This window comes from Manihot esculenta, chromosome 16 (genome assembly GCF_001659605.2).
Source record: "Manihot esculenta cultivar AM560-2 chromosome 16, M.esculenta_v8, whole genome shotgun sequence".
NCBI lineage: Eukaryota > Viridiplantae > Streptophyta > Magnoliopsida > Malpighiales > Euphorbiaceae > Manihot > Manihot esculenta.
Window position 1 is genome coordinate 20,940,904 of NC_035176.2, and position 72,089 is coordinate 21,012,992.

A 72,089-nucleotide genomic window follows, 5' to 3' on the forward strand; every position below is an offset into this window, starting at 1 on the left:
CTACGCCCTGGCAAATGGTAAGTACAGGTGTTATATACACGTATACATATACAGTACAAGAAGACCAGGACCCCAGTCTACGGCCTGGCACGGAACAGTTACTGGGACTATGTGGTGACAGGTTTACCCTTGATGTGGCTTGTCTGTGATGTGATGCATTCCATAAGAGCATGTGTGAATGACTTGTTTTACTGTTCTACTCACTAGGCTATAAAGCTCATCCCACTCCCTTAACCCCAGTCTTGCAGGTTCAGTGTACAGTGTACAGGGGAAGTCCAGCAGAGTACAGGAAGACAGAAGAGTTTTGTAATAGAATATTGTGGACATGTAACATTAAAGAGATGTAACAGTTGAAAAGCCACTAAGTTTCTCCGACTATTGGGGTGCAACTGGACAACCGAAAGCTTGTGGAACCAAAGAATGTCAACAAAGAATAGGTCTATGGGGAACTAAAGACTTGCCTTCAGCTGCTCCTCAAAGACCATGATAGTATCCTTCTCAAGAATCAGGTCGTTCACACGAACGCATGGAGGAGCAAAGATACGAAAGGATTCTCGAGGAATTCAATATATATATATATATAATAAAAATGCTCTACATCTCACTTCGATAGGACAAACAAAATGTCACTAATAGAGCTACCCTCGCTTTTTGGGCCTCTCTCAATGGAATAATAGGAGCCAGGGTGCGAATGGGTCATCAGAGAAGGAGCTTGAAACATAACTCCCACTAGAGGTAAGAGAGGAGAAAGTATTCCTGTTCATTCTAAAGAAGAAGAAGAAAACAGAAATTACCGTAGGAAGTATAAAGGAAAAAGAAGAGGCGGCCGAGTTTTTTCTAAAAGCAAAAGATTGCAGTTGAAAGTAAGAAGTGTTATTTGGGGAAGGAGATGGGCTCTTATAAAAACGATTCTGGCAGCAAGCCTTAAATGTAGCACAATAAGTAGAGCAGTCATCATAGTGGGGCTAGATAGGTGAAACGGTATGAGCAACGAAAGACCAATTTTAGTGGGCCACATACCCCAGATCTTGGGAACATATATCTCTTTCGAATTTGAAGAATCAAAAACCAACGGGGGACCTTTGATGCTACATAACAAGCACAAAAAATAATCCATGAGTTGTCACCACGAGACAGAGGTCACATGGTAAGGATCTGATAAGTAAGTAATGTGGTCCTGCCCGAGAAATGGAAGACTCGAGCATCTTAACACCTGAATCTTCACCCAGACTCGCCCTCCCCAGGATGAGGCGAGCCTCGATACAAAGTTACTGTTAAATAGGGACAGTTCTGCATATTCTCATCATGCCTGTGTGATCACGGGATCACTAACCTATTAGTTGGCGATATTACCGATCAAGCAACCAGTCACATCATCGCCGATTCATGTATATCTTCAAAATAGAAAATTAAGCTCCCATTCGAACTCCTATTAATTGTAAACTTAGATGATGTTTTCAAGCTTTACTTAGAGTAAATTTGAGAATCTAAGGACTATATTCTCTACAACCTACAATCTTTGCTACTAGCTAGTTTGCTATTAAAAGTGGGTAAGAGGAAGTAGAAGCTCTTCACAACTAAGAGATTCAATCATATTAATAAGTTCATTTAAGTCGTTTGGACATTTGGGCTCAACATGATAATGAGAAATACAAATAAGAAAGGTGAAAATGTAAAAAAGGAGGTGATAAAGAAGGTTGATAAATAGAAGCCAAAAAGATCTAATAAAGGGGAAAGACATTAAGGCTCTATTTGACAACAGTATTTAGTGGTAATTTTTAGTATTTATATTGAGTAAAAAAAATAATTTTTATTATTTATTATTTGATAACTACTATTTTATAGTAATATTTATTGGTTAAACTAGTGAATATTGAAGCTATTCTCCAAAATGTTTAGTGATGGACAACCACTAATTTTATCTTTTTAACAATTATATATATTCTTTTATTTTTTTTATAAATTTATAAATTTATTTATATTTTTTATTATCATTTTATATTTAACAGTTAATTCAATATTTATTTTGTACCGAACAGAATACCATATAAACAAACAATTAACCACTAATAACTAGTGAAATAATTAACAGCTAATTAAATCGGTAATATGTCGAATATAGCCCAAGTAGAAGACATGCAATCTCGCAATCATAACAGAAGATATATGAAGTCCACCATTAGGAGAGAAACTGCATAATTTTTTTTTAAACATTTATTCCCATTACCCGCTAGACTTGTACATTCATTTAATTATAAAATAAGTAGAAAAGTAATTGTCTTATATACTTTTACAGTATCTTCACATAATCAATAAGCATAGACTTGATAGAACTTTTCATCAATTCTCCCACATGAGTATACTCATCTCCATCTGTATAAAAGTAATCAATAACACGTGCCAAATTAATCACACGTATAAATAAAGGCATTAGTACATTAGATGGTCTAAGGCACTCCTCATTTATGTCCTTTCAGGCATCAACTATTTGTTTATTAAACTCAACTCGCGCTTCTTGTTGTGAAATGACATTTTGCTTCATATAGCACTCAATAGCTGATACTAACTTGTCATCTTTTTTGCTCAAACTATAAAAATTCATATTTTTTTTAAAGAAAATAAAATAAAATAAAATAAAAATTTATAACTGCAATAATCCATAATTTAATTATTGTTTAACCCATAAATTAATTTAGCTTATTTTTAATATTGATTTTAAAATTGTAAATCTGATGGTGTTAAATTGAAAAAGTAACTCAAATCATTTGAGTTCAGTCTTGACTTGTTTGGTATCTCCACTTCTACCGTACAGTAGTATACGTATCATCAAACTAATAATTAGACCACCTTTATTTTTTTAAAAAAAAATTAATTAAAATATTTTATATTTATAAAATTTTAAACCTTTTAATTATTAAATATTAGTAAAAAAATTTTAACTTTTGTTAAGGGAACTAAATAATATAAATAATTAAATTTATGATTATTAAATAATATGAATAATTAAAATTACAGATTAAATTTTAAAATTTAATGTTTTATTTAGTAGAAAAACTAAATATTTAATTATGTATAATATAAAGATCTTCTAATGATTGAGAAATAGAAATTAAATAATTAATTTTGGTAAGTACGAAAACGGATAGAATTCTTCTATAATAGTGTTGGGTGAATTTATAAAAATAAAAAATTAAAAAGATAAATTATTATTTAAATTTTATAATAAAAAAATTTATTATTTGATTATCGATTTTAAAAAATTTATTAAAATAAGTCTGAACTTTTAAAAAATTTACCGGCTAATCTTTAGCCTTAGATTTTTATAATTAATATTGTGATTTCTTATGCTAAAAGACAGAGAGAATTTTCCTTTTAAAATTAATATTTTTTTATTAAAAATAATTAAGGATATTTTAAATTTTGGTTATTAATTAAAAATATTTTAGATTTCTTTTTAATTTTTACTAGATAAAATTAATGAATGAATCAATTAGTAAACTTTTTTAAAAAATTTTAAAAATATTTTAATATAATTTTTAAAATTAAAAATCCAATTAATGATTTTTTTTATAATAAAAACATTAAATAATAATTTAAAAAAAAAGATTAGTTAGTGAATTGAGAATATCAATTGTGACATACCTCATGCGAAACAATGTCATCCATGAGTCTACAAATCATCGATGCAGCTCGAAGAATCTTAGGATCTTTAGAAGCCCAATCAAAGGCCTCCGTTGTCGCAATGTCTCCCACTCCAACAAATGCTGTGATTGTAAGCAAAGGATAACCACAAGATAATAGAGCAATGCTCATGTACTCATCTACTGTTGGTGTGTAATTTTTGTTGAACCATTTAGCTTCCACTAAATAGGCTTGGACTAGCCTTTTCATCTGAAAAATAAATTATTAAATAATGAGCACATCTTTTTTTTTTTTTATAATTCGTTCAAATTTTAAATTTATGAATAAAAATTTTTAAAAATTAGGCTCTGTTTGTTTTAAAAAATCTATTTTTCAAGAAAATATTTTCTATAAATTTTTGGCATTTAGAACATTTAGAAAATTTAATCAACAAAAATTTTCTAATCAAAGAAAAAAAAAGTTATTTTAAGAAAAATATTTTTTTTAAAAAAAAGTCATTTTCATACATTAAAAATTTTATTAAGATCTTTATATATAAATTTATTAATCAATTTTATTTTTTAAATTAAAATTAAATAATAAAAAATAAGTTATATTATTAAAAAATATATTTCATGAAAAATATTTTTTAAATATAAATTATTTTTCAAAAACAAACTGAGCCTTAATATAAAAATATTTATCTCTCAAATTATCAAAAAATAACTTAATTACTACTAAAACGGTACTCCCTCCCTTATATTTATATTTAAAAAAATTAGTATTAAATTAAAATTTATATTTACATATAAAAAAATTTAAAAATTTGATTTTGAAAAAAATTTAAAACAAATATAATAATTAATATAAATGACTAAATGATTTACCCTCTATTTAAAAAGAGATTTTTAAGGTAATAGAAAGTTTTTCAAAATTTAAAAACTTTAAACTTATGTTTGAAAGCGAGCGAAAGCTTTTAAAATAAAGTTTTTGGAGGTTTTTAAAAACTTTCAAACAACCTCTAATTTTAATAAACCTTTAATTTCAATCCTTTTTCCAAAATCTTCTTTCCAAACATTTAATGATTATTGAGGTTAAAAACATTCAAATACTTTTAAAAATCTTCTTTCCAAACAATAAAAGAGTATTGAGGTTAAAAAACTATGAAAAAACTTACTATATAAAACTTTACTCTATTTCCATCCAAATAGAGTGTTAATATTTTTGAATTATATTTTTAATAGATAAATAATGCTGTAACGATCCGAAATCGGACCGCTGCCGGCGCTAAGATCCAGATCGACTTAAGGTCGCCGGGACCCGTAGCAAGCCTAGCATACAACCTGACATACTTGATAAATCCCATACATGATCATACAATTACATAAAAATTTTAAACTTTCCATCCACCAAGCTCGACCTGTGCATGCACTAACACTGGATACATAAAAATCCCACACTAGAGCCCTCATCAAATGCTCTAGCTGGGTCAACATTACATACATCAAGCTTGGTTTACAACAAATACATTAAAACATTACATAAAGATCATGTATCAAAAGGGATTAACCATAAACTCTAGGGTCAAGCACAATACTAATCCTCAATACAAATTTAAACAATATCTTACAATACATTACATTATTCTTCATGTCCACAACTAACTATTACATACACTATGCCTTTACTCTTGTTGACCTCCTCGTCTATCCCGAACCTGCAAACCTGGGGGTTAAGGGAAAGGGGTGAGCTACTAGAGCCCAGTGAGCAGAATAGTGAAATAATATATCAAAACATATGCTTTCACGGAATGCATCACATCACAAACAATTCACATCAAGGATGGACTTGTCACCAATGACCCTCTACCATATCCAATATGCCAAGGGCGAAGACTGGGCCTCGACCTGGACTTTCTCTTAACATAGCATCACATAACATAACATTCTAATAGTGCCAGGGGCGTAGAATGGGCCTCGACCTGGTCTTTCTCTTACTCTGTGCCAGGGGCGTAGAATGGGCCTCGTCCTGGACTTCCATACCATATCATATCATGTCATATCATATCAAGGGCCAATGGATCTTCCAACATCCATCCACATCTACATCATATTATGCAATGCGTCATATTCGTGAATTCTAATGCAAAACAACCTAATACATATCATGGCAATCGTGATGCATAAACATGCTCAAAATTTATTTACTTTGAAACATAAAGATCCATTCTACTCACCTCAAGCTGACTCTGAACAGACTCTGAAGCAGCTACCTCACTACTGGGGTCTTCGGTTCCTCGGGTCCGAATCTACACAGGTGGACTCAAATAAGGGACCAAACACACACTAACATGACTCTAAACATCTCCCCAAAAACTCCCTAAAACACCTTAAAACAATCATAGAAACAATGCAAAGAAAGGCTGAACAAGGCACTTTCGGCGGCCGAAAGTGGTTCCAGAGCCGAAACTCAGTCACTTTCGGCGGCAGGTTCGGCGGCCGAAAGTGGTTCCAGAGCCGAAACTCGCCAACCTTCGGGGGCTGGTTCGGCGGCCGAAACCCCCTTCTAGAGCCGAAAGTCCAAACTTTCAGGGGCAGGGTTCGGCAGCCAGAACTGCCTCCCCAGGCAGGTTCGGCGGCCGAACATGGCTTCGGCAGCCGAACCTGAGTTCTTCCAGAATGGGAAAACTCAAGCCTCTCATGCACATTTTGCCTCCCAAACTTCCCAAACTCATGCACAACACTCCTAAACATGCATAAACATGTACACAAGCATATAGGGGTCTCAAACTATCCTATACCCCAACAAACAACAACATATAGCATACAATAAACATACATTTCATCATTTGACTCACATAAACCCTAACATTTACCACTACTCTAATCATGCATAAAACCCCCTTAAAACCTCTCAAAACTTATTCAAAACATAAAAGAAAGGTAGGATACCCACTTACCTCTTGAAAATCGAGAGGAGAGGCGATCCAAACTCGGAGATGGGAGAAATCGAGCTCCGGGGTCTCCAAGCTTCAAAACTTCATTCTTTGCTCAAAATCTTCAAAACCAAGTTAAAACTCATAAAAAACATGAATGATTGGAAGGAAATCACCAAAACTAACCATGGAAGTGTAATACCCGGCTGGATTCTGGCATCGGAATCCCTACCTTCCAGCGGAATCTCCGTTGGAATCTGGAATTCTGAAGATGCCAGAGTCTTCTAAAGGGGTCAAGTGTGTTTTCTAAAATGTTTTCACTTGATTTTATGGTTTTAAATGGAAAAGAAATAAGTTTTGAAAAGAATTAGGCCAAGGAGGAAGGACCCAGGTTCGGCCGCCGAACCTTAAGTTCGGTCGCCGAACATGGGGCTGCTTCGGGAGTGCTTTAGGCCTCCGAAGGCTTTGAGGGAAGAAACCATGTTCGGCCGAACATGGGATAGTTTAGGGGGCACGTTAGGCTGCCGAAGGTGGCGAAGTTGTGAAAGCAGCTTAGGCCGCCGAAGGTGGTTGACCGGCCACCTATAAAAGGCCCTCAAACCGAAAATGGGCGAGTTTTCTCCCTATTCTCGAGCTCAGGTGTGTTCATGTCCTCCTTTGGCTGATTTCATGTTCTTTCTTCAAATCCTTCACTTTTTTATCAGTTTCCTTTTGGGTTTTGAAGTTTTTAAGCTTTGATCAAGGTTTTAAGAGTTTGGAGACCCAAGGAGTTTGTTTTCTCCCATCTCTGAGTTAGGGATCGCACCAACCCTCGATCTTCAAGAGGTAAGTGTAGATCCTTGCTCTCCTTTATGTTTAATAAAGTTTTAAGTACGTTTAAGGATGTTTTAATGCTTGAGTATGGGTAGATATGCATGTTAGGGTTTATGTGAGTTTTGTGCCCAATGTATGTTATGTGATGTTTGTGTTGGGGTTTAAGTTAGTTTATGCCCTATATACTTGTGGGAGTGTGTATGCATGTTTGGGAGAGAGCATGTAAGGTTTTGGGTTGGTTTGGGTGTTTGGAAGTTTTGGAAGGCTTGTATGCATATGAGGCTGAGTTCTGGATGAACTCAGGTTCGGCCGCCGAACCTACCTGTGGATGCATGGTTTGGCCACCTACCCTTGCCCCCAAAAGTTGAGTTTTGAATCTGGAGCAGACTTTCAGCCGCCGAAGGTGTCACCGAAAGTGCCTGACTTTCAGATCTGGAGAGGGACTTCGGCCGCCGAAAGTGCCCCCAAACCTGTATGGCTTTCGGCTCTGGAAAGGACCTTCGGCCGCCGAAAGTGCTGCCAAAAGTTCCCTGTCCAGCCCTTTCTTGGGTGTTTTCTATGTATGTTTTGAGGATGTTTTAGGGGGTTTTTGGGGAATTGTTTATGAGTTGTTTAGAATGTGTTTGGCACCTCATTTGAGTCCACCTGTGTAGGTTCGGACCCGAGGGACTGAGGAGGCCAGCAGAGTTAGTTGTTATAGAGTCAGTCCAGCGTCTGCCAGAGGTGAGTAGAACAGAACGATGCTTTTAAATTAATGAAACTTTTAGCATGATCATGCATCACGAATGCCATGTTATTATAGGTTGTTTGCATTAGAATTCACGAATATGTTGCATTGCATAATATGATGATGATGTGGATGGATATTGGATGATCCTTAGCCCTCAATATGAGATGAGATGACATGATATGATATGATACGGTACGGAAGTCCAGAAAGACCCATTCTACGTCCCTGGCACTATGTAAGAGAAAAGTCCAGGAAGACCCATTCTACGTCCCTGGCACTATGTAAGAGAAAAGTCCAGGAAGACCCATTCTACGTCCCTGGCACCTTGGAATGTTGTGTTTAAGTGAAAGACCAAGACCCATTCTACGTTCTGGCACGATTAGATTTGTAGAGGGCTATAGGTGACAAGTCCATCCTTGACGTAATTTTCTGTGATGTGATGCATTTCATGATGGCATGTTTTACTTAATAGTTTATAGTTCTGCTCACTGGGCTTTTTAGCTCACCCCTTTTTCCCTAACCTCCAGGTTTGCAGGTCAGAGGTAGTCCAGGAAGACGTCAAGGGTAAATGTCATGCTTATGTAATAGATTAGTGTTTTAGTGTGGACATGTAATGTAAATTGATATAATGTATTACAAGATAATGTAATGTAATGTAACGTAAAGTAGAGTCATGTTTATGGATTAATGTTGTGCTTGGCCCTAAGGCTTGGTTAATCCCTTTTTAGTACCTGATGTATGAAATGTTTTGAATGTTGAGTTGTGTATGAATCAAACTTGTGGCATGCGATGTTTACCACGCTAGAGTAATTGAGGAGGACTCTAGTGGAGGTCTTATGCTTATGGTCTTGAGGCATGCACAGGTTAGGTTTTGGTTCATCGGATGTGATTCAAGCTTGAGGTATGTAATGTTGACCCAATTGGAGCATTTGATGAGGGCTCCAGTAAAAGGGGGTTTTTATGTTATGGTTATAGTACATGTACAGGTCAAGTTGGGAAAAATGTAAAGTTTGAAAAAATTTTATGAAATGTTTGATCAGGTATGGGACTTTACCAGGTAACAGGATGTATGTTAGGCTTTCTACAGGTCTCGGCGGCCTTATGCCGATCTGGATCCTAGCGCCGGTAACGGTCTGGTTTCTGAGTCGTTATAGATTGGTATCAGAGCCCTAGGTTCATATGGTCGAACGTAGAGAGTGTCGGGCTCATAGATGTTCTAGGAGGGCAAGCACAATAGGAAAATCATGTCCACTAGGATAGGATGTAGAGTCTTGTCTTCTATGAATGATGATGTGAAATGCCATGATTTTATGCATGTGCATTGATGATATGCTATGTATGTGATGTATGTGATGCAGGTTCATGTGTTTCCACATGAACCGTATGATACTAATGATTGTTGGTATGCTTGCGTGTTGTTCTTCAGAGGAGTCAGGATGTGAGGCACTCGTCGATCTGTGGAATCGACTGGAGTTCCGTTGGAGAGGGAAGGTATGGACACCTTTCCCTCTGCTCTGCTAAGAGCGCATTCGTGTAGAGTCGGCAGATGGGGAACATCAAGGGACCCTGGAAGGTCTTTTGATGTAAGCAGAGAAGGAATGGATCTAAGGAGAATGTCAGCTGATGCAAGAGAAGTAGAGATGAATGTTCAGAGAAGAGACGTCAGCCTGGAGGTTAACCTCTTTGAGGAAGGCATGGGAGAGTCTCAAGAAGATGCTCAGACCCAGGATTCCAGAATCTCGGGTTCAGGAGGGATTGATCCCTCCATTTTGAGTACAGCCGCCTCAAGAGGAGTAAAGTGGTGGAAAACCCCTAAGAAGGGGGACAGAGGCCTCAGAAGGTCGAAGAAGAGTAAGTTCTGGAAGAGGTTGAAGGCTAGTCTGGGTTTTGGTGGTGGCTCGTCTGGGTTTTGGTGGTGGCTCAAGCTCTGGCTCAGGCAATTCAAGATGCTTGAGGTGCGGAAGACCGCACAAGGGAGTCTGTCTGATTGGGACTAATCTATGTTTTAGATGCGGTCAGGCAGGGCACATGGTACGTGAGTGTCCCACTGCACCCTGGTTGGCTCAATTCCAGCGGGCAACTTCAGGTAGAGCAGCTCAGCCAGTAGCACCAGCCATGTTACAGGTTAGAGGTGGAGGGAGAGGGTCAGCCCCTTATTCCTCAGGTTCCCGTGGAGAAGGTCCATCAGCTCCAGCTCGGATCTTCACCCAAGCTTAGCAGGAGGCAAACATATCGAACACAGTGGTGCCAGGTACGCTCACTTTTGTTTGTTCTGATGTGTATGCTTTTGTGAACCCTGGTGGTCCTCTTTCTTTTGTTACTCCATGAGCCGTAGAGGGGTTGGGTTGGGTTGATAACTTCTAGGCTAGAGTGTCCTCTCGAGGTCAGTGGACCCGAGTGTGATCCATCTGTGGCAGAGTTAGTCTGCCGGTTCAGTTCAGTATCAGTTGACGGTAGATACCTTCCACCCGACTTTGAGGTCCTAGACTTGACTGTCTGGACGTCATTCTAGGGATGGATTGGTTTTTCTACTCGTGGTGCTACCTTGGGCTGTAGAGACAAGGTAGTCAGGTTCAGAGGACAGGATGGGTCAGAGGTAGTCTGCGGAGGGGACAGGGTAAGGATGCCTAGAGGTTTGATGTCAGCTTGTCAGGCTCATAGGGTGCGTAGGAGGGGTGTCAGAGGGTTCGAGCTCTTGTTGAGAGTTTAGCAGTCAGGTTGGGGAACTAGCCTCAATGTCAGTTGTTAGAGAGAGTTGAACTTGAGGCAGAGAAGATGGGTAGAACTGCTTAGTGACTATGATTGCAAGATTCAGTACCATCCGGGTAAGGCAAATGTTGTGGCAGATGCCCTAAGCTGGAAATCACTTGGCAGTTTGTCCCATATCACAGCAGAGAGGAGATCGGTGGTGAGGGAGTTTCATAAGTTCATTAACGAAGGTTTGCAGTTGGAGTTGTCTGGTACAGGTGCTTTGATAGCCCAGATGAGAGTGACACTTGTGTTTCTGGAGCAGGTGGCTCAAAAACAGCATGAGGACCCAGAGTTAGTGAAAAATTGCCTGGCTCAGTCAGGCAAGAATGATGAGTTTAGATTTGACAGCAAGGGGATCCTCCGCTATGGAAATAGATTATGTGTACCAGATGACGTGGGTCTGAAGGGAGACATTATGAGGGAAGCTCATAATGCCAGATACAGTGTTCACCCTGGAGCCACCAAGATGTATCAGGATCTGAAGAGAGTTTATTGGTGGCCAGCTATGAAGAAAGAAGTGGCACAGTTCGTGTCAGCCTGCGAAGTATGTCAGAGGGTGAAGCTGGAACATCAGAAGTCGGCTGGAATGCTTAACCCACTGCCGATCCCAGAGTGGAAATGGGAGAATATAGCTATGGACTTCGTGGTGGGGTTACCGGCGACATCCAACAGATTGGACTCCATATGGGTGATTGTGGACAGACTGACTAAATCTGCTCACTTCATCCCAGTCAGGAGTGGCTATTCTGTGGATAAGTTGGCGCAAGTGTATGTTGATGAGGTTGTCAGGTTGCATGGGGTTCCTGTTTCAATAGTGTCTGATAGAGGACCCCAGTTCACCTCCAGGTTTTGGCGAAGTCTGCAGAACGCTATGGGTACCAGGTTGGATTTTAGCACTGCTTTCCATCCTCAGACGGACGGCCAATCAGAGAAGACCATCCAGACCATAGAAGATATGCTTAGAATGTGTGTGCTAGATTTTGGCGGTTCTTGGAGGCAGCATCTATCCTTGGTGGAGTTTGCCTACAATAACAGCTATCATGCTAGCATAGGGATGGCTCCATATGAAGCTTTGTATGGAAGGAAGTGCAGGTCACCTGTCTGCTGGGAGGAAGTTGGAGAAAGGGCCTTGGCAGGGCCTGAGCAGGGCCTGAGCTAGTAGAGATCACCAGCAGAGTAGTACCAATTATCAGAGAAAGGATCAAGACTGCTATGAGCAGGCAAAAGAGTTATGCAGATATCCGCAGAAGGCAAGTAGAGTTTTAGGAGGGGGATTTGGTATTGCTCAAAGTGTCTCCGATGAAAGGGGTGATTCGGTTCGGGAAGAAAGGTAAGCTAGCTCCACGGTACATCGGACCCTTTGAAATCTTGCAAAAGATTGGGAATGTATCGTACAAGTTGGACTTACCTGCTTCAATAGAGACAATCCATCCGATTTTCTATGTTTCCATGTTACGAAAGTTCGTGTCGGATCAGGGCAAGGTTCTTAGTGAGCCTGATGTGGAGATCCTTGGAGATCTCACCTATGTTGAGCAGCCGGTGCAGATCCTAGACACCCAGATCAGAAAGCTAAGGAACAAGGAAATCCTGATGGTGAAAGTCCTTTGGAATCACCACAACATCGAAGAGTGTGCCTAGGAGATCCGGGAGTTTATACTCCAGCGGTACCTGAGTCTCTTTTAGGAGAGAAGTTTTTAGGTTTTGCTTGCTTGTTTGCTTGCTTGTTTATGTATGCCTGATGCTATGATTTGTGAATGCCTGTTTGTTTGAACATTCGAGGATGAATGTTCTTAAAGGGGGGAAGAATGTAATACCCGACTAGATTCCGGCATCGGAATCCCTACCTTCCGGCGGAATCTCTATTGGAATCTGAAATTCTGAAGATGCCAGAGTCTTCTAGAGGGGTAAAGTGTGTTTTCTAAAATGTTTTCACTTGATTTTATGGTTTTAAATGGAAAAGAAATGAGTTTTGAAAAGAATTAGGCCAAAGAGGAAGGACCCAGGTTCGGCCGCCGAACATGGGGCTGCTTCGGGAGTGCTTTAGGCCTCCGAAGGCTTTGAGGGAAGAAACCAGGTTCAGCCGCCGAACCTCAAGTTCGGCCGCCGAACATGGGATAGTTTAGGGTGCACGTTATGCTGCCGAAGGTGGCGAAGTTGTGGAAGCAGCTTAGGCCGCCGAAGGTGGTTGACCGGCCACTTATAAAAGGCCCTCAAACCGAAAATGGGCGAGTTTTCTCCCCATTCTCGAGCTCAGGTGTGTTCATGTCCTCCTTTGGCTGATTTCATGTTCTTTCTTCAAATCCTTCACGTTTTTATGAGTTTCCTTTTGGATTTTGAAGTTTTTAAGCTTTGATGAAGGTTTTGAGAGTTTGGAGACCTAAGGAGTTTGTTTTCTCCCATCTTCGAGTTAGGGATCGCACCAACCCTCGATCTTCAAAAGGTAAGTGTAGGTCCTTGCTCTCCTTTATGTTTAATAAAGTTTTAAGTAAGTTTAAGGAAGTTTTAATGCTTGAGTATGGGTAGATATGCATGTTAGGGTTTATGTGAGTTTTGTGCCCAATGTATGTTATGTGATGTTTGTGTTGGGGTTTAAGTTAGTTTATGCCCTATATACTTGTGGGAGTGTGTATGCATGTTTGGGAGAGAGCATATAAGGTTTTGGGTTGGTTTGGGTGTTTGGAAGGTTCGGAAGGCTTGTATGCATATGAGGCTGAGTTCTGGATGAACTCAGGTTCGGCCGCCGAAGGTAGTTTCGGCCGCCGAACCTGCCTATGGATGCATGGTTTGGCCGCCTAACCTTGCCCCCGAAAGTTGAGTTTTAGATCTGGAGCAGACTTTCGGCCGCCGAAGGTGCCGCCGAAAGTGCCTGACTTTCGGATATGGAGAGGGACTTCGGCCGCCGAAAATGCCCCCGAACCTGTATGGCTTTCGGCTCTGGAAGGGACCTTCGGCCGCCGAAAGTGCCCTATCCAGCCCTTTCTTGGGTGTTTTCTATGTATGTTTTGAGGATGTTTTAGGGAGTTTTTGGGGAATTATTTATGAGTTGTTTAGAGTGTGTTTGGCACCTCATTTGAGTCCACCTGTATAGGTTCAGACCCGAGGGACCGAGGAGGTCAGCAGAGTTAGTTGTTGCAGAGTCAGTCCAGCGTCTGCTAGAGGTGAGTAGAACAGAACGATGCTTTTAAATTAATGAAACTTTTAGCATGATCATGCATCACGAATGCCATGTTATTATAGGTTGTTTGCATTAGAATTCACGAATATGATGCATTGCATAATATGATGATGATGTGGATGGATATTGGATGATCCTTAGTCCTCAATATGAGATGAGATGACATGATATGATATGATACGGTACGGAAGTCCAGGAAGACCCATTCTACGTCCCTGGCACTATGTAAGAGAAAAGTCCAGAAAGACCCATTCTACGTCCCTAGCACCTTGGAATGTTGTGTTTAAGTGAAAGACTAGGACCCATTCTACGTTCTGGCACGATTAGATTTGTAGAGGGCTATAGGTGACAAGTCCATCCTTGATGTGATTTGCTGTGATGTGATGCATTTCATGATGGCATGTTTTACTTAATAGTTTTTAGTTCTGCTCACTGGGCTTTTTAGCTCACCCTTTTTCCCCTAACCCTCAGGTTTGCAGGTCAGAGGTAGTCCAGGAAGACGTCAAGGGTAAATGTCATGCTTATGTAATAGATTAGTGTTTTAGTGTGGACATGTAATGTAAATTGATATAATGTATTACAAGATAATGTAATGTAATGTAACGTAAAGTAGAGTCATGTTTATGGATTAGTGTTGTGCTTGGCCCTAAGGCTTGGTTAATCCCTTTTTAGTACCTGATGTATGAAATATTTTGAATGTTGAGTTGTGTATGAATCAAACTTGTGGCATGCGATGTTTACCACGCTAGAGTAATTGAGGAGGACTCTAGTGGAGGTCTTATGCTTATGGTCTTGAGGCATGCATAGGTTAGGTTTTGGTTCATCGGATGTAATCCAAGCTTGAGGTATGTAATGTTGACCCAATTGGAGCATTTGATGAGGGCTCCAGTAAAAGAAGGTTTTTATGTTATGGTTATAGTACATGTACAGGTCAAGTTGGGAAAAATGTAAAGTTTGAAAAATTTTTATGAAATGTTTGATCAGGTATGGGACTTTACCAAGTAACAGGATGTATGTTAGGCTTGCTACGGGTCCCGGCGGCCTTATGTCGATCTGGATCCTAGCGCCGGTAACGGTCCGGTTTCCGGGTTGTTACAGGAAGGGCATGGACTCACCTTTGCCCAAAAATGGGGAAGAAAACTCGTCCATTTTCGGACATGGGGCCTTTTATAGGTGGCTGGCTAGACCACCTTCGGGGGCCAAAGGTGCTCCCTAAAGTCACCAACGTTTGGCGGCCGAACATGGGGTTCGGCGGCCGAACATGAATTTCCTTCCAAGGCACTTTTCTTTCAAAAACTCAATTTCTTTCTTACTTAAAACCTTAAAACACATGAAAACATTTTAGAAAAATACATTTTACCCTTCTAGAGGTTTCCGACATTCGAGATTCCACCGGAAAATAGAAATTCCGATGCTGGGGTCTAGCCGGGTATTACATTCTCCCCCCCTTAAGAACATTCATCCCCGAATGTTCGCCAAACAAGCATAACACACAAAACCACATAAATACTAACCTTAAAAGAGATGAGGGTATTGCTGGAGCATAGACTCCCGTGTCTCCCAGGTACATTCTTCTACATTATGGTGATTCCAAAGGACTTTCACCATCGAGATTTCCTCGTTCCTCAACTTTCTGATTTGCGTGTCAAGGATCCGCACTGGCTGCTCAACATAGGTGAGATCTCCTAAGATCTTCACATCAGGCTCACTAAGAACCTTGTCCGGATCTGACACGAACTTCCGTAACATAGAAACATGGAAAACCAGATGGATTCTTTCCATTGATGCAGGTAAGTCTAACTTGTACAATATATTCCCAATCTTTTGCAAGATTTCAAAGGGTCCGATGTACCGTGGAACTAGCTTACCTTTCTTCCCAAAACGAATCACCCCTTTCATAGGAGACACCTTGAGCAACACCAAATCTCCCTCCTAAAACTCTACCTGCTTCCTGCGGACATCTGCATAACTCTTTTGCCTGCTCACCGCAGTTCTAATTCTCTCTCTGATGATGGGTACTAACATGTTGGTGATCTCTACTAGCTCAGGCCCTGCTAAGGCCCTTTCTCCAACTTCCTCCCAGCAGACAGGTGACCTGCACTTCCTTCCATACAAAGCTTCATATGGAGCCATCCCGATGCTAGCATGATAGCTGTTATTATAGGCAAACTCCACCAAGGGTAGATGTTGCCTCCAAGAACTGCCAAAATCTAGCACACACATTCTGAGCATATCTTCAATTGTCTGGATGGTCCTCTCTGACTGTTCGTCCGTCTGTGGATGGAAAGCAGTGCTAAAATCCAGCCTGGTACCCATAGCATTCTGCAGACTCCGCCAAAACCTGGAGATAAACTGGGGTCCTCTATCTGACACTATTGAAATAGGAGCCCCATGCAGCCTGACCACCTCATCAACAAACACCTGCGCCAATTTGTCTACAGAATAGCTACTTCTGACAGGGATGAAGTGAGCAGATTTGGTCAGTCTATCCACAATCACCCATATGGAGTCTAATCTGTTGGACGCTGCCGGTAACCCCACCACAAAATCCATAGCTATATTCTCCCATTTCCACTCTGGAATCGATAGTGGGTTAAGCATTCTAGCCGGCTTCTGATGTTCCAGCTTCACCCTCTGACATACCTCGCAGGCGAACACGAACTGTGCCACTTCTCTTTTCATAGCTGGCCAATGATACATTTTGGTGGCTCCAGGATGAACACTACAGCTGGCATTATGAGCTTCCCTCATAATGTCACCCTTCAGACTCACGTCATCTGGCACACATAACCTGCTCCCGTAGTGGAGGATCCCCTTACTGTCAAATCTGAACTCTTCATTCTTACCTGACTGAACAGTCCTGACAATTTTCACTAACTCTGGGTCCTCATGCTGTTTCTGAGCTACCTGCTCCAGAAACACGGGTGTCATTCTCATCTGGGCTATCAAAGCACCTGTACCAGACAACTCCAACTGCAGCCCTTCATCAAAGAGCTTATTGAACTCCCTCACCACCGGTCTCCTCTCTGCTGTAATATGGGATAGACTGCCAAGTGACTTCCGGCTTAGGGCATCTGTCACAACATTTGCCTTACCCGGATGGTACTGAATTTTGCAATCATAATCACTAAGCAGTTCTACCCATCTTCTCTGCCTCAGGTTTAACTCCCTCTGACTCAAGATGTACTGCAAGTGTAACGACCCGAAAATCGAACCGCTACCGGCGCTAGGATCCGGGTCGACTTAAGGCCGCCGGGACCCGTAGCAAGCCTAACATGCATCCTGTGAACCTGCTTAATCCCATACATGATCAACAACATACATAAAAATTAAAACTTTTCTTTCCATGTACATCAACCAAACTCAACCTGTGCATATACATATACTTAACATAATCATAACATTGATCCCTCAGTGGGATCTCATCAGTGCCCCCAATGGGTGACACAACATATGTTGAATTGGTTTACATAAACATCATAAAATAACCAAGATCATGTATTAAAAGGGATTACAACATCTATGGTCAAGCACACCTCTAATCATCCATAAACATCATTACATAACTATACTGTACTTAAGACATTACATTACAATTCGATCATGTCCATTGCTAGCTATTACATAAACATGACTTCTTTACTCTATCCGGACTCCCGCACTATACCGTACTTGCAAGCCTGGGGGTAAAGGGAGAGGGGTGAGCTAAAAGCCCAATGAGTAGGACTATAAAACATATTAACACTATGCTCCAATGAAATGCATCATAATACAGACAATTCACATAAGGGTTGGGTGAACTTGTCACCAATTAGTCCAAGTTAACTCTGTGCCAGGCCGTAGCATGGGGTCCTGGTCTTCCTGTCATACATACATTACTTACCATTATCCCAGGGCCTTCTCTGGGCTCCTGGTCTTCGAGTCCCATAACCGTGCCAGGCCGTAGAATGGGGTCCTGGTCTTTCCTTACTCTGTGCCAGGCCGTAGAATGGGGTCCTAGTCTTCCTGTCTTGGACTAATTGGGTCATCCAACATTCACCCACATCAACAACAATCGATGCAATGCGGCATATTCGTGAAAACTAATGGAATCATCCTATTGCATAATCATGATGCATGAAACATGATAAAACATTTAATTTAAAAGATTAGGTTTAGTTCCACTCACCTCTGGCTGACTCTGACAACACCGAAGCAGCTGAACTCACTGCTGGGGTCCTCGGTTCCTCGGGTCCGAACCTACACAGGTGGACTCAAATGAGGGACCAAACATACCTGAACATAACTATAAACTACTCCCCAAAAACCCCCTAAAACATCATGAAACAACCATACAAAATCATGCAAAGGAGGCCTGGACAGGGCACTTTCGGCGGCAGGTTCGGCGGCCGAAAGTCAGGCAGGTTCGGCGGCACCTTCGGCGGCCGAAACTCCCAGACAGAGACGAAAGTCTCCTTTCGGGGGCCAGACCACGTTCGGGGGCCGAATGTGCCTCCGCATGCATGCCATGTTCGGCGGTCGAACTTGGGGTTCGGCGGCCGAACCTGGACTTCCCTCACTTATGCTTTCGGGGGCCTAAAGCACAATCGCAACGCATGCATGTTCGGCGGCCGAACTTGAGGTTCGGTGGCCGAACCTGAGTTTTCCTCCAATGCTATTTCCATGCAAAAACTCATTTTCTTTCATGCTTAAAACATAAAACACATTAAAACATTTTATAAAAACATGGTTTTACCCTACTAGAGGCTTCCGACATCCGAGATTCCAGCGGACGGTAGGAATTCCGATACCGGAGTCTAGCCGGGTATTACATTCTCCCCCCCTTAAGAACATTCGTCCCCGAATGTTCCTCAACTAGTACAAGCATAGAGTCATCACAACATACACATAAAACACATAGGGACTAACCTTAAAAGAGATGAGGATATTGCCGGAGCATAGACTCCCGAGTCTCCCAAGTGCACTCTTCCAGATTGTGGTGGTTCCAAAGGACCTTCACCATCAGGATTTCCTTGTTTCTTAGCTTTCTGATCTGGGTGTCTAGGATCCGTACCGACTGCTCAACATAGGTGAGATCCTCTTGGATCTCCACATCAGGCTCACTAAGAACCTTGTCCGGATCTGACACAAATTTTCTCAACATTGAAACATGGAAAACCGGATGGATTCTTGCCATAGAAGCAGGCAAATCTAGCTTATACGACACATTCCCAATCTTCTGCAAGATTTCAAAGGGTCCGATGTATCGTGGGGCTAGTTTACCTTTCTTCCCGAAGTGAACCACTCCCTTCATTGCAGACACCTTGAGCAATACCAGATCCCCCTCCTGAAACTCTATTAGCCTTTTGCAGATGTCTGCATAACTCTTCTGTCTGCTTGCTGCAGTCTTGATTCTTTCTCTGATTAAGGGTACCACCCTGCTGGTGATCTCTACTAGCTCAGGCCCTGCCAAGGCCTTTTCTCCAACTTCCTCCCAGCAAACAGGTGACCTGCACTTCCTCCCATATAAAGCTTCATATGGAGCCATCCCGATGCTAGCATGATGGCTGTTATTGTAGGCAAACTCCACCAAAGGTAGATGCTGCCTCCAAGAACCGCCAAAGTCCAGCACACACATTCTTAGCATATCTTCTATGGTCTGGATGGTCCTCTCTGACTGTCCGTCTGTCTGTGGATGGAAGGCAGTGCTAAAATCCAACCTGGTACCCATGGCATCCTGCAGACTCCGCCAAAACCTGGAGGTGAACTGGGGTCCTCTATCTGACACTATAGAAACAGGAACCCCATGCAGTCTGACTATCTCTTCAACATACACCTGCGCCAATTTGTCCATAGAGTAGCCACTCCTAACAGGGATGAAGTGAGCAGATTTGGTGAGTCTGTCCACAATCACCCATATGGAGTCCAATCTGTTGGACGTCGCCAGTAACCCCACTACGAAGTCCATAGCTATATTCTCCCATTTCCACTCTGGAATAGGTAGCGGGTTAAGCATTCCAGCCGGCTTCTGATGTTCCAGCTTCACCCTCTGACACACTTCGCAGGCTGACACAAACTGTGCCACTTCTCTCTTCATAGCTGGCCACCAATAAACCTTTTTCAGATCCTGATACATCTTGGTGGCCCCGGGGTGAATGTTGTATCTTGCATTATGAGCCTCTCTCATAATGTCTCCTTTTAGCCCTATGTCATCTGGTACACATAAACGACTCCCATAGCGGAGGATCCCCTTGTTGTCGAATCTGAACTCACTGTCCTTGCCTGACTGAACAGTCCTGGCAATCTTCACTAACTCTGGGTCCTCATGCTGTTTCTGAGCCACCTGCTCCAGAAACACGGGTGTCACTTTCATATGAGCAACCAAGGCACCTGTACCAGACAACTCCAACTGTAGACCTTCCTCAATGAGCTTGTAAAACTCCTTCACCACTGGTCTCCTCTCTGCCGTGATGTGGGATAGACTGCCTAGTGACTTCCGGCTTAGGGCGTCTGCCACAACATTCGCCTTACCCGGATGATACTGAATCTTGCAATCATAGTCACTCAGCAGCTCTACCCATCTCCTCTGTCTCAAGTTCAAATCTCTTTGACTCAGGATGTACTGCAGGCTTTTATGATCTGTGAAGATCTCACATTTTACCCCATAGAGGTAGTGCCTCCACATCTTGAGTGCAAAGATTACTGCTGCCATCTCAAGGTCATGTGTGGGGTAATTCAACTCAAGCTTCTTTAGCTGCCTCGAAGCATAAGCAATCACCCTCTCATTTTGCATCAGTACACAACCCAGTCCCACACGGGACGCATCACAAAAGACTGTAAAGTCCTCATCACTAGATGGCAGAGCTAAAACTGGTGCTGAAGTCAACCTCTTCTTAAGCTCTTCAAAACTCTCTTCGCACTGGTCGGTCCACACAAACTTCTGATTCTTCCTGGTTAGTCTGGTCAGAGGAGTTGCTATTTTCGAGAAGTCCTGAACGAACCTCCTGTAGTAACCTGCCAAACCCAAGAAACTCCTGATCTCCGTCACTGAAGTGGGTCTAGGCCAGTTAGCCACAGTTTCTGTCTTCTTGGGGTCCACCTCTATCCCATTCTCTGACACTACATGCCCCAAGAACGAAATGCTCCTCAGCCAGAACTCACACTTGGAGAACTTGGCATACAAGCCATGTTCCCTCAAGGTCTGTAGAACCAACCTCAGATGATGGGCATGCTCCTCTGCATTCCTGGAATACACTAGGATATCATCTATGAAGACAATAACGAAGTGATCCAGGTACTGGCTAAACACTCTATTCATGAGATCCATGAATGCTGCAGGGGCGTTGGTTAGCCCGAACGGCATTACAAGGAACTCAAAATGCCCATATCTGGTCCTGAAAGCCGTCTTTGGCACATCCTCATCTCTGATCCTCAGCTGGTGGTACTCAGATCTCATATCTATTTTGGAGAAACAACCCGCTCCTGCTAGTTGGTCGAATAGATCGTCGATCCTTGGCAATGGGTACTTGTTCTTGGTAGTGGCTTTGTTCAACTGCCTGTAGTCGATACAAAGCCTAAGGGATCCATCCTTCTTTCTCACAAACAAAACTGGAGCACCCCAGGGTGAGGTACTCGGTCGGATGAAGCCCTTGTCTACCAACTCCTATAACTGCTCCTTCAACTCTTTCAATTCTGCTGGCGCCATCCTGTAGGGAAGGATAGAGATCGGTCGGGTTCCAGGCATTAGTTCTATCTCGAACTCTATCTCCCTAGCAGGTGGTAAACCTGGCAGCTTGTCTGGGAACACATCTAAGAACTCTCTAACCACTGGCACTGAGGCGGGCTCCCTGACCTGACTGCTAAGCTCTCTCACATGAGCCAAATACCCCTGACATCCCCTCCTGAGCAACCTACGAGCCTGAAGAGCTGATATCAGACCTCTAGGTGTACCCCTCCTGTCTCCTCTGAAGACAACCTCAGATCCATCCTGACCTCTGAACCTGACTACCTTGTCCCTGCAGTCCAAGGTAGCACCATGGGTAGATAACCAGTCCATCCCTAGAATGACGTCAAAATCTGTCAAATCTAGAACCACTAGGTCGGCGGACAAGCATCTTCCCTCAACAAACACAGGACTACACTGGCAGACTGACTCTGCCACTGATGGGTCACACTTGGGTCCACTGACCCAGAGAGGACACTCTAACTCAGAAGTCATCAGACCTAACCTCCCCACGGCTCTCGGAGCAATAAAAGAATGAGATGCACCAGGGTCCATCAAGGCATACACATCTGAACAACCAATGATTAAGTTACCTGCCACCACGGTGTTAGATGCATCTGCCTCCTGCTGTGTCATTGTGAAGATCCGTGCTGGAGCTGATGGACCTTCACCTCTGAAACCCGCTGAAGAAGAGGCTGCTCCTCTCCCTCTGCCTCTGCCACTGGCCTGAGTCATGGCTGGAGCTGCTGGCTGCGCTACACTGCCTAAGGCTGTCTGCTGGGACTGAGCCATCGGGACTGCTCTTGGACATTCTCGAGCCATATGCCCCTCCTGACCACATCTGAAACAGGCGTTCGTCCCAAACCGACATACTCCCTTGTGTGGCCTACCACACTTCGTACAAACTGCATTATCCGCACCAGAGCTTGAGCCACTCCCAAATCCCAGACTAGACTTGACTTTACTCCAGAACTTATTCTTCTTACCCTTGGGCTTACCCCATCTCTTACTGCCTGAAGCTGCTGCACTCAAGGTAGAGGGATCTAACCTTCCCCCACCCGGAGTTTTAGAACCAGAAGGCTGTGCCACTGTCTGCTTAACTGTCCCCTGAATGATGGCACTGGCCTCCATTTTCCTGGCCATATCTACTATGGCATGAAAGCTCTCCCTGTCCACGGACTGAATCAAGGAGGAATACCTGGAATGAAGTTTCATGACATACCTCCTTGACTTCTTCGAATCTGTGTCCAGACTCTGCCCAGCAAAAGGCAACAGCTTCAAGGATGTATGTTAGGCTTGCTATGGGTCCCGGCGGCCTTATATCGATCTGGATCCTAGCGCCGGTAATGGTCCGATTTTCGGGTTGTTATAGGAAGGGCATGGACTCACCTTTGCCCAAAAATGGGGAAGAAAACTCGCCCATTTTCGGACATGGGGCCTTTTATAGGTGGCTGGCTAGACCACCTTCGGGGGCCAAAGGTGCTCCCTAAAGTCACCAACGTTTGGCGGCCGAACATGGGGTTCGGCGGCCGAACATGAATTTCCTTCCAAGGCACTTTTCTTTCAAAAACTCAATTTCTTTCTTACTTAAAACCTTAAAACACATGAAAACATTTTAGAAAAATACATTTTACCCTTCTAGAGGTTTCCGACATTCGAGATTCCACCGGAAAATAGAAATTCCGATGCTGGGGTCTAGCCGGGTATTACATTCTCCCCCCTTAAGAACATTCATCCCCGAATGTTCGCCAAACAAGCATAACACACAAAACCACATAAATACTAACCTTAAAAGAGATGAGGGTATTGCTGGAGCATAGACTCCCGTGTCTCCCAGGTACATTCATCTACATTATGGTGATTCCAAAGGACTTTCACCATCGAGATTTCCTTGTTCCTCAACTTTCTGATTTGCGTGTCAAGGATCCGCACTGGCTGCTCAACATAGGTGAGATCTCCTAGGATCTCCACATCAGGCTCACTAAAAACCTTGCCCGGATCTGACACGAACTTCCGTAACTTGGAAACATGGAAAACCAGATGGATTCTTTCCATTGATGCAGGTAAGTCTAACTTGTACGATATATTCCCAATCTTTTGCAAGATTTCAAAGGGTCCGATGTACCGTGGAACTAGCTTACCTTTCTTCCCAAAACGAATCACCCCTTTCATAGGAGACACCTTGAGCAACACCAAATCTCCCTCCTAAAACTCTACCTGCTTCCTGCGGACATCTGCATAACTCTTTTGCCTGCTCACCGCAGTTCTAATTCTCTCTCTGATGATGGGTACTACCATGTTGGTGATCTCTACTAGCTCAGGCCCTGCTAAGGCCCTTTCTCCAACTTCCTCCCAGCAGACAGGTGACCTGCACTTCCTTCCATACAAAGCTTCATATGGAGCCATCCCGATGCTAGCATGATAGCTGTTATTATAGGCAAACTCCACCAAGGGTAGATGTTGCCTCCAAGAACTGCCAAAATCTAGCACACACATTCTGAGCATATCTTCAATTGTCTGGATGGTCCTCTCTGACTGTTCGTCCGTCTGTGGATGGAAAGCAGTGCTAAAATCCAGCCTGGTACCCATAGCATTCTGCAGACTCCGCCAAAACCTGGAGGTAAACTGGGGTCCTCTATCTGACACTATTGAAATAGGAGCCCCATGCAGCCTGACCACCTCATCAACAAACACCTGCGCCAATTTGTCTACAGAATAGCTACTTCTGACAGGGATGAAGTGAGCAGATTTGGTCAGTCTATCCACAATCACCCATATGGAGTCTAATCTGTTGGACGCTGCCGATAACCCCACCACAAAATCCATAGCTATATTCTCCCATTTCCACTCTGGAATCGATAGTGGGTTAAGCATTCGAGCCGGCTTCTGATGTTCCAGCTTCACCCTCTGACATACCTCGCAGGCGAACACGAACTGTGCCACTTCTCTTTTCATAGCTGGCCAATGATACATTTTGGTGGCTCCAGGATGAACACTATATCTGGCATTATGAGCTTCCCTCATAATGTCACCCTTCAGACTCACGTCATCTGGCACACATAACCTGCTCCCGTAGTGGAGGATCCCCTTACTGTCAAATCTGAACTCTTCATTCTTACCTGACTGAACAGTCCTGACAATTTTCACTAACTCTGGGTCCTCATGCTGTTTCTGAGCTACCTGCTCCAGAAACACGGGTGTCACTCTCATCTGGGCTATCAAAGCACCTGTACCAGACAACTCCAATTGCAGCCCTTCATCAAAGAGCTTATTGAACTCCCTCACCACCGGTCTCCTCTCTGCTGTAATATGGGATAGACTGCCAAGTGACTTCCGGCTTAGGGCATCTGTCACAACATTTGCCTTACCCGGATGGTACTGAATTTTGCAATCATAATCACTAAGCAGTTCTACCCATCTTCTCTGCCTCAGGTTTAACTCCCTCTGACTCAAGATGTACTGCAAGTGTAACGACCCGAAAATCGGACCGCTACCGGTGCTAGGATCCGGGTCGACTTAAGGCCGCCGGGACCCGTAGCAAGCCTAACATGCATCCTGTGAACCTGCTTAATCCCATACATGATCAACAATATACATAAAAATTAAAACTTTTCTTTCCATGTACATCAACCAAACTCAACCTGTGCATATACATATACTTAACATAATCATAACATTGATCCCTCAGTGGGATCTCATCAGTGCCCCCAATGGGTGACACAACATATGTTGAATTGGTTTACATAAACATCATAAAATAACCAAGATCATGTATTAAAAGGGATTACAACATCTATGGTCAAGCACACCTCTAATCATCCATAAACATCATTACATAACTATACTGTACTTAAGACATAACATTACAATTCGATCATGTCCATTGCTAGCTATTACATAAACATGACTTCTTTACTCTATCCGGACTCCCGCACTATACCGTACCTGCAAGCCTGGGGGTAAAGGGAGAGGGGTGAGCTAAAAGCCCAGTGAGTAGGACTATAAAACATATTAACACTATGCTCCAATGAAATGCATCATAACACAGACAATTCACATAAGGGTTGGGTGAACTTGTCACCAATTAGTCCAAGTTAACTCTGTGCCAGGCCGTAGCATGAGGTCCTGGTCTTCCTGTCATACATACATTACTTACCATTATCCCAGGGCCTTCTCTGGGCTCCTGGTCTTCGAGTCCCATAACCGTGCCAGGCCGTAGAATGGGGTCCTGGTCTTCCTGTCTTGGACTAATTGGGTCATCCAACATTCACCCACATCAACAACAATCGATGCAATGCGGCATATTCGTGAAAACTAATGCAATCATCCTATTGCATAATCATGATGCATGAAACATGATAAAACATTTAATTTAAAAGATTAGGTTTAGTTCCACTCACCTCTGGCTGACTCTGACAACACCAAAGCAGCTGAACTCACTGCTGGGGTCCTCGGTTCCTCGGGTCCGAACCTACACAGGTGGACTCAAATGAGGGACCAAACATACCTGAACATAACTATAAACTACTCCCCAAAAACCCCCTAAAACATCATGAAACAACCATACAAAATCATGCAAAGGAGGCCTGGACAGGGCACTTTCGGCGGCAGGTTCGGCGGCCGAAAGCCCCTCCAGAGCCGAAAGTCAGGCAGGTTCGGCGGCACCTTCGGCGGCCGAAACTGCCAGACAGAGATGAAAGTCTCCTTTCGGGGGCAAGCTTCGGCAGCCGAAAGGCTGCCTTCCCAGCCATGTTCGGCTGCCGAAAGTCCTTCGGCTGCCGAAAGTCCTTCGGCTGCCGAAAGTCCTTCGGCTGCCGAAAGTCCTTCGGCTGCCGAACCTTGTTTCTGCCAAAGGGCAGAAACTTGGCTCCCTATGTACATTTCGCCTCCAAACCTTTCCAACATGCATCAAACCTATTCTACAACACACAAACACAAGCATACATGTTCCTAGGGGCCTCAAATCAACATAAACCCCATCTACAACACATCAAGCAACTCACATTGTTCATGAACAAACATTTATACCCATAAACTCCAAAAACATAACCATAACCTAAACATGCATTCTAACCCATAGATCTACTTAAAACTTACTTAAAACATGCAATGAGCTTAAGATCGGCTCTTACCTCTTGAAGATCGAGAGAGAGACGACCTAAACTCGAAGTTGGGAGAGATTGGGTTCTTGAACCTCCAAGCTCCAAAACTTTGCTCAAAAGCTCAAATCTTCAAAACAAAGTGAAAACAAGTGAAAACCTTGAAAGATTTAGAGGAAAGACGTCAAAGATGGGTGAGGGGCGACGGAGACTCACCTTGACCGAAAATAGGGGAAAAAGCTCGCCCGTTTTCGGCTAAGGGACCCTTTTATAGTGGCTGGCCAGACCACGTTCGGGGGCCAAATGTGCCTCCGCATGCATGCCATGTTCGGCGGCCGAACTTGGGGTTCGGCGGCCGAACCTGGACTTCCCTCACTTATGCTTTCGGGGGCCTAAAGCACACCCGCAACGCATGCATGTTCGGCGGCCGAACTTGAGGTTCGGCGGCCAAACCTGAGTTTTCCTCCAATGCTATTTTCATGCAAAAACTCATTTTCTTTCATGCTTAAAACATAAAACACATTAAAACATTTTATAAAAACATGGTTTTACCCTACTAGAGGCTTCCGACATCCGAGATTCCATCGGACGGTAGGAATTCCGATACCGGAGTCTAGCCGGGTATTACAGCAAGCTTTTATGATCTATGAAGATCTCACATTTAACCCCATACAGGTAATGCCTCCACATCTTGAGTGCAAAGATCACAGCTGCCATCTCTAGGTCATGTGTAGGATAATTCAACTCATGCTTCTTCAGCTGCCTAGAAGCATAAGTAATTACCCTCTCATTTTGCATCAACACACAACCTAGTCCCACACGGGATGCATCACAAAACACTGTGAAGTCTTCATTGCTGGTAGGCAGAGCTAACACCGGTGCTGACGTCAACCTTTTCTTCAACTCTTCGAAGCTCTCCTCACATTGATCAGACCACACAAACTTCTTATTCTTCTTGGTTAATCTGGTCATAGGAGCAGCAATCTTAGAGAAGTCCTGAATGAACCTCCTGTAGTAACCTGCCAAACCCAAAAAGCTCTTAATCTCTGTAACTGTAGTGGGTCTAGGCCAGTTAGCTACAGCTTCCACCTTCTTGGGGTCCACTTCAATTCCTTTTTCTGATACAACATGCCCCAAGAATGAGATGCTCCTCAACCAGAATTCACATTTGGAGAACTTGGCATACAAGCCATGCTCCCTCAGGATCTGCAGAACTATCCTCAGATGATGGGCATGCTCCTCCGTGTTTCTGGAATACACTAAGATATCATCAATGAGGACAATAACAAAGTGATCCAGATATTGGCTAAACACTCTATTCATGAGATCTATGAATGCTGCAGGGGCATTGGTTAGCCCAAACGGCATTACTAGGAACTCATAATGCCCATATCTGGTCCTGAATGCTGTCTTCGGCACATCTTCTTCTCTTATTCTCAGCTGGTGGTACCCGGATCTCAGATCTATCTTGTAAAAATAACCTGCTCCTGCTAGCTGGTTGAATAGATCGTCGATCCTAGGTAACGGATACTTATTCTTGGTAGTGACTTTGTTCAACTGCCTGTAATCGATACAAAGTCTCAAGGATCCATCCTTCTTCTTCACAAACAGCACTGGAGCACCCCAAGGTGAGGTACTCGGTCGGATGAAACCCTTGTCTACCAACTCTCACAACAGCTCCTTTAGTTCCTTCAACTCTGCTGGTGCCATCCTGTAGGGAGGGATAGAGATTGGTCTGGTTCCAGGCATCAATTCTATTTCAAACTCTATCTTCCTAGCAGGTGGTAGTCCTGGAAGCTCATCTGGGAAGACATCTGAAAACTCTCTGACCACGGGCACTGAGGCGGGCTCCCTAACCTGACTATCCAGCTCTCTCACATGAGCTAGAAACCCCTGACAACCTCTCCTGAGCAACGTACGAGCCTGTAGGGCTGATATCAGACCTCTAGGCGTACCCCTCCTGTCTCCTCTGAAGACAACCTTTGACCCATCCTGATCTCTGCAGTCCAAGGTAGCACCATGAGCAGATAGCCAATCCATCCCTAGAATGACATCAAAATCCGTCAAGTCTAGAATCACAAGGTCGGCTGGAAGGCATCTACTCTCCACAAACACTGGACTATACCGGCAGACTGACTCTGCCACTGATGGATCACACTTGGGTCCACTGACCTAGAGGGGACACTCTAACCCAGAGACTATCAAACCCAACCTCTCTACGGCTCTCAGAGTAATAAAAGAATGAGAAGCACCAGGGTCCATTAAAGCATATACATCAGAACAACCAATGATGAGATTACCTGACACCACGGTGTTGGATGTATTTGCCTCCTACTGTGTCATAGTGAAGATCCGAGCTGGAGCTGATGGACCTTCACCTTAGAAACCTGCTGAAGAAAAGGCTACCCCTCTCCCTCGGCCTCTGCCACTGCCCTGAGTCATGGCTGGAGCTGCTGGCTGAGCCACACTACCAGAGGCTGTCTGCTAGGACTGAGCCATAAAAGGTGCCCTAGGACACTCCCGAGCCATGTGTCCCTCTTGCCCACATCGGAAGCAGGCTATGGTCCCAAACCGACACACTCCCTTGTGTAGCTTACCACACCTCAAACACTCTGTACCATCTGAACCCGAGCTCGAGCCACCACCGAGTCCCAGACCTGATTTCAAGCGATTCCAGAACTTATTCTTCTTGACTTTGGCTTTACCCCATTTCTTACTGCCTGAAGCTGCTGCACTCAGAGAAGAGGGATCTAACTTTCCCCTGCCTGGGGTCTTGGAACCCGAAGACTGTGCCACAGACTGCTTAACTGTCCCCTGAATGATGGCACTAGCCTCCATCTTCCGCGCTGCATCCACTATAGTGTGGAAGCTCTCCCTCTCTGCTGCCAGAATTAGGGGGAATACCTAGAGTGGAGCCTCATGGTATACCTCTTTGCTTTCTTCTGGTCTGTGTCATAAGTCTGCTCCACAAATGGCAACAGCTCCAAGAACTTATCTGTAAACTCATCCACACTCATCTCCTCAGTCTGCCTTAATTATTCAAACTCAATTATCCTCAACTCCCTTGAGCTATCAGGGAAAGCCCATCCTACAAATTCATTAGCAAACTCCTCCCAGGTTAAACTGACCAATCTTGGGTCCACATAGTTTTTAAACCACTCACGGGCCTTTTTGCATTTAAGAGTGAACCCCGCCATCTGAATGACTCTACAATCATCTGCCCCTAACTCATCTGTAATCATTTTAGCTGTCTTCAGGTACTCAAATGGATCATCTTCCGTCTTGAACTTGAGAGCATTCAGCTTCAAGTAGTCTGTCATCTTAACTCTGCTCCCTCTAAATGAGCTAGGCTTAGGTACTTGGACTTCAGGAGCTACAGGTTCAAGGTGTGGTGGAAGAGGTGCAACATTCCTTTGATTAGGGTTTGTTACATTTGGATAGAAAGGTGAGGGTAGATACATTGCGTATTGGGGGTATGGTGGATAAGGCATGAAAGAGGGATAAGGGTTAAAGCTGGGGTAATCCAATGTACCTCCCATCGAATACCCAGGGCCCTGTGGAAAGGGTTGATATTGGGGTGGTTGAGCAAACCCCAAGGCCTGAGTGCCTCCTTGAGATTCTCCCATTGTAATACCCGACTCGAGTCCGGCATCGGAATTCTCCTTTCCGGTGGGATCCAGGATGTCGAAATCCTCTAGAAGGGTAAGATTTATGGTTTTCTAAAGTATTTTAGTATATTTGCTAGTTTTCAAGTTCATAGGACATGAGTTTTTGAAAGAAAAGCACCAAGGAAGAAAAGCCAGGTTCGGCCGTCGAAGGTGAGGTTCGGCCGCCGAACATGCATGGCTTTCGGTTTCACGATAGGCCGCCGAAGGTGGTCTGGCCAGCCACCTATAAAAGGCCCTCAGTCGGTTGAAATGATAAGGATTGCCTTTTTCTTTCACTTTCAGAGGTGAGACCTTGTCTTCCTTAGGTATGCTTCATGTGTTCATCACATCTTGCAAAGGTTTGATTGGTTTTCATGTTATTTTGAAGGTTTTTAACCTATAAACTCAAGTTTTGAAGTTTGGAGAGTTTGAAGGAGAGTTGCTCCATATCTCCACGTTAGGATCGTTCATCTTCTTGATTTCAAGAGGTAAGTGAAGATCCTGATCTTGTTATTATGTTTTATGGAAGTTTGATGGAGTTTGTGGGGAGAGTTGCATGAATAGGGTAAAGAGTGAGTTTTTGATGTTTTGGTGATACAAGCATGTTTGTGTGTTATGCTTTGTTGTTTGTTGGGGTTTTTAGGTAGTTTTTGACCCCTTTGTGCATATACTGAGTATATGGATGTAGAGGAATTGTGGTGTTTGAGTTTGGTTGAGATTGGTGTGTTTTGGCGTGAGGCAGAACAGGTTCTGCCTTCTTGATGAACCCAGCTTCGGCCGCCGAAGAAAGGATCGGCCGCCGAATGTGCTGAGGAGGTGGCTTCGATTGTCAAAGCTTGCTCCCGAGAGTTTGGACTTTCGGCTCTGGAGGGGAGTTTCGGCCGCCGAAGGTTATGGACTTTCGTCTCTGGAGTGCCTTTCAGCCTCCGAAAGGGTTCAGCTGCCGAAAGTAGAGATTCGGCCGCCGAAGGTGCATGAGTTTTGGCTCTGGAGAAGACTTTCGGCCGCTGAACTTGCTGCCGAAAGTGCCCTGTCCAGCCTTCCTTTGCATTTTTTGCATGATTATTTTAAGGTGTCTAAGGGGATTCTTGGGGAGTTTTATAGAGGTGTTTTTGAGCTAGTTTGGTCCCTCATTTGAGTCCATCTGTGTAGGCACAGACCAGAGGAACCAAAGAGAGCAGCAGTGAGTACTGCAGAGTGTGCAGAGTCAGTCCAGAGATAGCCAGAGGTGAGTGGAACTAAACTTAATACTCGTTTTAATTGAGACATTGAATGCTTTTAGCATATTTCATGCACCATGATTATGCAATAGGTTGATTGCATTAGAATCCACGAAGATGTTGCATTGCATACTTATTTGTTGATGTGGGTGGATGCTAAATGATCTAATTAGTCTCTGAGGAAAGACCAGGTGCCCATTCTACGCCCTGGCAGGTATAGGAAAGACCAGGTGCCCAGTCTACGCCCTGGCACAATGGTAAGTACAGGTGTTATATACACGTATAGATATACATGACAGGAAGACCAGGTGCCCATTCTACGCCCTGGCACGGAAAGGATACTGGGACTATTTGGTGACAGGTTTACCCTTGATATGACTTGTCTGTGATATGATGCATTCCATAAGCGCATGTTCTAATGACCTGTTTTATTGTTCTACTCACTAGGCTATAGAGCTCATCCCACTCCCTTAACCCCAGTTTTGCAGGATCAGTATATAGGGGAAATCCAGCAGGGTACAGGAAGAGAAAAGAGTTGTGGAATAGCATAGTGTGGACATGTAATGTCAAAGAGATGTACGAGTTGTATATACAGTTAGAGTTGTGCTTGACTTAGTTATTTTGTCATGTAAATCTTGTGTATATATGGTCTGTTTATGTCACTATTTTATGAGTATGTGAAAAACCAGGCTTAACAAGTATGAGTTAACCCATCTAGAGCAAGCTCTAGTCAGGGGTTCTGTAGTACAGAGATAGTGCATGCACAGGGTGAGCCTTGGTCAGAGAAAAGTTTTTATTTTCACAGAAAATGTTTGACCATGTATGGGATTTACAGGTACACAGGGAGTAGAGCAGGCTTGCTACGGGTTTCGGTGACCTTAAGTCGACCTGAATCCTAGCGTCGGTGGTGGTCTGATTTTCGGGTCGTTACAGATTGGTATCAGAGCCCTAGGTTCATATGGTCGCACCTATAGAGAGTGTCGGGCTCATAGAAGTTAGAGGAGGTCAAGTACTATAGGAAAGCATGTCCACTAGGATAGGATATTGAGTCCTGTCTATTTGATGCTATGAAATGCCATGATGATGCATGTGCATTATTGCTCTGTGATGTTTATACGCTGATATGCTATGTTATGTGTTGTGTTCCAGAGTTACGATGCGAGGAACTCGTCGATCTGCATGATTGACTGGAGTCCCACCAGATAGTGAGGGGTTAGATGCTCGTCCTCCTGCATTGCCAAGGGCGAGGTCTCAAGGATCAAATAGGGAAGGTACGTCAAGGGACCCTAGAAGGTCTGTAGACGAGAGCAGAAGAGGAACAACTAGAGGAGGAAGGTCAGAAGAAGTGAGGGAAGCTATGGAGGTTGATCAGTCAGTAGATGAAAGCATGGGTATGGGCAGGTCTGAAGAAGGTATGGGAGAGTCTCAGGGAGGCGCTCAGGCCTCGGGGTTTGGTTATCCACCCTTTCCTCAGGGCCCGGGGTATCCGATGGGAGGTACGTCGGATTACTCCAGTTTTGCCCCATATCCTGCTTACATGCCATATATGCCTTATCCTCATTATTACCCACCATATCCTATGTATCCATCTTCACCTCTTCATCCAAGTGCAGCACACCCAGAGCCAAATGAACCAGTACCTCCACCACCACCAGAATCAGTAGTCCCTATTGTCTAGGCACCTCAACCTAACTCATCAGGGGGAAGTAAGGTGAAAATGACAGAGTACCTGAAATTGGATGCTCCCAAATATAACACGGGAGATGATCCATTTGAATACCTCAGATCAGTTAGAATGATAACTAATGAATTGGGAGCTGATGATAGTAGAGCCATTCAGATGGCGGGGTTCACACTGAAATGCAAGAAAGCCAGAGAATGGTTTAAGAATTATGTCGAGCCTAGGATGGACAGTATGTCATGGGGAGAGTTCGCCAATGAGTTTGCAGGGTGGGCTTTTCCTGACAGTTCTAGGGAGATGAAAGTAATAGAATTTGAACAGTTGCGGCAGACGGACGAGATGGGTGTTGATGAATTTACAGATAAATTCCTAGATTTGCTTCAGTACGTGGGTCAGGCCTTTGATACTGATCAGAAGAAGGCAAGGAGATATACTATGAGACTGCATCCCAGGTATTCTTCCTTGATTCTTCCAGCAGAGAAGGAAAGTTTCCACTCTATAGTGGATGCCGCCAGGAAAATGGAGGCGAGTGCCAATATTCAGAGTACATTAAAACAGTCAAAGGCATAGCCTTTGGGTTCTAAGACTCCCAGTGTAGCAACTTCAGGCAGCAAAAGATGGGAAAGGGCAAAGGGAACAAAGAATAAGTTTTGGAGTAAAGTCAAGTCTAGTCTGGGAATGGGTAGTGGCTCAAGCTCTGGCACAAGCAGTCCAGTATGTAGGAGATGTGGGAAATCACATGGAGGAGCTTGTCGGTTGGGATCCACAGCTTGTTATAAATGTGGACAGGAAGGGCATTTTGCTCGGGATTGTCCTCAGGTGACCTTTGTGGCACCATCCCAGTAGATGAGTTCAGGCAGTGTAGTACAGCCAGCAGCTCCAGCCGTGCCTCAGAGTAGTGGCAGAGGTAGAGGGAGAGGGTCAGCCTCTACTTCAGCAGCAGGTTCCCGAGGTGGAAATCCGGTAGCCCCAGCACGGATTTTCACTGTGACTCAGGAGGAGGCGAACACGTCGAACACAGTGGTGTCAGGTAATCTCATCATAGGGTATTCTGATGTGTATGCTTTGATGGACCCCGGTGCTTCTCATTCCTTTATTGCTTCGAGGGCCGTAGAGAGATTGGGTTTGATCATTTCTGAGTTAGCGTATCCTCTCTGGGTCAGTGGACCCAAATGTGACCCATCAGTCGCAGTGTCAGTCTGTTGTTTCAGTCTAGTGTTCATAGAGGGTAGATGCCTTCCAGCTGACCTTGTGGTTCTAGATTTGACAGATTTTGATGTCATTCTAGGGATGGATTGGCTATCTGCATATGATACGACCTAGGACTGTAGAGAGAAGGTAGTTAGGCTCCGAGACCAGGATGGGTCAGAGTGTGTCTTCAGAGGAGACAGGAGGGGTACACCCAAAGGTTTGATTTCAGCCCTTCAGGCTCGTCGTTTGCTTAGGAGGGGTTGTCAGGGGTTTCTAGCTCATGTGAGGGAGCTAGATAGTCAGGTTAGGGAACCAGCCTCGCTACCAGTAGTCCGAGAATTTCCATATGTGTTTCCAGACGACTTACCCGGACTACCACCTGATACGGAGATAGCGTTTGACATAGAATTGCTGCCTGGTACCAGACCTATCTCTATTCCTCCCTACAGGATGGCGCCAGCAGAGTTAAAAGAGTTGAAAGGGCAGTTGCAGAAATTGGTAGATAAGGGTTTCATCCGCCCTAGTACCTCACCTTGGGGTGCTCCAGTACTTTTTGTCAGAAAGAAGGATGGATCCCTCAGACTTTGTATCGACTACAGACAGTTGAACAAGGTCACTACCAAGAATAAGTATCCTTTACCTAGGATTGATGATCTATTTGACCAGCTAGCTGGAGCAGGATGTTTCTCTAAAATAGATCTGAGATCCGGGTATCATCAGTTGAGAGTCAGAGAGGTAGATGTGCCAAAGACAGCTTTCAGGACCAGATATGGGCATTATGAGTTCTTAGTAATGCCGTTCGGGTTGACTAACGCCTCTGCAGCATTCATGGATCTCATGAACAGAGTTTTCAGCGAGTATCTGGATCACTTTGTTATTGTCTTCATCGATGATATCTTAGTGTATTCCAGAGATGCAGAGAAGCATGCCCAACATCTGAGGATGGTTCTGCAGATACTGAGAGAGCATGGTTTGTATGCCAAGTTCTCTAAGTGTGAGTTTTGGTTAAGGAGCATTTCCTTCTTGGGACATGTAGTATCAGCAAAAGGGATTGAGGTAGATCCCAAGAAGATAGAGGCTGTAGCTAATTGGCCCAGACCCACGACAGTGACAGAAATTAAAAGCTTTCTGGGACTGGCAGGTTACTATAGAAGGTTCATTCAGGACTTTTCGAAGATAGCTGCTCCTATGACCAAACTGACTCAGAAGAACCAGAAGTTTGTCTGGTCGGACCAGTGTGAAGGGAGCTTTGAGCAGCTCAAGAGGAGATTGACATCAGCACTGGTATTAGCTATGCCCATCAGTAATAAGGAATTCACAGTGTTCTGTGATGCGTCTCGAGTGGGATTGGGTTCTGTTTTGATGCAGAATGACAGGGTGATTGCTTATGCTTCGAGGCAGTTGAAGAAGCACGAGTTGCATTACCCCACCCATGACCTAGAGATGGCAGTAGTTATCTTTGCACTCAAAATGTGGAGGCATTACCTCTACGGGGTTAAATGCGATATCTTCACGGATCACAAGAGTTTACAGTACATCCTGAGTCAGAGAGAGCTGAATTTGAGGCAAAGAAGATGGGTAGAATTGCTCAGTGACTATGATTGTACGATCCAGTACCATCCGGGTAAGGCGAATGTTGTGGCAGACGCCCTAAGCCGGAAGTCACTAGGCAGTTTGTCCCATATAGCAGCAGAGCGAAGACCAGTAGTGCTGGAGTTTTACAAGCTCATCGAGGAAGGGTTACAGCTAGAGTTGTCTGGTACAGGTGCGTTGATAGCACAGATGAAAGTGATACCAGTGTTTCTGGAGCAGGTGGCTCAGAAACAGCATGAGGACCCGGAATTAGTGAAAATTGTCAGGACTGTTCAGTCAGGTAACAATGCAGAGTTCAGATTTGACAGCAAAGGGATTCTCCGTTATGGGAATCAATTATGTGTACCAGATAGTAGCAGTCTGAAGAAAGACATTATGAGGGAAGCTCATAATGCGTGGTATAGTGTTCACCCAGGAGCCACCAAGATGTATCAGGATCTGAAGAGGGTGTATTGGTGGCCAGCCATGAAGAAGGAAGTGGCACAGTTCGTATCAGCCTGTGAAGTTTGCCAGAGGGTAAAACTAGAACATCAGAAGCCGGCTGGAATGCTTAACCCACTGCCGATTCCAGAGTGGAAATGGGAGAACATAGCTATGGATTTTGTAGTGGGTTTACCGGCGACGTCCAACAGGATAGACTCCATATGGGTGATGGTGGACAGACACACGAAATCTGCTCATTTCATTCCAGTTAGGAGTAACTATTCTGTGGATAAGTTGGCACAGGTATATCTGGATGAGATAGTAAGATTACATGGAGTTCCAGTGTCTATAGTGACAGACAAAGGACCTTAGTTCACCTCCAGATTTTGGCGGAGTCTGCAAAGTGCAATGGGCACGAGGTTAGACTTTAGCACTGCTTTCCATCCACAGACTGATGGACAGTCAGAGACGACCATCCAGACCATAGAAGATATGCTCAGAATGTGTGTGTTAGACTTTGGCGGTTCTTGGAGGCAGCATCTACCTCTGGTGGAGTTTGCCTACAATAACAGCCATCATGCTAGCATAGGGATGGCTCCTTATGAAGTTTTGTATGGGAGGAAGTGCAGATCCCCTGTTTGCTGGGAAGAAGTGGGAGAGAAGGCTCTTGCAGGGCCAGAATTAGTAGAGATAACCAGTCGCGTGGTGCCCATGATCAGAGAGAGGATCAAAACAGCTCAGAGTAGGTAGAAAAGTTATGCAGACGTACGCAGAAAGCAGATAGAGTTTCAGGAGGGTAGTATGGTATTGCTGAAGGTGTCTCCAATGAAAGGAGTGGTTCGTTTTGGAAAAAAAGGTAAGCTAGCTCCACGGTACATTGGACCCTTTGAGATCTTGCAGAGGATCGGGAATGTGTCGTATAAGGTGGATTTACCTGTCTCTATGGCGAGAATTCACCCGGTATTTCATGTTTCTATGCTACGGCAATTTGTGTCAGATCCGAGTCAGGTTTTGAGTGAGCCTGATGTGGAGATTTTTAGAGATCTCACCTATGTAGAGCAGCCAGTACGGATTCTGGACACCCAGATCAGGCAGCTAAGGAACAAGGAAATTCCAATGGTGAAAGTCCTGTGGAACCACCATAATCTAGAAGAGTGCACCTGGGAGACACAAGAGTCTATGCTCCAGCACTATCCATATCTGTTTTGAGGTTAGTTTTTCCTCCTTTTATGTGTTTGTTTGTTTGAGGAACATTCGAGGACGAATGTTCTTAAGGGGGGGAGAATGTAATACCCGACTCGAGTCCGGCATCGGAATTCTCCTTTCCGGTGGGATCCAGAATGTCGGAATCCTCTAGAAGGGTAAGATTTATGGTTTTCTAAAGTATTTTAGTATATTTGCTAGTTTTCAAGTTCATAGGACATGAGTTTTTGAAAGAAAAGTACCAAGGAAGAAAAGCCAGGTTCGGCCGCCGAAGGTGAGGTTCGGCCGCCGAACATGCATGGCTTTCGGTTTCACGATAGGCCGCCGAAGGTGGTTTGGCCAGCCACCTATAAAAGGCCCTCAGTCGGTTGAAATGATAAGGATTGCCTTTTTCTTTCACTTTCAGAGGTGAGACCTTGTCTTCCTTAGGTATGCTTCATGTGTTCATCACATCTTGCAAAGGTTTGATTGGTTTTCATGTTATTTTGAAGGTTTTTAACCTATAAACTCAAGTTTTGAAGTTTGGAGAGTTTGAAGGAGAGTTGCTCCATATCTCCACGTTAGGATCGTTCATCTTCTTGATTTCAAGAGGTAAGTGAAGATCCTGATCTTGTTATTATGTTTTATGGAAGTTTGATGGAGTTTGTGGGGAGAGTTGCATGAATAGGGTAAAGAGTGAGTTTTTGATGTTTTGGTGATACAAGCATGTTTGTGTGTTATGCTTTGTTGTTTGTTGGGGTTTTTAGGTAGTTTTTGACCCCTTTGTGCATATACTGAGTATATGGATGTAGAGGAATTGTGGTGTTTGAGTTTGGTTGAGATTGGTGTGTTTTGGCGTGAGGCAGAACAGGTTCTGCCTTCTTGATGAAACCAGCTTCGGCCGCCGAAGAAAGGATCGGCCGCCGAATGTGCTGAGGAGGTGGCTTCGGTTGCCTAAGCTTGCTCCCGAGAGTTTGGACTTTCGGCTCTGGAGGGGAGTTTCAGCCGCCGAAGGTGCCGCCGAAGGTTATGGACTTTTGTCTCTGGAGTGCCTTTCAGCCCCCGAAAGGGTTCGGCTGCCGAAAGTAGAGATTCAGCCGCCGAAGGTGCATGAGTTTCGGTTCTGGAGAAGACTTTCGGCCGCCGAACCTGCTGCCGAAAGTGCCCTGTCCAGCCTTCCTTTGCATTTTTTGCATGATTGTTTTAAGGTGTCTAAGGGGATTCTTGGGGAGTTTTATAGAGGTGTTTTTGAGCTAGTTTGGTCCCTCATTTGAGTCCATCTGTGTAGGCACAGACCAGAGGAACCAAAGAGAGCAGCAGTGAGTACTGCAGGTGTGCAGAGTCAGTCCAGAGATAGCCAGAGGTGAGTGGAACTAAACTTAATACTCGTTTTAATTGAGACATTGAATGCTTTTAGCATATTTCATGCACCATGATTACGCAATAGGTTGATTGCATTAGAATCCATGAAGATGTTGCATTGCATACTTATTTGTTGATGTGGGTGGATGCTGAATGATCCAATTAGTCTCTGAGGAAAGACCAGGTGCCCATTCTACACCCTGGCAGGTATAGGAAAGACCAGGTGCCCAGTCTACGCCCTGGCACAATGGTAAGTATAGGTGTTATATACACGTATAGATATATATGACAGGAAGACCAGGTGCCCATTCTACGCTCTGGCACAATGGTAAGTATAGGTGTTATATACACGTATAGATATATATGACAGGAAGACCAGGTGCCCATTCTACGCCCTGGCACGGAAAGGATACTGGGACTATTTGGTGACAGGTTTACCCTTGATATGACTTGTCTGTGATATGATGCATTCCATAAGCGCATGTTCTAATGACCTGTTTTATTGTTCTACTCACTGGTCTATAGAGCTCATCCCACTCCCTTAACCCCAGTTTTGCAGGATCAGTATACAGGGGAAATCCAGCAGGGTACAGGAAGAGAAAAGAGTTGTGGAATAGCATAGTGTGGACATGTAATGTCAAAGAGATGTACGAGTTGTATATACAGTTAGAGTTGTGCTTGACTTAGTTATTTTGTCATGTAAATCTTGTGTATATATGGTCTGTTTATGTCACTGTTTTATGAGTATGTGAAAAACCAGGCTTAACAAGTATGAGTTAACCCATCTAGAGCAAGCTCTAGTCAGGGGTTCTGTAGTACAGAGATAGTGCATGCACCGGGTGAGCCTTGGTCAGAGAAAAGTTTTTATTTTCACAGAAAATGTTTGACCATGTATGGAATTTACAGGTACACAGGGAGTAGAGCAGGCTTGCTACGGGTTTTGGCGACCTTAAGTCGACCTGAATCCTAGCGCCGGTGGCGGTCCGATTTTCGGGTCGTTACACCCATGCCCTCCTCAGACATGCTTACTGCCAGACTTCCATCCCTTCTCTGGTCAACATCCATTTCATCCCCCTCAACTGACACTCCTCCCTGAACTGCTCCCATTCTGCTTGCATCAAAAGACCTTCTAGGGTCCCTTGACACTCTTTCCCTACTATATCTGCAGGACATTGCCCTCGGCAATGCAGGGGGACGGGCATCCATACCCTCACTTTCTGGTGGGACTCCAGTCAATTGTGCAGATCGACGAGTACCTCGCATTCTGCTTCTGAAAAACAACACACATCACAAAAACATTAGCATCAAATGGTTCATGTGGAAACACATGAACCCGCATTACATACATCACATATCATTAATGCACATGTATAAAATCATGGCACTTCACATCATCATTCAAGACAGGACTCTACATCCTATCCTAATGGACATGATTTTCCTATTGTGCTTGCCCTTCTAGAACATCTATGAGCCCGACACTCTCTAGGTCCGATCATGTGAACCTAGGGCTCTGATACCAATTTGTAACGACCCGAAATCGGACCGCTACCGGCGCTAAGATCCAGATCGACTTAAGGTCGCCGGGACCCGTAGCAAGCCTAGCATACAACTTGACATACCTAATAAATCCCATACATGATCATACAATTACATTAAAATTTTAAACTTTCCATCTACCAAGCTTGACCTATGCATGCACTAACACTGAATACATAAAAACCCCACACTAGAGCCCTCATCAAATGCTCTAGTTGGGTCAACATTACATGCATCAAGCTTGGTTTACAACAAATACATTAAAACATTACATAAAGATCATGTATCAAAAGGGATTAACCATAAACTCTAGAGTCAAGCACAATACTAATCCTCAATACAAATTTAAACAATATCTTACAATACATTACATTATCCTTCATGTCCACAACTAACTATTACATACACTATGCTTTTACTCTTGCTGACCTCCTGGTCTATCCCGAACCTGCAAACCTAGGGGTTAAGGGAAAGGGGTGAGCTACTAGAGCCTAGTGAGCAGAATAGTGAAACAATATATTAAAACATATGCTTTCATGGAATGCATCACATCACAAATAATTCACATCAAGGATGGACTTATCACCAATGACCCTCTACCATATCCAATATGCTAGGGGCGTAGAATGGGCCTCGACTTAGACTTTCTCTTAATATAGCATCACATAACATAACATTCCAATAGTGCCAGGGGTGTAAAATGGGCCTCGACTTGGTCTTTCTCTTACTCTGTGCCAAGGGCATAGAATGGGTCTCGTCCTGGACTTCCATACCATATCATATCATGTCATATCATATCAAGGGCCAATGGATCATCCAACATCCATCCACATCTACATCATATTATGCAATGCGTCATATTCGTGATTTCTAATGCAAAACAACCTAATACATATCATGGCAATCGTGATGCATGAACATGCTCAAAATTTATTTACTTTGAAACATAAAGATCCATTCTACTCACCTCAAGCTGACTCTGAACAGACTCTGAAGCAGCTACCTCACTGCTAGGGTCCTCGGTTCCTCGGGTCCGAACCTACACAGGTGGACTCAAATGAGGGACCAAACACACTCTAACATAACTCTAAACATCTCCCCAAAAACCCCCTAAAACACCTTAAAACAATCATAGAAAACAGGCAAAGGAAGGCTGAACAGGGCACTTTTGGCGGCCGAAAGTTCCTCCAGAGCCGAAACTCAGCCACTTTCGGCGGCAGGTTCGGCGGCCGAAAGTGGTTCCAGAGCAGAAACTCGCCAACCTTCGGGGGCAGGTTCGGCGGCCGAAACCTCCTTCCAGAGCCGAAAGTCCAAACTTTCAGGGGCAGGGTTCGGCAGCCAAAACTGCCTCCCCAGGCAGGTTCGGCGGCTGAACATGGCTTCGGCAGCCGAATCTGAGTTCTTCCAGAATGGGAGAACTCAAGCCCCTCATGCACATTTTGCCTCCCAAACTTCCCAAACTCATGCACAACACTCCCAAACATGCATAAACATGTACACAAGCATATAGGGGTCTCAAACTATCCTATACCCCAACAAACAATAACATATAGCATACAATAAACATACATTTCATCATTTGACTCACATAAACCCTAACATTTACCACTACTCTAATCATGCATAAAACCCCCTTAAAACCTCTCAAAACTTATTCAAAACATAAAAGAAAGGTAGGACACCCACTTACCTCTTGAAAATCGAGAGGAGAGGCGATCCAAACTCGGAGATGGGAGAAATCGAGCTCTGGGGTCTCCAAGCTTCAAAACTTCGCTCTTTGCTCAAAATCTTCAAAACCAAATTAAAACTCATAAAAAACATGAACGATTTGAAGAAAATCACCAAAACTAACCATGGAAGGGCATGGACCCACCTTTGCCCGAAAATGGGGAAGAAAACTCGTCCATTTTCAGACATGGGGCCTTTTATAGGTGGCTGGTCAGACCACCTTCGAGGGCCAAAGGTGCTCCCTAAAGTCACCAACGTTCGGCGGCCGAACCTGGATTTCCTTCCAAGGCACTTTTCTTTCAAAAACTCAATTTCTTTCTTACTTAAAACCTTAAAACACATGAAAACATTTTAGAAAAACACATTTTACCCTTCTAGAGGTTTCCGACATCCGAGATTCCACCGAAAAATAGGAATTCCGATGCCGGGGTCTAGCTTGGTATTACAAATGCATTTTGTAAAAATATATAGGAAAACAAATTTTTTTCCTTATTTATCTCTGCAAATATAAATAAGTAATTTTTAAACTATAAAAGTGTTAGTATCGTGATTTAAGAGAAGGTTGTTTTGTCAAGATAGATTGTGGCATCTCTTGCTTCATTCTAGTTTTTGGATTCAAGTGTTATAACCCCTTTCCTCAAGTAATTATCTTTTTTAGGGCTTTCAAATACTATAAATATAGCAAAAAAATAAAATTAGAAGAGGGAAGTACCTCTTTCTTGGCATAATGAAATAAAATTGATCTTTCTTGCTTGGTTAACTCCCTCTCAATTTCTTCATAAATATTTAAAAGTGTTTTATATCCCACCTGAAAAATAAATAAAAACTCATTCAGTTTAACCTTATCTCAAAACAAGTATGTGTATGAAGAGAGAGAGAGGAGGCCAAACCTCTCAATAGCATGGGTGAAGACTTTAAGCTCTTCAAGTGCACCATAGGCATCATATATATCATCTATAACCGATGCTATTGAAATTACCTTGGTTAAAAACCATCTCACAAAAGAGAATTAAGGTTCATAATATACTCCCAGAATCCAAAAGTAACTCTCTACCACTCTATCTCGTATAAAAGGAAGTTTTGTTGTAAAGTTCAAATTTTTCCACCACCTAGAAATTGCATTACAACCCGTTAGATTTATAAAATATCAAGCATTTTTTTTAATTAGGGGATAGAATAGTAGAAACTCAAATCTGACTACTAAATCAAACCATGTTAGGCCAAATGTTAATTAAGCATTTAATTATTACACATGTAATGGTTTCTTTTTTATACGGTGATGAAGGGAGCCTCAAGAAGAATATAATACGTCAATTGTGAGTGGACCACAAATATGCTAAGCATAGCATAAACTAGAGGGTGTTTGATTCCAATTCTGATATGGTTTCTTTTAAAAACCGGATTCAGAATCGAAACCAAAAGTCAATTCCTTAAGTTTTTTGAAATCAGAACCATATCTAAATTTTGGTACAATTCCGATACGATTTTATAGATTTTCGATTTCAGTTCAGTTATAATATTAGTTCTTATTTTTATTTCAATTTCGGTACGGTTTTTGATTCATATAATAAAATTTAAACGTGAATGAAATAATTAAATATTTCTAACATAATACTAATATTATTTATATCAAACTAATAAGTTTCACATTTCAACTTCAAAATAATATCAAATATTTATAATATCATATAATAGTTCCATCTAAAATATATCAAGACACTAAGTCCCGTTTGAAATGTAATTCTTGTAAGAAATGAATATAATTCCATTAATAGAATTCAATTCATTTTCTACCAGTGAAATAATTCTCTTATTTGGAATAATTTGAAAACAATAGAATTCAATAGAATTCTTTTATTTGGAATAAATTAGCAATCAATTTAAACTAATTTATTTACTTTATTATCCTTAATTATCTTTTAAGCTAAACATTAATGTTTATACTTATAACAACAATAATTTTTATCGAATTGAAAATATTTATAAAAAATAATTTATTGATATTATTATTAACATTTAAAATTTAATTTTTTGGTTTTTATATTATCTAAGTAAAAAATAATTAAATTGATTAGAGGTTTTAACCACTATCTAATCAAAGATAAAATAAGCTAGCAAACAAAATCTTTCAAGATTTATAAGCATTTCATGTATCTCTTAAGTATTATATCAAACAATTTATAAGTATAAGAGATTGTAATCTAACTCACAAATATAATAAGTTAGAAGCACAATACCAACAGACTAACACAAATTAATATTCAAATAATTATCTACATAGATGTAATAGAAAGGTCACATAAAAAATCAATACAAAAAGGAAGTAAGAAATAAAAATAAGCAATTATTCAATTATGCATCTAATAATAATGATTGAGTATACATATCAATATTTTGATCTATGGGAGAGATGGTGAAGTGAAGAAAGTTGTGATTTCTCTTTGAGGTGTGGGGGTGCATATCTCTGAAGTTTTAAGTCCATTTTAGCTTTAATTTTTAGTTAGCATACATTAGGTGAATTTTTTTCATTTTTGTTATTTTGCCTTTAATGCACCCACATGTAGCTACAGTTTTTTTGTTTTGGTATGCTTCACTCAAATGCATAGGCTATGTTGAATGAGCTTTCTTTCCATGACCCCATTAATGTGATGACTCTTTAAATCTAAGTTGAATCAATTGCAGTGAGTTGTATTCATTTTTAGGAATTTCCTTTTGAATTGAATCTTTGAGCTTACCATGGTGAAAAAAAAAATGATATTACTCATTAGAGAAAACAATAAAGATGTGTGAATAACGAAATATGACTTGTTTTAGCAATTGGTATTGGTTTGCCCAATTCATTGAGAAAAGGAAATTCAGCAAAGGCAAAGACTTCAAAAGCACAAATTAAAAACTGTTCCAATGGTCAAAGACTATGAACAGAGCTAGTAACCACTTGAACAAGTGACCAACTGAGTAACTGGAGGTCGGTATCACAAATATGTACCTTCACGTCAAAAGGTTGGTGATTTTTTCAAGCAAGAATAAAGTGCAAAAAGCTAAATAAAGTGCTTTAAGTAAAGGCAAATCACTTTGAGAGCTAGGAAAAGTCTAAACTGAACAAGAATATGTGCATGTATAATCTCTCTAGTGAGGAAAACAATTAGTAGCCATGGTAGGTAAAGGGAGACAAAGAAAGAAGGAGAGTAACCTTGGTGTATACACCCTTCACTGCAATGCTTCAAAGTAGGGGTCTAGGGTAAGAGCTTAAGTGGAAATAAAGGATCAAGTAGCAAAGAGAGCTTGTTTGACTAAGTTTATTTGCTTGAGGATAAGCAAAGGGTTAGGTGTGGGGGTATTTGATTAGACCAAATTTAGACCCATTTATCATGTTGTTATTAATGTTAATTTACACATTTTCTATCTAATTTTGTAGTTTTGATCTTATTTTACAGAAAACGGTGTAAAGAGGTAATTTGATGAAAATGCTCTTAAAACTGCCTAAAAGAGGATAAAGGAGAACAAGCATAGTTTTCCCAAGCCAAATTGTAGCTAAAGTGAAGATAAATAAGGAAAGTACAGACAGTAGAGTAGTGGAAAATTCAAATTTTAAATCTTCAAGAAGATTTTCCCTTATTAAAAATATGAAGACACCTCAGCACTCAATTCTGCCTATTTAGGAAGCCAAATCTCAAGAAGATACACTTGCCTTCCAAGAATTCAAAATTCAAAATTCAAAATTCAAAAGAGAGCTCTATCTCAACAAGGAAATCTAGGGCAACACTTTTAGCTATAAAAGGATCACAAACAAGCAAGAAAGAAGCTTTTCCACTTTCGGATTGAAGAGTCGCACGCCTCCTTCTCTCCAAGCCGCCGACCGGTTCCTCTTCCTCTTTCTCTTCTCTTTCTTTTATTTTTGTTTCAGCCATGAGTGGCTAAAACCTCTTTTTCTAGTTGAAGATTAGGTGAAACTTTAGTTGTTTTATGGATTGGGAGATCTGAACATATTACGTTTATCTTTTATTTATCAATATTTATGCAATTTCATGCTTAAATCCATTGTTGCTTTGTTGTTTAGATCAATAGAGCCCATTGATTCTTGATTGCAAAATAATAATTTGTTAGTTTGGATAGTTTTAAGTCTGTAATTGCTTGGATTATTCAAACATAAGTAACTCTTGGTGTAAAAACTAAAGAAATTGCATGATCTAGCAATATCACCATACGTTTGGGTAGCTAGAATTAGGTCTCTCTATTTCTTAATGCAATTGACAGTTGTTAGATGCCAAAGGTCCAAGGACGTTCCTTAGCAACTTGTTGATTAGTGATTAATTAGAGGACGTTCCCTAATTAATTTATGCTTAAGGAGGGATATGGAGGTGAGAAGCGTCTTCCACCTCCATAATTAATTTATTGAATCAAATAAAGAAATTTTTGTGTCAATGATCAATCCCAACAACTGAAGTGGATCCAATTCTTCAACTAGAGCTTTTCTCATATTTGAATCTTCTTTACTTTATTATTTGCTTTACTTTATTGATTTCAGTATTAGTTTAATTCAGCAAATCTCAAAACCCCCTTTTATTTTATTTTTAGTTTATTTACTTGGTCTTGATAAGAAAAATAGGTAAGTATCAATTCCCTGTGAATTCGATCCTTTTGCCACTATCTACAGTTGTAAAATTGTTAATAACCAAAAAGGTTATTTTTGACCGGCTTCGACAACCGCACAGTCAATGGCACTTGCATTTTGCTTGGGATTAGCCTCAGTTTGGGAAGGTAATTTCCCTTGACATTCAAGCTTGCTTACGGAGGTGGCTATTTAATCCATTTGTTGTTGGAGACTTTGCACAGTATTTGCCAATGACTTCATCATCTCTTTAAGGTGCAAGTTGGACTTTTGAGGTGCTGCTTCGGCTGGATTTCTTTGATAATTTTAATAGTTGTTGGCCCTAGCATAGCTAAATTTTGGATGCTCTCTCCAACCTGGATTGTAAGTGTTAGAGTATGGATCATGTCTTGGCTGTCCATTGAATCCTCCAATTGCATTTACTTATTGGTCATCCTCTTAAAGTGTAGGACATTGATCAGTTGGATGTCCCATATGTGCACATATCCCACCTGGCCTAATTTGTTGAAGTTGTTGAGCTTGTTGAGCTTGACCTATAACAAGACTTCTCACTGCAGAAGTTAGTTCAAAAATTTGAGAAGTAAGAGCAGATGTACTTACCTCATTAAGTCTCCTTGGCAGTTGCCTTTCATCTCCATATTGCTTAGATGCGGCTGCCATTATTGAAATCAACTCCCTAATTTCTTGTGGCGTTTTATCTTCAATGGAACCTCCACATGCTACATCAATGAATTTTCTTTCAGATGGTAGCAATCCTCCATAGAAGTATTCTAAAAGTGATATATCTGAGATGTCATATTGAGGGCAACTTGTGCACAATCTCTTAAGTGTCTCCCAATACTCATACAATTCTTCAGTCTCTTTTTGCTTAATGCCACTTATCTCTCTTCTTATGCCTATGGCTTTAGAAGTTGGGAAATATTTATTCAGAAAAGCTCTCACCATGCCATCCCAAGAAGTGATTGATCCGGGTGGTAGGTAAAATAGCCAATCTTTGGCATAATCATCAAGTGAGAATGAGAATGCTCTCAATTTCACATGTTCTTCAGATATGCCTTGCGGCCTCATGGTAGAACATACTAAGTGGAATTCCTTCAAGTGTTTATGGGGGGTCTTCATTCTCCATACCTCTAAATTTAGGTAGAAGGAGTATCAAACCTGTTTTCAACTCAAAAGGGGCTGTTAAGGGTGGATAGGTAATGCAAAGAGGTGCTTGATCACCTATAGGTGCTGCCAATTCTCTTAGTGTTCTTTCTCTCAGGATTGGTACTCTTATTGCTTGATTTTCTAGTTCAATATCAGCAAAACAACAGGTTCAGTTGGTCTTCGAACAGGTGCAGCAGGTTGCATATTGAATTCAGCCATCTCAGCGGCTGTTTGGGCAAACTCAACAGCATTGTGTTTTGTCTCAGCAGTGTGCTATTCTGTTTTAGCAGTAAGTGTTGCTGGTTCTATTGGTTCAGCAAATTCTGGTTCAGTTATGACAGTTTCAACAAGTGCTGATTCTTGGACAGCAGCAGGTATTGTTTCTTGGATAGCAGCTGTTGATGAGGACGGTTTTGAGACTTGGCTCCTCGGGTTGGCTTGCTTCCTTAATTTTTTTGGTGTACGCTCAATTTCTGGATTGTAGAGTGAAGTATCTTTGCGTCCAGCCCTGATCATGAAAGAAAAATAAATTAGTTGAATCAATTCCCCGGCAATGGCACCAATTTTTGACTGTGTGGTTGTCGAAACCAGTAAAAAATAACCTTTTTGGTTATCCATAATTTTACAACTCTAGATAGTGGCAAAAGGATCGAATCCATAGGGAATTGATACTCACCTATTTTTCTATCAATGACTAGTAAATAAACTAAAAATAAATAACAAAGGGGGGTTTTGGAGTTTTGTGACTTAAACTGAAATTAAAAGCAATAAACTAAAGCAAATAATAAAGTGCAAAAATTCAATAATGAGAAAGGCCTAGTTGAAGCATCGGATCCACTTCAGTTGTTGGGATTGATCATTGACACTTAGGTTCTTTTATTTGACTCAATAAATTAGTTATAGGAGTGGAAGACGCTTCTCACCACCATATCCCTCCTTAAGTATAGATTAACTAGAAAACGTTCTCTAATTAATCATTAATCAACAAGTTGCCAAGGAACGTCTTTGGGGCTTTAGAATCATACATTTGTTGATTGCATTAAGAAATAGAGAGAACTAATTCTAGCTACCCAAACGTATGGTGATATTGCTAGATTATGCAATCTCCTTGGTTTTTACACCAAGAGTTACTTGTGTTTGAATAATTCAAGCAATTATGGACTTCAAACTATCCAAACTAACAAATTATCACTTTGCAATCAAGAATCAATGGGCCCTATTGATCTAAACAACAAAGCAACGACAGAATTAAGCATGAAATTGCATAAATATTGATAAATAAAAGAATAATATAATATGTTCAGATCTCCCAATCCATTAACAAACTGAAGTTTCACCTAATCTTCAACTAGAAAAAGGGGTTTTAGCCACTCATGGCTGAAACTAATATAAAATCAAAGAAAGAAAGCAAGAAGAAGAAGAAAAAGGGCCGGCTGGGCGGCTGCTTGGAGGTGCGTAGCTGCTAGTGCGATTTCTGAAGTGGAAGTTGATGCCTTTGTTACTGGTTTGGCTTTCTATTTATATCTGAATGTGCAGCTCTAAGTTTCCTTAATTTGATGGAGATCTTTTCCTATTTAGAGTTGGATTCCTTGATGGCAATTGAATCTTCTTGAGATTTGGCTTCCTTAATAGGCGGGATAGTGTGCTGAGCTATCCTTGTGAGTTGCTGAGTTGCCTTTAAGTGTTTGGGATAGGATAGACTTCTTGGAGGTTTGAATTTTAAATTTCCCGCGTTTCTGCTGTCTGCTGTCTTAAAGTCTGTTTGCCTGACTGTTTGGGCAAACAGCCAGTCAAATAGTCTGTTTTGGTGCTGGCTGTCGTTCTGCTTTTGTTCTGCAGAGTTTGTTTGCCCAGTTTGTTTGGAAAAACAATTGGCCAAACAGCAAGTCTGTGCTATTTTTCATCCTTCTCCCATTTCAGTTGCAGCTTAGTTTGGGCAAACTGACTTGGGTAAACCAGGCTTGATCTCTTCTACTTTCTTTGGACAGTTTTAAGGACATTTTTCACCAAGTCACCCTTTTACACTATTTTTTGCAAAATAAGATCAAAACCACAAAATTAGGTAGAAAATGTGTAATTTAGCATTAATAATAACATGAAAAATGGGACTAAATTTGGCTTGATCACCATCCTTCTTCAGTTCCACCAAAAACTGTCAGCTTATTTGAAGGCGCCTAAAACCCCTAGTCATCCGGTGGTGAAGGACAAAAAATTATTTTTCCATCACTTCAATTAAGAAGATATCCAGTCAAACATGGTCAGGTGTTTTCGCTCGCTAAAATACCAAAACTTTTCATTTTTTCGAGTACCCAGCCAGTACAGCTAGGAGAAGAGGGCTACGGTCGATTCAATTATTTATTAAGGCGAAAAAATCGAAAAGCCACTAAGTTTCTCCAACTATTGGGGTGCAATTAGGCAATCAAAAGCTTGTGGAACCAAAGAATGTCAACAAAGAATAGGTCTATGGGGAACCAAAGACCTACCTTCAGCTGCTCCTCAAAGACCACGATAGTATCCTTCGCAAGAATCAGGTCGTTCACACAAACGCATGGAGGAGCAAAGATACGAAAGGATTCTCGAGGAATTCAGTATATATAAAAATACTCTACATCTCACTTCGATAGGAGTAACAAGATGTCACTAATAGAGCTACCCTCATTTTTTAGGCCTCTCTCAATGGAACAATAGGGGCCAGAGTGCGAATGGGGTCATCAGAGAAGGAGCTTGAAACAGAACTCCCACTAGAGGTAAGAGAAGAGGAAGTATTCCTGTTCATTCTGAAAAAGAAAAAGGAAACAAAAATTACTTGAAGTATAAAGGAAAAAGAAGAGGCGGCCGAGTTTTTTCTGACAGTAAAAGATTGCAGTTGAAAGCAAGAAGTATTATTTAGTGAAGGAGATGGGCTCTTATAAAAATAGTTTTGGTGACAAGCTTTAAATGTAGCACAATAAGTAGAGCAGTCATCATAATGGGGCTAGATAGGTGAAATGGCATGAGCAACGAAAGACCAATTTTAGTGGGCTACGTACCCCAGATCTCGGAAATATATATCTCTTTCAAATTTGAAGAATAAAAAACCAGCAGGGAGACCTCTGATGCTACATAAGATTCGCCAAAAATAATCCATGAGTTGTCACCACTAGATAGAGGCCACATGGTAAGGATCTAATAAGTAAGTAATATGGTCTTGCCCGAGGAATGGAAGACTCGAGCATTTTAACACTCAAATCTTCACCAAAACTTGCTCTCCCCAAGATGAGGCGAGCCTCGATATAAAGTTACTGTTAAATAGGGACAGTTCTGCATATCCTCATCATGCCTGTGTGATCGCGAAATCACTAACCTATTAGCTGGCGATATCACTTATCAAGTAACCGGTCACATCATCGCCGGTTCATGTATATCTTCAAAATAGAAAATTAAGCTCCCGTTCAAACTCCTATTAATTGTAAAGTTAGAAGATGTTTTCCAAGCTTTACTTAGAGTAAATTTGAGAACCTAAGGACTGTATTCTCTACAACCTATAATCTTTGCTACTACCTAGTTTGCTATCACAAGTGGACCAGAGGAAGCAGAAGCTCCTCACAACTAAGAGATTTAGTCATATTAATGAGTTCATATAAGGAATAGTCATTTGGACACTTGGGCTCAACATAATAATGGGAAATACAAATAAGAAAGGTGAGAAAGTAAAAAAGGAGGTGATAAAAAAGGTTGATAAATAGAAGCCAAGAAGATTTAATAAAGGGGAAAAATATTAAGACTCTATTCGACAACAGTGTTTAGTGGTAGTTTTTAATATTTAAATTGAGTCAAAAAATTAGTTTCTATTATTTATTGTTTGGTAACTACTATTTTATAGTAGTATTTTTTAGTTAAACTAGTGAATATTGAAGCTATTCTCCTTAATGTTTAGTGATGGACAACCACTAATTTTATTTTTTTTTTAACAATTATATCCTTTTATTTTTTTATAAATTTATTTATATTTTTATTATATTTTATATTTAACCGTTAATTCAATATTTATTTTGTACCGAACACCCCTACTTTGAATACTATATAAACAAACAATTAATAGCTAGTGAAATAATTAACAGCTAATTAAATCGTTAATATGTCGAATATAGCCCAAGTAGAAGACATGAAATCTAGTAATCATAAAGGAAGATACATGAAGTCCACCCTTATGAGGAAAATTGCATAATTTTTTTTAACACTTATTCCAATTACCAGCTAGGCTTGTACATGCATTTAATTATAAAATAAGTAGAAAAGTGATTGTATTATATATCTTTATGGTATTTTTACATAATCAATAAGGATAGACTTGATAGAACTTTTCATAAATTCTCCTACATGAGTATACTCATCTCCATCCTTGTAAAAATAATCAATAACACGTGCCAAATTAATAACACGTGTAAATAGAGGCATTGGTACATTAGATGGTCTAAGCCACTCCTCATTTATATCCTTCCAGGCATCAACTATTTGTTTATTAAGCTCAATTCGTGCTTCTTGTTCTGAGACGCCATTTTGCTTCATGTAGCACTCAATAGCTGATGCAACGTGCCCTCTTTTTTGCTCAAACTATAAAAATTTATATTTTTTATTTTTAATAAAGAAAACAAAACAAAACAAAATAAAAATTCGTAATTGCAATAATCCATAATTTAATTATTGTTTAACCCATAAATTAATTTAGCTTATTTTTAATATTGATTTTAAAATTGTAAATCTGATGGTGTTAAATTGAAAAAGTTGCTCAATCATTTGAATTCAATCTTGACTTGTTTGGTATCTCCACTTCTACTGTACAGTTGTATACCTATCATCCAACTAATAATTAGACCTTCTTTATTTTTTAAAAAAGAATAATTAAAATATTTTATATTTATAAAATTTTAAACCTTTTAATTTTTAAATATTAGTAAAAAAATTCTAACTCTTGTTAAGGGAATTAAATAATATAAATAATTAAATTTATAATTATTAAATAATATGAATAGTTAAAATTACAGATTAAATTTTAAAATTTAATGTTTTATTTAGTATAAAAAACTAAATATTTAATTATGTATAATATAAAGATGTTCTAATGATTAAGAAATAGTAATTAAATAATTAATTTTGATAAGTATGAAAACGGATAGAATTCTTCTATAGTAGTGTTGGGTGAGTTTATAACAAATAAAAAAATAAAAAAATAAATTATTATTTAATTTCTATAATAAAAAAATTTATTATTTAATTGTGAATTTTAAAAAATTTATTAAAATAGGTCTGAAATTTTAAAAAATTTATTGGCTAATCTTTAGCCTTAAAATTTTATTTTAATATTGTGATTTTTTATGCTAAAAGGCAGAGAATTTCCCTTTTAAAATTAGTATTTTTTTATTAGGTGAATAATTAAAATAATTAAGGATATTTTAAATTTTAATTACTAATTAAGAATATTTATTTTTTTTTATTTTTAATAAGTAAAATTAATGGAAAAAAAGAGTAGATTTTTAAAAAAAAAATTTAGAGATATTTTAATATAATTTTTAAAATTAAAAGTTCAGTTAATAAATTTTTTTTATAATAAAAGTACTAAATAATAATTAAAAAAAAAGATTAGTTAATAAATTGAGAATATCAATTGTGACGTACCTCGTGCGAAACAATGTCATCCATGAGCCTACAAATCATGGATGCAGCCCGAAGAATCTTAGGATCGTTAGAAGCCCAATCTAAGGCCTCCGTTGTCGCAATGTCTACCATTCCAACAAATGCTGTGATTGCAAGCAAAGGATAACCACAGGATAATAGAGCATTGCTCATGTACTCATCTACTGTTGGTGTGTAATTTTTGTTGAACCATTTAGCTTCCACTAAATAGACTTGGACTAGCCTTTTCATCTGAAAAATAAATAATTAAATAATGAGCACATCCCATTTTTTTATAATTAGTTCAAGTTCTAAATTTGTGAATAAAAATTTTTAAAAATTCGACTATGTTTGTTTTAAAAAAAATATTTTTAAAAAAAAATTTTTGTGTAAATTTTTTATATTTAGAATACTCAAAAAATTTAATCAACAGAAAATATTTTTTTAATAAAAAAAAAGTCATTTTAAGAAAAATAACTTTTTTAAAAGAGTAAGTCATTTTCACATATTAAAAATTTTATTAAGATCTATATATAAATTTATTAATAATTTTAAATTAAATAATGAAAAATAAATTATATTATTAAAAAATACTTTTCATAAAAAATATTTTTTAAATATAATATATTTTTTTAAAAACAAACAGAGCCTTAATATAAAAATATTTATCTCTCAAATTATCAAAAAAATAACTTAATTACTACCCAAACGTATATTTGTTAAACTAACTAACACCCTCACTTATATTTATACTTAAAAAAATTAGTTTAAATTAAAATTTATATTTACATAAAAAAAATTAGAAATTTGATTTTAAAAAGAAATTTAAAACAAATATAATAATTAATATAAATGATTAAATGATTTACACTCTATTTAGAAAGAGATTTGTTAAGGTAATAGAAAGTTTTTCGAGATTTAAAAACTTTTAAGAAACCTTTAATTTCAATAAATCTTTAATTTCAATTCACCAAATCAGTGGGTTAAAAATATTTAAATACTTTCAAAATTCTCTTTCCAAACAATAAAAGAGTATTGAGATTAAAAAACTATGAAAAATCTTACTATATAAAACCATACATTAGAAAACTTTACTTTACTCTATTTCCATTCAAACAGAGTGTTAATGTTTTTGAATTATATTTTTAATAGGTAAATAATGCATTTTGTAAAAATATATAGGAAAATAAATTTTTTTCCTTATTTATTTTTGAAAATATAAATAAGTAATTTTTAAACCATAAAAGTATTAGTACAGTGATTAAGAGAAGGTTGTCTTGTCAAGATGGTCCATAGCATCTCTTGCTTCATTCCAGTTTTTTTATCCAAGTGTTATAACCCCTTTCCTAAGTAGTTATACTTTTTAGGACTTTCAAATATAACTATAGCCAAAAAATAAAATTAGGAGACAAAATTACCTCTTTCTTGGCATAATGAAATAAAATTGATCTTCCTTGCTTGGTTAACTCCCTCTCAATTTCTTCATAAATATTTAAAAGTGTTTTGTAGACTAATTTCATATATTGTGGAAGTTGATTTATATACTTGATATCCCACCTGAAAAAATAAATAAAAATTCATTTGATTTAACCTTATCTCAAAACAAGTATGTGTATGAAGAGAGAGAGGGGAGGCCAAACCTCTCAATAGCATGGGTGAAGACTTCAAGCTCTTCAAGTGTACCATAAGCATCATATATATCATCTATAACCGTTACTATTGAAATTACTTTGGTTAAAAACCATCTCGCAAAAGAGAATTGAGGTTCATAGTACACTCCTAGAACCCAAAAGTAACCCTCTACCACCCTATCTCGTGCAAAAGGAAGTTTTGTTGTAAAGTTCAAATTTTTCCACCACCTAGAAATTGCATTACAACCCGTTAGACTTATAAAATATCAAACATTTTATGTTACTAAATCAAATCATGTTAGGCCAAATGTTAATTAAGCATTTAACTATTACACATGTAATAGTTTATTTTTATACGGTGATGAAGGGAGTCACGAGAAGAATATAATACGTCAATTGTGAGTGGACCACAAATGTGCTAAGCATAGCATAAACTAGAGAGTGTTTGATTCTGATTCTGAGATGGTTGCTTTTAAGAAACGAATTTAGAATCGAAACCAAAAATCAATTTCTTAAATTTTTTGAAATCAGAACCATATCTAAATTTTGATACAATTCCGATACGATTTTATAAATTTTCGATTTCGGTTCAGTTATAATATTAGTTCTTATTTTTATTTTAGTTTCGGATTAAATATTTTTAACATAATACTAATATTATTTATATCAAACTAATAAATCTTATATTTCAACTTCAAAATAATATCAAATATCTATAATATCATATAATAGTTCCATCTAAAATATATCAAGACACTAAGTTCCGTATGAAACGTAATTATTGTAAGAAATGAATATAATTCCATTAATAGAATTCAATTCATTTTCTACCAGTGAAATAATTCTCTTATTTGGAATAATTTGAAAACAATAGAATTCAATAGAATTCTTTTATTTGGAATAAATTAGTAATCAATTTAAACTAATTTATTTACTTTATTATCCTTAATTATCTTTTAAGCTAAACATTAATGTTTATACTTATAACAACAATAATTTTTATCAAATTGAAAATATTTATAAAAAATAATTTATTGATATTATTATTAACATTTAAAATTTAATTTTTTATTTTTTATATTATCTAAGTCAAAAATAATTAAATTGACTAGAGATTTTGACCACTATCTAATCAAAGATAAAATAAGCTAGCAAACAAAATCTTTCAAGATTTATAAGCATTTCATATATCTCTTAAGTATTATATCAAATAATTTATAAGTATAAGAGATTGTAATCGAACTCACAAATATAATGAGTTAGAAGCACAATACCAACATAAAGACTAACACAAATTAATATTCAAATAATTATCTAAATAGATGTAATAGAAAGTTCACATTAAAAATCAATACAAAAAGGGAAATAAGAAATAAAAATAAGCAATTATTCAATTATGCATCTAATAATAATGATTGAGTATACATATAAATATTTTGATCTATGGAGAGATGGTGAAGTGAAGAAAGTTGTGATTTCTCTTTGAAGTGTTTGGTATTAGAGAAAGTTAAAGAAAAGTGAGAGAGAAAAGAGAGGAATAATAAAAAGAGAAGAACAATATCCTTAATTCTAACCATTTCTTGTAAAATTCAATCAATTTTGATTAAATTTATTTTTAGTACAAAATCAATTTTAAGGTAGTGTATATATATAATCTACTTAGATAAGACAAATTTTAATTAACTAATTAAATTATTTAAATTATACCACTATAAATATTTAATAATTAACTAAAGACTAAAAGATATAATAATTTTATATTGTTATTATATATATAGATAATAATAACAATTATAAATACATATATACATGTATATAATTATTTTAGTAATTTATATTCTAATAATATAATTCTATTAGTGTTATATATATATATATATAATTTGTTTAAATAGAAAAATTATAAAAATTAAATTATTATAAATTATTAAAATTAAAGAGATTAAAATATTATAAAAGGTGAAATTTGAAATGTTAAATTATTATAGTTTAAAAGTAAATTTTAATAAAATGATAATTTTATTATCCAATTAAAATCTTAAAAAGTAAATTATTTATTATTAAAATGATAGAGATTAAACTATAGGTGGAATATTAAGTTACTATAAATTTTTTAAAAAAAAAGAAAATTGTGGTTTTTGAAAAATTCTTAAATTTATTTTGATCCGCACAAAACATATGAATATAGATTTTATGTAATTTTTTGTATGACGAAATTTATATTTACGTATTTTGAGTTCATCTAGATATGATCCAGGAAAGTTTTTTTTGGTTCTAGTCACCGGCGAGAGCCGAACACACATACTGGTGGGACACATCTAATTTTTTCACGAAGGGGTGCGTTTGTATTGTTTTGCTTCTACAGTGGATTATGTCCTCATAAGTTTTTCCGCCCCCTCATTAGATATATAGTACCCCTCTCATATTTACGTGGAGGTGTTTAGGCAAGGCACCAACACCACCCATCCTTGGCTTAAGAGAAAAAAAGGAAGCTTACTCAGAGATACGACGTAGCTCCTGCTGGTGCAGTTTCTGCAGTATGTTGAAATCCATCTTCGCAAACATTAATAATGTTTTATCATGGGAAACATCTTCTTCGTAAATGGATATATAATGTCTTGCCTCCAACCTCGACAAGCTCTTCCGTAATGGATGCTTTAAAGCACGTTTTACTAGTGCTACATGACGACTGCTCAAATGGGAATCCGAAGAAGCTATGGATTGAAGATGAGTGGTTGTAAAAGCAAGAGCTTCCTCCAATATATCTTCTCCATGAACTCTGAGATATGCAGCTTCGTACAAGCTTAACATTCCTTCCACATCATCTTTAAGTTTTTCATTGAACTTCCCTTCGATATCCCTGAACTTGTTGAAAACATCTAGAAATAGAAATTCATCGGTTTATGAATAGCAATATATAGAAACCAGTTTGAGATCAGACAGAGGAAATTAAAGAACATACCACAAGAGACATTGAATCCTTGTTGTCTAAGCAATCGAAATCGGAGAGCAACATTGTGAAGATCATCATCATATGTTCCAGAGTCGTCCATAAAAATTTGCTGCAAAGCTTCGGTAATCTCATTTTCAAAATGGTAAGACACACCTAACCGTTGGATCAAATCAACGAGATTTAGAACATGTGAAGGTCCATCAGCTGAAGCAACCAGCATCATCCTTTGCACTTCCTGTTTTAATTTCTCAACTCGTTCCTCCACATCATTATCAATTTTCTAAGAAAAATAAATAAAGTTAAAGAATGAGAAAATTTATGGATTAGAAAATATATTATATATAAAATGAGAGGAGAGGAGAGGAGTACGTGCCTTGGATTGATGAGAAGCATATGAAAGGAAATGATCGCCCCATATATTGGGATGAAAATTTGCCAAGGGACGGGTAATGCTAGGAACTGCTGAAACTGGAGAAGCCATTTTAATTAATTTGTTAGTGCTGAAACATGGCATGCCATTCCACCAAATTTATAACCGTAGAGGACTAGCCATGACCATGACATGCTCCACTAAAATAAGCTCACGTTTTTATATTTGGCAAAGTTAATAAAGTAAAATTTCAATTCTGAAATTTTATTGAGATTTTGAATTGAAAATAAATATTGCCAGAATTATTATGATTTTGTAAGAAATAAATTTATTTAATACTATTTATAGCAAAATTACTCAATTAGCTCCTGATAACTCTTTTTTTTTATTTATTTAAAATTTATTTTTTATTTTTAATTAATAAATGCTCTTTAAAAAATTAATTTAATTTCACATTGACTATTTATATTTAATGCATTTATAATTAATAATAATAATTTATTATATTATTTTATTAAATTTTGAAAAAAAGCCATCTCAATATATATTTTTTTAATGATAAAAAGTTATGCAAAATTCAGATCTTAAATATTATTAAAATATTAATAATGATTTTTCAAGAAAAATCAATTTAATAAAAATGATTATTTTTTATAAGAATAAATATTTATATTTAGTTTAAAAATAATAAAAATAATGAATAAATTAAATAAATTTAAATTTTTATTAATTTGTTTAAAATAAAAGAGTTAAATTAAATTTTATTATATTTAAATTCATTTCAAATAAAAATAAAAATAAAAATAAACTGAATTTTATTAATTTAATTTAATTTTTTATAAAAAATATATGTCAAATAAAGGCATAAAATTTTGATTCTTAAGAGAAATAAATCCATACATACTCTTCTAAAAATTCACTTGCAGTTTTCTTACACAATATAATCATACGTTGGTGAGTTACGGCTCGTATATCTTCTCCTTCAACAAACTCTGAACCATCGAAGTTGAGAAAAGCTTCGCCAATAATTAATGTTTCATTTACTGGGCCCTCCAACATAGAGGGCTCACGGCATTGTATATTTTAATTTTATATTCCTTTTACTTTTGTGATTAATATACATTCAAATTATTTTGTTTTATATTTAATATTATAGAAAATTAAAAAAATTAAAAAAATTAAAAATTAAGCATTTTTTATTTCAGTTAAATAAAGTATTAATAAATTAAAAATTAAATAGTTTATTTTATTTCCAATTTTATTATTATTTAAAATAAAATTTAATTTAGTTTCCATAAAATAAAAAATATACCTTCACTATATATTAATAATTTAAACGTGAATATTATATCGATTCAATTTTAAATTGAATACATTATAAATTAAAATTTAAATATTTATAAAAAATAAATAAAATTAAATTAGAATCCAATAAAAATTAATTTGAATTAAATCAGTTTAATTTAATTTAATTTAATTTAATTAATTAATTAGAGGTCTGTAGTATGCTTTATTTTATATTTTTTATATTTTAACATTTAAGTGAAATATCTTAATTTTTATTAAAGTTTAATATTTTTATATTATAAAAAAAGAAATAATATAGATAATTAATTCCTTTAATTTGAATTATTTTTAGTGTTTTAATCAATGTGGAACTGAAATCATTAAATTTTTTAAAAATTAAAATTAAACCGAATTCAACCTCAAAAAGATTCAGTTCGATGATTATGTGGGATTGAACTTAATCACAATCAGATGTGTCACATGTATTGTCTGTCTGCACAAATTTTTTCCTTTTAAAAAATAAAAAAATAAAAATTGAAACTATTTAAAATCTATGATGAGATACGGTGAGCTCCGGATGCTCGGACTTTGATAAAATCCATACTAGAAATACCATATCTAAGTTTAATAAAAATTCAATGCGCAGCCCTATGCCTTATGTGAGTCCAGAGTCTCTCTAGGCAAGCTGGACTAGGCATAAACTTGTCTGTGAGGGTCTTAACCTCAAATATCAATTAGTTCACATGAAACAACTAATCACTCTCAAATATTAGTTAGTCCACATGAAACAACAAATCCTGTGATGTACAAGATTGTGTACAAGTGACACCGAATGAAATTAAATGGTCACCTGAAAAAAGAAAAGGACGCAGTGCATTCGTGCATACGACCAATGTGAATATGATGGAAAGGTACAAGTGCAGGACGACGGTTATACGTCACAAAAGGACAAAAGAGAAAGGGGATAAAAGAAAATGAGAGGGAGAAACAAACTAACTTTACCAAAATATACTCTAAACCTGACCCATTCTTGTATCTCATACATCAACTGGCGCCGTTTATGAGAACGAAGGAGATCTTATTGTCACCGGAGTTCTCATTCTCATTCACCCACTAAAATCCACATGGCCAATCACAGCAAGAACCATACAGGAATCACCCTAAATGTTATGAGCTTGACTCAGGAAGGTCTGTAGTTTTCATTCTCTAACCCAACAGCCCTAGTAAATCAGCCACCTGTAATACTCAGCTAAACTCCAGCATCAGAATTTCAACTTTTTGATGGAATCTCCATCAGAATCTAGAACCTCAAAACTGGAACTTTAGAAGGTAAAATAGGATTTTTATAAAATGAATTTGAAACTTTTCTTTATGTGTTTTTTTTAAAGGAAAAAAAAGGGTTTTCAAGTCATCAAGGTTTGGCCGCCGAACCTCCCATGTTCGGCCGTCGAACATTAGCTGGTAGACCCAGCTATAAAAGGGTCTCAGCCCGATTTTTGGGAGAAATTCTTCTCTCTTCTTCCGGGCAGAAGTAGGCCTATGGTTCCTTAATGTTTTTACTGAGCTTGTATCTCATACATCAACTGGCGCCGTTTGTGAGAACGAATGAGATCTTATTGTCACCGGAGTTCTCATTCTCATTCACCCACTAAAATCCACATGGCCAATCACGGCAAGAACCACACAGGAATCACCCTAAATGTTATGAGCTTGACTCAGGAAGGTCTGTAGTTTTCATTCTCTAGCCCAACAGCTCTAGTAAATCAACCACCTGTAATACTCAGCTAAACTCCAGCATCAGAATTTCAACTTTTTGATGGAATCTCCATCAGAATCTAGAACCTCAAAACTGGAATCTTTAGAAGGTAAAATAGGATTTTTATAAAATGAATTTGAAACTTTTCTTGATGTGTTTTTTTCAAAGGAAAAAAAAAAGGGTTTTCAAGTCATCAAGGTTTGGCCGCCGAACCTCCCATGTTCGGCCGCCGAACATTAGATGGTAGACCCAGCTATAAAAGGGTCTCAGCCCGATTTTTGGGAGAAATTCTTCTCTCTTCTTCCGGGCAGAAGTAGGCCTATGGTTCCTTAATGTTTTTACTGAGATTTCTTCAAATCTCTTAGAGAATTCATGAGTTTTTCCTTTGATTTTTGAAGATTTGAGTTTGAATTTCAAGTTTTAATCTCTGGAGACCTCCAGAGATCGATTGCCCTCTTTTCTAAGCCTTGGTTGCTGTCACCATTGTGTCTCTAAGATGTAAACTCAAGTCCTTGCCTCTCTTCTATTTTTTTAAGTTTTAAGTTTTAAAGGATCTTTAGGTTGTTTCAAAGGTTTGGCTATGCATGCAAGATCTCTTAGACCTTTTGGGTTTTAAGTTGAATGATGTGCCTTAATCCATGATCTAGTATGCATGTTGAAGTTTGGGGCTAGCTCTAAGTGCTTCTAAGTGTGTTGGGTGGTTTATAGTTGCTTTTAGCTTCTACATGTATATTAGGAAGTGTTGGAAAGCATTTTTGTGGCTGTGAGTGTAGGGCAAAATTAGGTTCTGCCTTGCTGGAGAACCTAGGTTCGGCCGCCAAACCTGCCTGTGGAGGCAGCCATTTGGCCATCTAACCTACCTCTGAAGGTTTTGACCTTCAGATCTGTAAGGGACTTCAGGCCGCCGAAAGTCCCCTATTCAGCCTTTTTCTGCTTGTTTCCTATGAGTGTTCTTGTGTGTTCTTAGGGGTTTTCTTGGGAGGTTGTTTTAAGTGTTGTAAAAGTTATGATTGGTCCCTCATTTAAGTCCATCTGTGCAGGATCGGACTTGGGAGACTGTAGAGGCTTGCAGTGAGATAACTGCTTCAGTATTAGGCATGTGTCAGCCAGATGTGAGTAGAACTAAACTGAATCATCATTTAAAGAAATCAAACTTTTTAAGCATGCTCAGCATCACGAATGCCATGTATATATAATTAGGTTGTTTTGTATTAGAGTTCACGAATATGACGCATTGCATAATTTATTATTGTTGTGGATGAATGTTGGATGACCTACTAGCCCTTGAGTATGTTATGATATGTTATGATATGTTATGATGGATACAGAAATCTAGGTCGAGACCCATTCTACGCTCCTAGTAATATGTAAGAGAAAGTCTAGGTTGAGACCCATTTTATGCTCCTGACACTATAGATATGTTATGTTATATTATATTATGTTTAAGAGAAAGTCCTGAGGAGCACCCATCGTGGGTTGGACACTATTGGAATCTGTAGAGGGTTATTGGTGACAAGTCCATCTTGATGTGAATTGTTTGTGTTGTGACGCATTCATATGATCATATATTTTATTGAACTATTTTTTAATGTTTTGCTCTGTAACATCCTCAAACCCATAGTTAGAATAGTGACATCATTAGGTAGGGTTAGGCTATTTCACTGCTAGAGCAAGTGGCATTAAGAGAGGTGCTAGCTTACCCCGAGCTACTTAGGGGAGGTGCTAGTATAACTCTAAACTGCTAATAACTGAATCATAGAAAACTCAAATAAAGAAACGGATATATCCAGAAATAAAGTAGACAGTGTGATTAGCGAGTCGGGAACGAGTCACTTTCGAGAGGTGCTTAGGGTTTTCCGACATGCTTGCTCAAGGTGCTTGTTTAAATCCGTCATGCTTACTTAAGTAAAAAGGACTTCTAAATACTAAATGTATAATTTAGTAAGTCAATCTATGATTATTAAAAGTTTGAAAACTAAATTGAAACATGGTAAAGAGTTTAGTAGGTTAAAGTGTGAATATGAAAAGTTTAAAGATAAAATTCAGTTTCGTCCTTCATGTTTTCCACATCTTCACATATACCCTCCATGTGTCACCTAACTATGCACGAAAGAATGACAAAGCAAAGTGAAAAAAGTGGGTTGTCTTCTCCACCACTTCATTGTCGTAGCTCACCCCATTGCAAAACCAAGGTTTTGTTTTGTCTTCCTTCCACCAAAGCCAAGCCAAAATCTCACCCAATCAACTTTTTTCTTTAACCAAAATTCACCCTAAAATCAATAGCTAAAGAAAGAGCCAAATATTGAAATAATTGAAGAAGAGTAGTTTAGGGTTCCATATACACCAAGCTTAAAAATCAAAGGTGAAGGAACATCAAAGGGAAAGGAGATAACTAGAGAGTAGAAGTGGAAAAGGAAGAGAAATTCAAGAAAGGTTTGGTGTTTGTATGAGTTTCTATTTTCTTTTGATTTTATCATGAATACGTGAAATTAAGGATTGATTTTACTTGCTGAAAATATTGCTTTGATTGTATAAATATGTTATATGAATGTTAAAATGGTGTTTGAAAGTCTTAGAGTAAAGAAATTTAACATGAGAGCTAAAAGTGCAAACCTGGCAAAATAGGTTGTAATATGAAAACTTGTGTTAACAAGTTCATAACCTATTGTGAATTTGTTGAAATTAGGCCTAAGATATACCAAATGAAAGATGGAACAGAGAGCTAAAACTTTCATGATTGACTAAATTCTGAATCTGTAGATAAGATGATGAAAATTGCAAGTGAACCTAAACTGGACACAGTGATAGTGCATCCAGAACAGAGTGTGTTGATTATACCATAACTAATTATGTACTCAGTGAAAATTGTTAAGACTAGTGCCAAATAAATCTTAAGAAATATATCTAAAACTTTTTAGAAGACACTTAAGCTTAAATTTGTATGAAAATGCATGAATCTAATAATTTTTTTGATGCTATAAACAAGTACCAATACTGGACTGATTAAGACCTTGTTGACAAGCTTATAAAGAAAAATTCATAACTTAAGTTAGGGTAATTGAATTTGCATGAATTATACCTTGTTGGAAAGATAAGACATAAATGTACATTTATTATGAAGAAACTAAAGTCAAATTGTAAGTCTAAGCTGCTTGAAAAGTTTATGCAATATATGGCAGAATGCAGTTTACTTAAATTAGAATTCATAAAAATTGACATGCTTGCTTAATCGGTGAGAATTACGCACGTGCTTGCTTATCGTTCTTGGTTTTTCTCACGTGCTTGTTTAATAATAACATCTATTTGTGCATGATAATTTGAGTAAAACTTGTCACTCTTTACTTGTTAATATTATGAAATGCAATAAGTGAATTGACTTGACGCAATATTGGAATGCTAAGTCAATAAAGTTTGCACTATCTATCATGAGTTTCTCATCTTGTTAACTTTGACATATGATATATGTACTTTGAAAATAATTTCAAATAGCTTCAAATGATATGCATTTACATTGAATTAATGATACTTAGCCCTGGTAAACTTAATAGGAGTCAAGATTAGCTTAAGAGTATGACATGCCATATAAACATACAGAGTTCGCAGTACAGCTATTGATACATGATCTATATTTGAGGTTACAAGTGTGCTTTGTATCATGTTAACTATATTTGACAGCTTGTAATTATTTACTTAATTATCTATATACGTAAACATGTTTGCTTTATTTTGTTATTTGTTTACAATTACCCACTAAGTATTAGCTCAGCGTGTTTGTTTTTACCTCATGCAGGTTGTAGATAAAGTAGGCACACGGAGTTCATTAGAGGTCTACATCAGATATCAAGGCCATTATCACAGCTGGTTGTTTTGAGTCTCTGAGTCATAGTACAGTTATATTTTGGCATGTACATATTAAATAGAGTGAGTTATGAAGGTTATGTAAATCAAGGAATAGTAAGATGTCAAATGATAGTTGATAATCATACATGTATTTTTTATATGTGCTACAGGTTAAAATGTTGATGAAATAGAGAAAACTCTGCCAAAATTTTGGTTTAAAATCTTACATTTACTTTAATCACTTTATGAAATTTACTTGAACTACCTAATAACTTGGTATTTATAGATAAATGAAATTGTTTAGTCTTGATATGTCTAAAAAGGTATAGTTTGTGATAGTCCTTGCTTTGCCTACACTTTGATAGGGTAAGGGGTGTTACATGCTCACTAGGCTCTTGTAGCTTATTCCCTTTTCCCTAACCCCAGGTTTGTAGGATTAGAGTTAGCTCGAGAAGTCGGCTGAGTTGCTGGTATAGCCTGTTGTAACAGTATATCTATGGACATCTATTAATTTATGGATTAGAATTATGCTTTGCCCAAGTTCTTCCTTGTAATCCCTGCTTCATGATCCTTTTATGTAAAAGTTTTAAATATAAGTTATATTTGAACCGAGCTTGAGGCATGTAATATTGACTATACTGGAGCATTTGATGAGGGCTCTAGTATGAGTTTTATGTTTTCAATTATGATGCATGCACAGGTCGAGTATTGGTTCAAGTGATGGTTATGCTTTTGTTGTTCGTATGATCATGTATGGGATTATATCAAGTGTAATAGGATGTATAGTAGTTTGCTATGGGCTCCGACGACCTTAAGTCGATCTGAACCCTAGTGCTGGTAGTGGTCCGGTTCTCAGGTCATTATAGAGTGGTATCAGAGCTTTAGGTTCATATGGTTGAACCTAGAGTGTTGGGCTCATAAATGTTATAAAGGGCAAGCACAATTACAAAAAGAATCATGTCCACTAGGATAGGATGTAGAGTCCTGTCTTGATATATGTATGATGATGTGTAATGCCATGACTATATGCATGTGCATTGATGATATGATAGGTATGATGTGGGTTCATATGTATCCACAGGAACCATATGATGCTAATGCCTATGTGTTTAAATGTTGTTTTTCAGAAGACAAGATACATGGCTCACGTCGATCTGCATGATTGACCAGAGTCCCACCCGAAAATGAGGGTATAGATGCCCTTTCCCCTACTGGTCCGTCAAGAGCGTGGTCAAGTACAAATAACAGGGGTGAAATGTCAAGGGACCCTAGAAGGTCTTTTAATGTAAATAGAAGGAGAATAGACTTGGGTAGGATGTCTATAGATGTCAGGGAAATAATAGGTGATGATCAGAGGAGACATGGAAATTTGGGTATGAGCTTTGAAGGAGAGGATGTGGGAGAGTCTGAAGGAGGAACAGGAGGCGCTCAGGCCTCAAGACCCGCCTATCCACCTCAGTATCCACCCTACCCACAGAGACCCGGGTATCCGATGGGAGGTATATCAGATTACTCTAGTTACCACCCATACCCCTTATACATGCCCTATCCTTCCTACTACCCACCATATCCACCCTATCCTATGTTTTCACCTCCACCCCATTACAAGAATCCGACAAACCCTAACCCAGAGAGTGCTGCACCACCTCCTCCTCCCTCAGCAGAACTAGTAATTCATGAAACCTAAACACCTCCTCCTCCCCCAGCAGAACCAATAATTAATGAAACCCAACCACCCAATCCTAACCCATCAGTAGGGAGCAAGGTAAAAAATAACAGATTACCTGAAGTTGGATGCTCCTAAGTATAAAGAGGGTGATGAACCGTTTGAGTACATTAAAGCAGTGAAAATGATAGCATATGAGTTAGAGGCTAGCGAAAGCAGAGCCATGCAGATGGCGGGGTTCACTCTAAAGTGCAAAAAGGCAAAGGAGTGGTTCAAGAATTATTTGGAACTGAAGCTGGATGGCTTATCCTGGGAGTAGTTTGCAAATGAGTTTGTAGGGTGGGCTTTTCTAAACAGTTCAAGGGAGTTGAAGGTGATAGAGTTTGAACAGTTAAGGCAGACTGAGGAATGAGGAAATGAGTGTAGATGAGTACACATATAAGTTTTTGGAGTTGCTTCAGTATGTGGGTTAGGCTTATGACACTAACTAGAAGAAGGCCAACAGATATACCATAAGACTCCACTCTAGGTATGACTCCCTGATCTTAGCAGTAGAGAGAGAGTTTCCACACTATAGTGGATGCAGCTAGAAAGACGGAGGCTAGTGCCATCATACAGGGAACAATGAAGCAGCAGGTGGCATAGTCATCGAGTTCCAAAACCTCGAGTACTGAAAAGTTTGATCTCTCTTCTCTGAGTACAGTTGCCATGAGAAGTAAAAAGTGGAACAAATCCATAAGGAAGACTAAGAAGAACAAGTTCTGGAACATGTTGAAGTCTGGTCTGGGAATGGCCAGTGGTTCAAGCTCTAGTTCGGATAGCTCTGGATGTGTGAGGTGTGGTAAGCCGCACAAAGGGTTTTGTTAGTTTGGGACTACAACTTATTACAGATGTAGACAAGAGGGACACATGGCGCATGTATTAGTGTATTTACCCTAGGCCATTATCTTGGACCTTTTTTGTATGTCATTTTGTTTATTAATAAAAGAGGTTTTATCATCATTATTATTTGTTTGCATATTATATAATAATGATGAACATCCCTGATTACTTATTATTATGGTGATAATAATAAAATATGACTAGTATGATTATTGTTCGATAATCATGAGATGATTATGTGTATATTGATATAAATCAATAATCATAGATACTTATTAAAGAATAAAGTATTGGATGGACCCACATTGAGATCACTACATAGATTATTGTCATAAGTGAATCTCAAGATAGTTATGTTTCAATCCTTTGACTTGAGATTATCATAGTTTCTAATATAAGGATTGTTATGTTTTGACATAACCAAACATTGTCTTTAATCGGATAATCATAAAGGTTATGATTGAACGTAATAGAAAGTATGTAGAGGATATTGAACAATCAAGATAGAATTTGTCTCTCTCTTTAAGAGAGATATCTTCTGGGCCCCTCGATAAGTGAGACTGAGAAATGCATGGCCATGCTCAAATAAATTGATAATGTGATCAATATCATTTGGTTTTATCACAAAGGGATTAACACATGTTCTGTTTATTAGGCTTTATCGGACTATCGATCCTTATATTAATTGGGTAGTCATAATGTCTTGTTGGAGGCCGGTTATGATTTATGGGCCTTGTGGGACTGGGTCTATTGCCAATTAATGTGAGCCTATTGAGTCACACACAAAAGAACATCGTTGATGTGCTATATCATATTAATGGGTTAAAAGTCCATTAGTATAATTAATAATAATAAAGATGTTATTATTATTAATATTAATTTTATCATTATAAGATAATAATATTTAAAAGACTTGTAGTCTATCTGTAACTGTTATAGATAAAAGACTTTCGTTTTTCTTTTGAAATAAGACTTATCACATAGATATTTGAGTATCTGCGAGATTGTGGTAGTTGGTTATCAATACAACTTTTTTATGAAAAGAAGTGTGGGAAAATGAAAAGACTTAAAAACGAATAAAGGACATTCTTTGAATTGCAGGAGAGAGGTTTTTTGAGTGATCGTTTTTCTAGGTTGCAGATTAGGGAGCACTTAGCTTATCCATTCGTTGAGAGAGCTAGAACTCCAGATGGAAACGTTCGTATGAATACCATTGAGGGTGTTTGTTTCAGAAGCAGGACTATCAGTCTGGAATTGTCCCTTTTCATCAAGTCTAAAGGTTAGTCTTTTATCCTTCCTTTCGAAATAAACGAAGTACTCGGATCCTGAAAGGGGAAACAAAGATTTTTATTTTCTGTTGCGTAGTTTTTGGGTTGCAATAATCTCTGAGTTTCCTTACAGTGGTATTAGAGCCAAATTATACTTTTCGTTTAAGTCGAACATGCCATGATTGATGTGCTATATGTGCTATATGTTTATTCGAATGGCATGGTAATTAAATTGTACAATTCATTTTACATATGATGTTAAAAACAACAGATTTATATATGATATGAATCCATGATATCTGTAGGTTTTGTATGAAAATTGTTTTCATACAGTATACATATATTTTTCTGTTAATTGGATTAACAAAATTCGATTATAAGCGTTAATATGATTAACAGGTTATTCAATTAAGGGTTTCAAAAAGATGTTAATGGTGATTAACACATATGCATTACTATTGTTTGTTAATATGATTAATAAACGATGGTATCATTTTCTGTATAGTCAATGATTGTTTGATATGATCAAACAATTACTGATCAGATTAGTAAAATCATTTTGACTGATAAGTAGAATAAGAGAATTGAGGTAGATTACTGTTAATATGATTAATGGTTCTATTTAGCTTTAAGGAGCGCTGCCTTTCAACCTCGCCGATGCACCTTTAGAACCCCGCTTGTTAACCGGGCAGCAAGACCCCCATCCGCTAACCGGCTAGCGGGATCGCCATGTGCGTAGTGCCTTAGATATCATTCTCGCAACAAATAAACTTTAAGCTAATAAGTTTAGAACATATTTATATGAAATATGTTGTGATTATGTGAAGTCTTGGCATGGTGCATAACTTGGCCTTATTAACCTATGAGATGTGATCTTTATATGGGATGTAATTTTTAAATACGGTCTGCATGTCATTTATTTTAATATAATAGTATAGATTTTCTTTTATTTTGTAAATGGAGATCCACAAAATGGAGGAAAGAGGACTCGTGCTTCCATGGTGATGGTGGAATTGCCTCTAATGACGAGTAGATTTCATGGTGTGGACAAGCAAGCTCAAGATATAAAGATATGTTCCATTGCAACTAATGTAATTGGATTACACCTAGCTTTCCCTTTATGATATTTATATTGGTTATGAAGATCATTTTTAGATTTTGGCCATGCTATGTCACGTTTACATATTTTGTCATATGTTAATATGTGATGCTATGCATGATAGTTTATATATATATGTATATAGGATGTCATGATATATAAATGCAAGACAACATAATTAAAATTGAAAGTTAAACTCTCACTATAAATTTTAAGCTTTAATGCCACCCATGTATTAAATGCCTATCAAGACTAAGATCATCAAAATGCAGGTTTTGCCAAAGCAAGGTGCTTAGGTTATCTTAGTAAGATAGGATGAGTAATAGTTACTCATTTATTTAATTTGATTGGACTTAATTAGGCTATCAAAATGGTTTTGGGCCTAAGGCATTAGATGGGGTACAACATGCTTTTGACATATGATTTCAACACCTTATAATCTAAGAGTTACATTACATGTAATTGGTAAGGAGTTACCTACCTAAATAACTTAATTCTAAGCGTCATGCCAAAGCTAACTTGAAATTAGGTGAAATATGGATCTTAGCCTACTAAAATATTATTATTGTAATAATTTATTTTTGTTGAGGGTTATATTCTAGTGTGAGATTATTGTCACCTTAATATTAATTTGTCTACTAAATTAATTATATTTGCATATTTTTGTAGATCATTATGGCTGCCAATAACAATTCCACTTTATCACTGCGATCCATCCTTGAGAAGGATAAACTCAAAGAAAATGGGACCAATTTTATTGACTGGTTTAGAAACTTGAGAATTGTTCTCAAGCAAGAGAAAAAGTCATATGTGCTTGATGAAGCTATCCTTGAACCACCTCATGCTGATGCTACTAATGCTGTTAAGAACAAGCATAAGAAGCATATGGATGATTCTAATGACATTGGATGTCATATGTTAGCAACTATGTGCCCAGAACTTCAGAAGAATCTAGAGCACCTTGAGGCTTATGAGTTAAGTGTCCATCTCAAACAGACTTTCCAACAGCAAGCTATGCAGGATAGGTATAAAACTACCATTGCATTGCATGATTGTAAAATGACTGAAGGTGAATCAGTTAGTGCTCATGTTTTGAAGATGAAAGGCTATATTGATCACCTTGCTAGGCTTGGCTATCCTCTGAGTTTAGAACTCTCCACAGATTTAATCTTACATTCTTTACTTGGCAGTTTTTCTCAGTTTGTCATGAACCATAACATGAACAACATGGAAAAATCCATTCCTGAGCTACATGGGATGCTAAAGACAGCTGAGGTGAATGTCAACAAAAGGCCTATCCAAATTTTGAATGTCAATAAGTGTAACAGCCCGGAAACCGATACCCTACCGTAACGGCCCGAACCGCCACCGGCGCTAGGATCCAGATCGGCTTAAGGCCGCCGGGACCCGTAGCAAGCCAAACATACCTCCTATCACCTGGTCAAATCCCCTATATGATCAAAACTTTAACATAAAAACTGAAACATAAGATGTATAGACCGAGCTTGACCTGTATGCAACATAGCTGAAAACATAAA

At 39.0% G+C, this 72,089-nt stretch overlaps 2 protein-coding genes across 2 annotated transcripts; both read right to left on the minus strand.

Annotated features, from left to right (window-relative positions):
- Window positions 1-2,290: 2,290 nt before the first annotated feature.
- Window positions 2,291-47,661, minus strand: LOC122722087 (probable terpene synthase 2). Its single transcript, XM_043951742.1, has 3 exons — window positions 47,602-47,661; window positions 3,643-3,891; window positions 2,291-2,470 (listed from the first exon to the last, which is right to left on the minus strand). The coding sequence occupies exons 1-3, from the start codon at window positions 47,659-47,661 to the stop codon at window positions 2,291-2,293; spliced, it is 489 nt and encodes a 162-aa protein (XP_043807677.1).
- A 4,590-nt stretch (window positions 47,662-52,251) lies between these two features.
- Window positions 52,252-58,879, minus strand: LOC110603527 (probable terpene synthase 2). Its single transcript, XM_021741278.2, has 7 exons — window positions 58,757-58,879; window positions 58,393-58,663; window positions 57,928-58,309; window positions 55,440-55,658; window positions 55,218-55,356; window positions 53,803-54,051; window positions 52,252-52,740 (listed from the first exon to the last, which is right to left on the minus strand). Exons 1-7 carry the CDS (start codon window positions 58,862-58,864, stop codon window positions 52,444-52,446), a joined length of 1,665 nt encoding a protein of 554 aa, XP_021596970.2. The 5' UTR covers window positions 58,865-58,879; the 3' UTR covers window positions 52,252-52,443.
- Window positions 58,880-72,089: the final 13,210 nt, after the last annotated feature.

Excerpts from the sequence above, each read along its gene's own strand:
- LOC110603527 (XM_021741278.2), bottom strand. The coding sequence starts at position 58,864 with ATGGCTTCTCCAGTTTCAGCAGTTCCTAGCATTACCCGTCCCTTGGCA. Across the intron at positions 58,310-58,392 it reads AGGATTCAATGTCTCTTGTG|ATGTTTTCAACAAGTTCAGG; the intron begins GTATGTTCTTTA and ends TTCTATTTCTAG. Across the intron at positions 55,357-55,439 it reads TTCACCCATGCTATTGAGAG|GTGGGATATCAAGTATATAA; the intron begins GTTTGGCCTCCC and ends TTATTTTTTCAG.
- LOC122722087 (XM_043951742.1), bottom strand. The coding sequence starts at position 47,661 with ATGGCAGCCGCATCTAAGCAATATGGAGATGAAAGGCAACTGCCAAGG. Across the intron at positions 3,892-47,601 it reads TGCCAAGGAGACTTAATGAG|ATGAAAAGGCTAGTCCAAGC; the intron begins GTAAGTACATCT and ends TTTATTTTTCAG. Across the intron at positions 2,471-3,642 it reads ATGACATTGTTTCGCATGAG|GACATAAATGAGGAGTGCCT; the intron begins GTATGTCACAAT and ends GATGCCTGAAAG.